We start from the raw sequence: 62463 nt of genomic DNA on the forward strand, positions 1-62463 counted from the left end.
GACATGCGAAATTATTATCACTATCAACAAATCAAAATCCTAGATCTAATTCAGTGCCCTCTTTAATTCCAAAGCTCTCTAAATATAAGTAACAGTGTTTAATGAACCGAAATAAACTATGGCTTATTACTAGTGGTAAATATTGTTGTGCAAAATTAATTCAATGCGTGAGTGGAATTATAGTCATTTTTTAATTTTTTTCACTATATCATTAAATATAGGTAATTTATCGGGAAATTATGATTTTTTGATAAATTTTGACCCCTCTCGGCCGGAACTTTCAAAATTAATCATAAAAATTATATATTTTAACATTTTCTCAATTTTCCCTTGACAAAATACTCAGATTTCTATTTGCAAGTATGTTGTTAAATTAGTGCACATGTTTTAAAATGATGATGTGATTGAATTATTTACTAAATGTGTTCAGAAAATTGGTAAAATCACAAAAGGTCTCCTCCAAGATTTTTTCGACGCCGAATTAAATACAATTTCAATTAAATTAGACCCCATGAGAAATTTAAGAAAAATATTAAAATTTATCATTTTGAAACTGTTCTTAAATTGCGAAATGAACTAGAATTTGATCAAAATTCATAATTTTCCCCCAATTTGTCTCCTTTTTAGTAATTTAATTGGTCAGTTCCTGCCTTCGTGGAGTATTTCGAGACTATACAAATAACACTAATCTTGTTGTTTAGCTAAAACCTCAATTATGTATTTTAAATTCCTTATTAGTGGTCGACAGTTCAGATTGCACGGCTTGTTTCATGTCCACATATTTTGACCTACCCACTCTTTATTTTATTTCATCAAAGCTTAATATAATCTCCACTCATCCAATAAATTACAGCTTATGAGTTAGGTTGGAAATAATTATAAACTATACTATCTACATAATGAAATGATCGAATATCAGAGAGTTCCAAGCCTACAAGTTTCCTTCTCTTTAAGTATATACTATTAATTTAATCGCTTTCCACTTATTTATCAGGGCAGAAGTGTCTTACCTTCTGAGTTGCATTTTGACATTTCTTCATACCCATTTTCTTAGGCTTACTTTGAGGTTTTGATGTGGATTAGCTAATTCTTGACTTCAACTAAAGTCTTCAATGCTTCCAGAGTATATTGCACCCAACCTGTACCACAATATTATTAAATTCAACAAACTATTTCGAAAAATGCATTCAAGAAACCTATCACAATGAATAGCAAAACAAACAAATACTACAACTAATGCTGCAAGTCCCTTTCAACTAATTCTGATATAGTAAATAGTTTCACCTAATCTTAAACCACATTAATGCTAACATTTTGGCTCCAAGTGCAGCAACAGATACCCTTGATGTCAATGACTTCAAATCCCATACTCAAGAAGTCTTTGTACAACCATGATTCATATATCAAATAATGTAGCATGAAGGATTGAAGAACATGGTTGCAAACTTACTAACATAAGCAAATTAGATTAGTTGATTCATACAATATGAGGCAGAAGCCGGCTGCCATCACCTTGCCTAAGTTCTACGCGTAAAGCTGGAAGCAGAAGCTTGACATTCATACACAGGAAAAGGGACCAAAAATATACTACGGGACCCTGATATTAAAGTGGGAAAACAAGGAAATCGATGCGATTAACAGTACCCTGCTACCTATATATTCACTCTGCAGCAACATCTTTGCTGTTGCTCCCCTCTGTTTGTATCTCGGGGAGTGTGTCGAGATCCACTCGAATATCTTTCTCCTCCATGGAATCGGAAGTATCAGATATATCAATAGCATCCTCTTGAACTTCTTCTTCAGCATTATCAGTCGGTGTAGAATCCGAGCTTTCATCTGTACCATCACTTGTATCTGATATCTCACCATTAAATTCAGTTTTCACTTCTGTAGTGTTGTCCTCTTCTACATGTGAAGCCTCTAATTTTGAATCGTATGATACAGAAGAGTCTGTACTATTATTCAAGAACTCCTCAGGAAGTGATTCTGCCTCGTTTGTATCAGTAGAACCTGTTGAATTAGAGTCCGAACGAGTATTGTCTACATTTAAGGTAGACTTATTGGCCTCCTCTGGATCAACAGTTTTAGAGTCAGATTCTTCTGCAGATGTACGCTCGGTGCCTAACTCAGACTTGCTCTCTGTTGCATTATCTAAGGGCAACGTCGAGTTCTCTATTGTAACATCAGCAGTTGTGCTATTACTAGTCAAATGATCAGTGGATCCTTCGGTTATTGCATTATTAGGAGTAGAGTCATTCTCAGGGTCGTGTAACGTATCATCCTTGACTGAAGTGGCTGTGACATTTGGTTGATGGACATCTCCAGCTGCCTCGTTGCCATCCACCTCCGAGTCTTTCATGTTCTCACTTTTATAAGTTTCTTCACTCTTATTCTCTTTCGAGTTCTCCACTTTTTCATTCTCAATTTCAGTTACAGCACTAGAAGCGTCATCTGCCTTGTAATGTTCCTCACGTGCTTCGTGGGCACTCCTATCTTTCGTATCACGGTCAGTATCGTCAACAGTTGTTTCCTTCTCCGTTTGGGCATGACCTTCAAAATCTGTTTCTTGAGTTTCATTCTCCTCACCATCTTCCCTCTTCCCACCATCCACCAAACCATGTTCTCTATCAACTTCGGTATCAGATTTCTCTTGTTCGTGCTCTTCCCTTTCATCATCTCTATCTCCTTCCTCGTCGTCATCCCTCTCATCGACCTTCTTGTCTTCTGGATCATCTTCATCATGCCTCTCTTCCTCTAATTCTTCAGCAGTTTCCTCTTCTTCAGATATTTCATCATGAATCTCACTCTTAGAGTCCATGTTGTCTACTCGAGGACGGATATCTTTCCTTCCAAGTCTTATAAGATCGTCACGACTTGTTTTTTGAAGCGACCTTTTGGCATTAGTTTCATCAAATTCTGCCTTCTTGTCATGGGAATGTTTAAGTTGGTATAGCAACCAACAGCAAACAGCAAGCAGCAAACAAACTTGCAGCACATTCTTAACCTTGACCCCTTTGGATCTTTGGTTTCTGCTGGATGATTGTCTATACATAATGATTTCTACAAGTATTCTCCTTTCTCACCGCTACTCGAAAGAATCTGCCATTTAAGAGGAAAAAGAAACATAAAAAAATGGAATTTTCATTATGACAATCACATTATTAAAAACTTAAGATGATCAGGAAATCCTTTTCACTGATAAATTCACAGCATTGCAAGTTAGAAAAGGATCATTCGTGGAAAATATCTTCCCATGGGACATGGTTCCGATTCAAGAAATGGTTTCACATATATTTGGGTTCGTACGAAAACAAATTCATGTGCATACCCAAATCATGATTTCCAGCCTCAGGGCCATTTAATTGTATACAAGCTTATATTTGACAGAAGTTAGAGATAATTAATTTATGAGGACATCAATGATACACAGACGGCATACTATCAATATGCTCAGGGTGGGACGTAAAAAGAGAGTGATATATCTTTAAGTAACTAGTGGGAGCAACAAAAAGTCCTAATACAGTTTACATCACCACAACAGATCAAACCTCACGAAATGTATTCAATATCTCTTGCAATCTTCCACAACATATGATTTGAAGGATTCTTTATTTCGAATTAATCATTTTGTTTATAATCAATTATTTGAACCAGAGTACTTGAGAAAAGGGACAAACTGCATATGTTTTTTTCCTGGACCCCAGTCATGTAACGAACCATGCTTAAGAAAGCGATCACAAGAAACACCTCAAATCACACTAAATCACATGTAGAATGTAAACCTCAGAAGCATCAGTTTGACTAACATAACATATAGAAAGACGATACTCTTGTAAGCATCGTAGATGCGGAACAGAATTACGAAGAGGAACAAAAGATCCACACATTAAATTTTGCTATATTGCAAACTGAAGCTTCATTCACGACCACGTTAATTACCCCGACCTGACCCTTCAGGGAGGCAAGCAAGCTTGCATTTGACTGAACAAAGTTACTTACCTTCTTTAGCACACACAAAAACATTAAAGATCAAATCACTCTTTATGGAAGTTAAATACTGAAAGCATCTATTAAGTAGCATGATTAAATCATGATACCAAATAGTTTAGACAAAGCCAGGGAGACTCCACATACTTTATTCCAAAAACAATTCTCAATCTATCTTAGGTTTTCTCTACTGTAGTCTGCAGCCAAAAAAATCTAACAAAAACAGAAAATCTACAAGAACAAGAATTTAGGCATAAATTAGAGCAGTCAATTGTAAAAGGCCTTTATCTCCGATACAACAAGAACATAGAGAAAAATGAGAGACTATAAAAATTCACCGCTGAATTAATCGTTGAAGCAAAATCCCAAGCAAATGAAGTCAGAAACAAATCTATACAGCAATTACCCAAAGCCGAAGCAGGAAACAATTGATCACCACGACATTGAAAAATTCAATTCCACCACAGCCATCATTTAACGAAGTAAACGAAAACACTCAACAAATTGCGAATTTAATTAATCAATTACGAATTTACAGAACACAGAGCCAATGGCATACCTTCAAGCGGTCCCAAAGAAAAACAGGAAATCGATTAAAAAGAGACAAAAGGATGGAAACTTCGAAGCTCGAAATAGCTGGAAAATGTCTGTTTGCTGTAAATAGGAGGGCTTGCCAGCTCCCTCTCTCTCTCCTCTGATCTACTGATAATGATAGAAGGGACTAGGGAGTGTTCCTTGTTCACTCAGAGCAGAGGGATACGACATACAGTTGAACCCATATAATGACCAGGTTATATTCAGTTTCTTCCATACAGTACTTTACAATTTCGCCATGAGTCGCTTCATGCTGGCTTTAAATTTCTGATGCTAAGAGCACTCCCAATGGGTTCCCTTAAAACTCTCTTATTTCTCCCTTATTTCTGCCACATCATTTTAGGTCCGTGAACTTTGAAAATATCATTTTAGGGTCCGTCAACTATGAGTTAATATCATTCGAAGTACTTTTTTACTACTTCCAGGTTTTTATGGACGAAAATACCCCCAATACCTCGAAGGGTATATATTTTTAATAAACTTATCACATATTCATATATTTTTTAAATATCTTTACTATATATTTTTTGATGAATTTTTTAAATATAATTTAACCTTCGATATTATCATTTAAAATTTTGTGACATGCAAGAAAAGTTCCTTTTTCAACTTTTTATAATTAAAGAATTTCAAAATATTTTTAAGATATGGATAGTCGTAAAAATTAATGTCACAGTCAATAGACGATACTTGAATAGACAATACTTGAATATTGATACACTGATATATTTTTAAATAATATATCAATATTCAAGTATCGTCTAATGACCGTGATCTTGATATTTTACGAGTATCCATACCTCAAAAATATTTTAAAATTCTTTAATTATAAAAAGTTGAAGAAACGTTTTTTTGCATGTCACAAAATTAAGTGGTAATATTGAAGGCCAAATTATATTTAGAAAATTCTTCAAAAAATATGAGTATGTGATAAGTTAATTAAAAATATGTACCCTTCAAGGTATTGAGTGTATTTTCGTTCATAAAAACTTAGAAATAGTAAAAAAGTACTTCGAATGATATTAACTCATAGTTGACGGACCTCAAATGATATTTTCAAAGTTCACAGACCTAAAATGATACTTTGACAAAGTTCATGGAAAAAAAAGATGTTTCTTCTATTTTATATTGCTAAATACTTTTGAAGTGTCCATAAATTTCTATACAACTTATAATCTAGTTTATATTCTATCTCTCTTATTTTTTCAATTATACATTAAAACGCGTGTCGAATTAAATATTCATACTCTTCGGGGGACGAAGAGAAGGAGTATTAGCATCCAAAACACACTAACAAAGTTTGAAATCAAGCAATAAATTTTTTTTCGATATTATTGGGACAATGCACTCTGTTCTGATCTAGCCCATTGCCCATTTGGGCTTGGGCTAATTATTGTTTAAATCAATGGAGCTGAATTTTTCGAATTATCAATTGTTGGCCATAACCTTTATCGGCCATTAGTTTTGGGCTACAATGCATTCTTGCTAACACATTTAACACCAAAAAATTCAATAAAAAAGTAAAAACATTTTTAAAAGTTACTCCTTCCTCTCACTCCAGAAAATCCATTTTGAAAATTTTAATTTATAATGGATCAAACAAAAATATGCCTAAATTATTTAACAAGTACAAAACCTTTAACTTTTAGCTAAGTATAGGAGTGAAAGTCGGTGCATAGACAGAGACAAAGAGCAACTCTTATTAAAGCGGAGGCGGACATTAATGTGTCGAAACATACAGAAGGGAAGTGATTCCAAAAGTATGCATATATGAGACAGCATATTCGAGAAAATTGATGTTATTTACATCAACAAAGATGCATCTATTTTGGCATTCCTCTAAAAAAAACTCTAAGTTAATTATGTGTATCTTTGAGTGATTGGTTCGTGGGAATAGACGTCAAAAATACAAATATTCTTAAAAAAGTACACATTTCTCTCACTTTCATTTGAAAATTTTCAATTTATAATATCTCTAACCAGAAAAAATCCTAAATCATAGGAAATTTTTAATTTTTAGCCAAAAAACTACATTTAAGAGGCATAAATAAATAAAAACCAGTAAATAAAAAAGTAAAATTCAAACCGACCACGTGGAAATTAAAGGATAGATGCTTGTTTGTCTCATTGTAATTTAGTTTAATGTTTTAATTAATCATTCTTACATATAAATGTGGCCAAAAAATTAACTACTTATAGATGAATATAATAGGAAGATCATATCCAAGGAAAAGAATATTTGCACTCACAACAAAGCTGGTTACAAAAGTGATCAAATTATTTTCCAGCTCAGGTTTTCCTCTTTTCTTACACTTTCTGCAATAGGAATACCATGAAAATTGAAAAGCCTATCGATAATGTTTATGTATGCCAAAAGCTTGGAATATTGCAAAAGAAAAAAAAGAAATAATAAATAAACAGCCACATTTTGCATTTAATTAATTTCTGTTTTAACATGATTGTAGTTTGTTACTAACTAATCTAAGGTTGTCTATTGATGTAACTCCAAGCAAACTTAATTAGTTAAATTGAATCTATAGATGTGCTTAATTATGGTTGGTGGTATATAGTAGTAGTATATTTCATTGCTTGCTACTAAAGATATTCTTGCTTAAGCAAAAAAATCTAAGTGGTTCTCTTCTCATTTTGACACCCCTACCATGCAACACCTATATCTAGTCTTTTACACTCATTCTTCATCACACAAAAACAAAATCATGAATAATTTATCTAGTTTTTTCCTTTTGGTCTCAATTTTATTGATCCAAGATTGTTGGGCATCAATTGTTTCAACAGGAGATTTCAACAAGGATTTCTTTGTGACATGGTCACCTAGTCATGTTAATACATCTATTGATGGACATAGCAGAAGTTTAGTTCTTGACAAGGATTCAGGTTAATTAATTGATTATCATATTTTAGTAGTTATGTTAATAAATTTATGTATTAATTGTTTTTTTTTTTTTTTTTTTTTTTTTTTTGTCTAGGTTCTGGTTTTGCTTCAAATGACATGTTCTTGTTTGGACAGTTTGACATGAAAATTAAGTTGGTGCCAGGGAACTCAGCTGGCACAGTTGTGGCTTTTTATGTAAGTCCATATTTTATAATGTGTTTGTTATGGACTCTTGTAAGATGAAACGTGTCTCATATCGATCGTGTAAAGCAATTGATATGATGTTTCTAGACCAAATGGGTCATTTTTTGAGACAGGACTAGTCTTTTGGGATAAATTTCATCCTTGGTTTATAAAATTAAGGCTTTGAGTGAGACGTCCGACTATATAGTGTGGTGGTCTGGGGAAGGAGGCAGTCGACCTACATAGAGTTGCTAAGTTTTAACCGAACCACCTTGCTTAGTCGTAACCGGCCCACCGGTTCCAATTTTGGAATCATGAGTTGTGCTACCCAGATAAACCGGAATGGCATATCGGTTCTACCGGTCCAATTCCGGTTAACTTACGATTTCAGTCCAAAATTGGGAAAATTGACGGTTTTGAAAAACCAACCGAACCACCGATTTTTCAGTTCAAAACTGGAACCGTGAATAAGGTTTCCGGTTTGTTACGGTTCCATTCCAATAGAATCGGAACCAACGGCAACATTAGACCAACAAGAACGTTTGGTAGCCAACTCTGGGAAAGAGTCTGTCGTGACCAAATAGGACGTTGACCCTTAAGGAGTTGATTGTTACGGACTCTAGTGTAATGAAACTTGTGTCATGTTACTAGTTAAACTACGTATATATAGATAGATATGTATTAATTTCATGATCATGAGTTGTTGAGATTAATTTGTTGTGGTGTGAACGCAGTTGACATCTAATCAACCCAATAGGGATGAGCTGGATTTCGAGTTCTTGGGCAACGTAGAAGGACAACCTTATACACTACAAACTAATGTGTATGCAAATGGCTTTGATGAGAGAGAGCAGAGAATCAAGCTATGGTTTGATCCAACCAAAGATTTCCATACATATTCTATACTTTGGAACCTCTACCAAATTGTGTAAGAATTTCATTAGTTTCCTTCAATATGCCTTTTGGAATGCCTTTATCTTCAACCAAAATCAAAGAATCAAAATTTCACAAGAATCTTAAAAATCCAAATGGTCCTAGTATAATATGATTTGATAGTCGATAAAGATTTGTTTGGTCTATATTTAATAGCTAATCAATGTGATATGGAAAATATAACCAAATTAAAACATTAGTCTCACTTGTCGCTTGGGACATTTGAATTTAATATTTTCCAAATTATTTTTCTGCGTCCGCCCCAGCAAAGGCAGATTTAGAAGGTGTTTGCCACCCCAAAAACACATATGATTGTTTTTATAAAACTACCTTGTGAAATTATAGTTTTACCTCAGGAAAATAAACCTGGTCATATATATGTGTTCAGGTTCATGGTAGATTGGGTCCCGATCCGAACCTACAGAAACCATGCGGACAAAGGCGTGGCATACCCTAGGTGGCAGCCGATGAGCGTGCAAGCGAGTTTTTGGGACGGCGAGAGCTGGGCCACAAATGGCGGGAAAGACAAGATAGACTGGAGCAAGGCGCCGTTTGTGGCCCCATTTAAGGACCACAAGATCGATGCGTGTGTTTGGAAGGGGAATGAAGGAAGCTGCAGCGACCCGAAGCCCACAAATTGGTGGAACAATAAGAGGTTCAACTCATTGACATGGGCACAAAGGAGGCTGTTCAAATGGGTTGAGAAATATTATGTCACCTATGATTATTGCCAAGATTATCATAGGTTTAATAATACTCTTCCAAAGGAGTGTTTGCTTCCTAAGTATTAATCAATTATCAAATTATATGTTACATGTAATCATGCATGATTGGGTTGGATTATTATGTACTCCCTCCCTATATGGCACAATTTCCTTTTTAGTTTGTCCTACAAAAGATGTCATATTTCCTCTTTTGGAAAAAGTTCATTCTCACATCAATTAGTATAAAATTATATTTTCTGTCGCCACTTAATATACAAAATAACATCTCCTAAAATCCCGTGTCATTCTCACATTTTCTCTCGCCACTATGGGACGGAGGGAGTACTATTCAAATTACTAACGATATATCACACATAAAGTTATGTCAATTTATGCAGGCATGCACTTTGTTGATTTAAATTCGAAAGTAAAACTAAGATAGTTTAGTAATCAAGTTTAAACTTTGATTGAACGTGGTGTTATGTTTGGTATACTGAAAAGCATGTTTCGAGCAAGTTTCGCGCGAATAGAATCTTGCTTGTATACGTAAAACTCTACAATCCACTTTTAACCCGATTCAGTATTATTCGAGCAGTCTCGCACGAATAGAATCACTATTATTATTACATTGTGTTTGCTTGTGCATTTATAAGATGTTTTACAAACATTTAAATGCATAAGAAGTAAACAAAGTCTTTTGCTTAATAGACCGGTTGTGGGCGTCGTCCACTTTAAGGTAACATGATCAGATCTATACAATGCTTTGCAAAAGAAAAAGAAGAATTTCACAACCTAGATAGGCTTTGGCTACCTATCGTGAAAGGTTGCAATGTTAGTCCGCATATTTCTAAGCCTTACTGAAATAAGATGACATTGGTGTGGTATAGCACTGAACGGATCTAACAGCAAGACGTATCTTTATGTTATCTACTGAAAGACTAGGTATTGATAAAATACTATTTCTTAATCTACATATGTTAGCATTGAGCATACGGTATTGATCATGCACTACTTTGACTTATCAAATGGTGCGGGTTTTTCGCAACCCAATGATCCCGATATATTGGGTAGTGGTGATTAATATCTAGCGGTGCTAGGATTGCTATTATGTTGAAATGTGCGCGAGGTGAGTCTCGTTTGATAATGTCCTCAAGAGGAGCTCGAACAAGGTTTTATTATTCAGAAAACTGGCCAGTTGGAGTTTTATCGCTCTATGAATAATAAATAAATGTTTCTTGCTAAGTCCACTCTTGGAATTAATAAGATGTTAATTAATTAATTCCATAGTAGACATTAATTAATTAATAGACATTTATATCTTAAGCGCGAGAAATAAATAATAAACAAAGTGGAAACCCGGATTACTTGTAATTTCGGATTTGGATGGGGAGAGTTCAATATTACTTTTGTAGTGGTTGCTCGTAATATTCCAATATAAGCTTGTATTAAATTGTGGGTTCAATTTAATTAGTAAAAAGCTAATTGGGGGAGCTCATATCCAAAACCTTCCATAGATCTCTGTGTGGGCCCAAAAGGAACTTAATATAAATAGGAGAATAAAGGAGACAGAAAAGACACATTATTATTTTTCTTAAAAATTTTCGTCCACTCCATCACACAGAAAGAGAAGATTTTTTCTTGTTATTTTCTCCTCCGTGAAAATTTCAGCTCCTCCTCCGTGAGGAATTTTTCTGTCTTCTTTATTCGAGTCCTAGTATTTTGATAAGATCAGCTCACCACTGATATCGAGATACAGTTCGGGAACCAGAGAGAAGATCCGTGGTCTAGTATTGAAGATAATCACGTGGAGAAGGCGCGAGCAATCGTCGATTCTTTGGATAATCAAATCGGTAACCCTAAACCGTAGAAATCATGTTTAGAATTTATATTTCTTTAAACATGAATTATTTGCGTTCTAGCATGCAATTATCTGTTTAACATGTGAATTGATTAATCGCATAATCGGTCAAATAGATCCTTATCTGATTTATTTGTTTTGTACAAGTCTTCCGCTGTGCAAGGGGCTCCAAACCCCAACACATAGGATAGTTGTTATCGATTCCGTAGGATTCTACCTTCTCAATTCTTGATCTATATCATTTATCTTTTAGAGTGAACTACAAAAATGGTCCCTGGACTATGGGTTTATCTCGCTCATAGTCCTTGGACTTTAAAAATATCTCCAGACATCCTTGGCTAAGGGTTTATCTTGAAAATGCCCTTTAGGGAGGTTTTGGGGGGTTGGGCAATTTGGTCTTTTTACACTTTTAACATTTTAATTCTGATATTATTACAATTATGTACTAAATCTGATATTATTTCAAAATGATCATTCTTCTTCCCTTTTGTCATCCTTCACTTTGTTTCTTTAAATTTTGATTTTTAAATATCAATAAGTCTTTTTTTTAATTAAAATTATTAATTCATGAACATATAAATATTGATTAAAACTATCAATTTTTGTTATTTAATATAATATTCAACTGAATTGAAGAAGTATAGAAAAATAATATTAGTCGTGATGGAAAAATAAGAGCTAAACTATTTAGCTTTTGTTCAGTTGTTATAATTGCATGTGATTGAATATTATGAAGTTGACTAAAAATTTGATCCTACTAAAAATTTTATATAGGAGTATATTTGTTGAAATTTTCTAATAAATTTTGATTGTTTTTAAATTAATAAACGAAAATTATTAGTTTTACATTAGATGTATATTTATTTCAGAATAAATCGTGTTATATGATATAGTTACTTTGACGACAAGGGATGTTATCTATATGGGAGAATTTTGTTATCTTTTACTTCTTCTCAATTCCACAAAGCATTATTATATATAGTTTCCAATTCTCAAGAATTAATTAAGTGCCCCACTAGTTCCCTATTTCGGAGAAAAAATATGCTCAAAATCTTGTATCAACACATATATACATAGAGAGAGATAGAAGATCATATATAGTCATAGATACGAATAGTTATGATCAAAGAGTCACATCCTTAGCACACACATATATATATAGAGATAGATCCTCTTAATTATTCAAACAAACAACAACTTTCACAAAATAACATGATTGAAATAAAGGGCCACTTATTTAATTAGTACTACTATTGTAATTTAACATTGACCCTATTGATTAATTAAGATGTGTACGTTCAATACGGACGTTGTCTGACGTAGTTGCCCGGTGGGGCGTAGTTGCACGAAACGAGCCACCACCCATTGTTGCACCGAGCCCTAGCGCAGCCTAGTCTGTTGGAGTTGCGCCACACCACCTGAGTGTAGTGGCGGCACTCCCCACCAACACATGAGTTCGAACCGTAGTTATAGTTAGCCTTCTCACTCACCCACATGTCCACAGCTGCACGGCCGGTGAAATCACCCGAGCCCTGGGCAAGGTTCTCACCGTATTGCCTGTTGCCAGAGTGGACCATGTTGCAGTCTCTCAGCTTAGAGTTCACGTAGTCTCGTGCGAAATTTGCCACGCTTTGGTCCCACGTCATGGGCCCCACACCGACTTGAGCCCGGGCACTATTGTGAGCACTGAGGAAGTCTTGTTGTGAGTTTTGGCCTTGACATAAACCTTGTAGGGTTGTTAGGGCAAGGAAGAAGAGAATGGGTAGGCAAGGTTTGTTTTGGAATGTTTTCATTTTGGTTAATTATGGGGAGTGTATTTATTAAGAAATAATAGTAATAGTGTGTGAGATTTTTGGTAAATCTTGGAATTGTGATCAATCAACTAGGATGATTAGTGCAATGGAATAAGTCGATGTGACTGGAAATAGGAATTTTGGTTATGTTGTTAGTACTACTACTATTTATTTTCCTACTATTTGTATTGTCACAGTTTTTCAGTCACCATTTGAATATTTTATTGGAGCACTACTACTATTTATTTTCCTACTATTTGTATTGTCACAGTTTTTCAGTCACCATTTGAATATTTTATTGGAGCGGAATCATGTTTTAGCCATTTTTTAACGGGAGATTTTTTTTATTTAAATTACATAATTTTTGGTTGACTTCTAGTCAATTCTATATTTTTTTTAAGTAACTAACTAAATCATAATTTTTGTACATTTCTCAATTGTCCTATACTATTAAATTTTTTAGAAATTTTTTAATTAAATCAGGATTTTTAGTAAACTTCTTAATAAATTTAGTACTAGTATTATTTTATATCATGGTTGTTGAATTTAAGATGATTATTATGTAAGTGGTGAAAATATAATGGAAAAAGGTATAAAAATGACAACAAATTTCATCAAAATTTTAATTGTATGAGCAACTAAAAAATATATACAAAAGTTATTTTTTACTTTTGAAATATAGGATTGCACAAAAGTCAAGTAAAAATTACTCTACATGTCCACCATTTAAACAGTTATTTTGTCATTTTTGAATGTTCATGATTTAAAGAATCATTTTTTTCACTTTTTGTATGTGGATGTTTCACTTAACTTTTTGCAATCTATTAGAGTATTAAAAATGAGTTCCACATTCTATTTACTTTTCTTTACAAAGTCAAATAGTAGTAATTTCTTAAAACTTATGGCAAGTTAAAATAGTGTTTTAAATGATGGACGGAAATAGTATGATTTAAATGAAATTTTTTTCCTTATCAATAAAAATAAATAGGTGTAATTGAGTTGGCCGGGTAATTTAAATTTGTGACTTCTTGCTACTAGGCCAGCTCAAAAAAATGCAGACTTTAAAACCACTCTTCACAAGTCCGAATAATGTAATATAGAAAATTAAATTAGTTTGGTTTTTCACTCTCCTCTAATGTATGAAACAATTTTTCAAACAAAACATACGAAATTCTCTTGTCAAAATTAAAGCTAAATAAGGTATAGACGTATAGTCGACTTAGACTTCATGACTTTATAATGCTCATTAGAGAGAAACAAAAAATACTAATAAACCCGTCTAAAAAATAGTACTCCCTCCGTCTTACTTAAGATGACACGTTTTCCTTTTTAGTTTGTCCCAACTAAGACGACACATTTCCTTTTTTAGAAACTTTCTCTCTCCAATTAATACACTCAACCACTTTTTTTCTCACCCCTATTAAAATATTCATCTTTCTTTCTCTCTCTATTTTGATACTTTCACCCACTTTTTCTCTCTCCAATTAAACACATTAACCTATAACTCCTAAAATCCTGTGCTGGCTAAGGAATGTGTCATCTTAGCCGGGATTCAGTATTGTTTTTACTTTTTAATTTGTCTACCAAAGTTAGTCTTTATTTAATTAAGAAACCTTTTTTTTCAATAAAGTGAGTCTCATTTTTTAGCAATAATATTTAAACTAATTATTTATTACTATTATTTTATTAATTTTATGTTAAAAGTTAAAAAAAAAAGTCAGAAGGCACGTGGCCGTCTTGGGCCGCCGCCGTCTAGGATGGGTGAGAAAAATAGGGTTTTTGTCTAAGTTCTTTGTTTTACGATAATTTTTTTTTAAGAAAATTATGGACATAAATTAATGGTATTTTATATCCACTTACAAAACCGAAAAGGTAACAGAATATATACTACAAAAAAAATCATAATAATTAATCTAACTATATTAATATGGTTTTCGGTTTATAGTTTGGTTTATATACATTTTTCAAAAACAAACCTAAACCATAAATCATACTCAAATCAGTATTTCTTAACCGTCAACGATAACAAATCGTACAAACACGATTTAATTAACCAGTACAATTAACGATTTAAATCAATTCAATCTATATTGAATTGCCGATAAAACAAAACCCGATTTAAATCAATTTATGAACATTAATTATAAATATACATTTCCACTAGAATAACACGAATTGTAGCGTAGATATTTTCGCCGCCATTAAGATAAGAATGGAAAATGTAAAGTTTTTTTTTTAAGTGGAATACTTTTCTCTGTAGAATTTAGTAAAATGGACCAATTTAACAGTAACTACTATACAAAATGTGGAAATTTTCGTAGATAGTAAACCCTAAGTTTATTATAGCATTTAGTGGAGTACTATTCAAAAGACAAAAAAAAAAAAAAAAAAAAAAAAAAAAAAAAGTTTACTGTTCTATATATTATGTAGTCTCAAATTAAATATATCAAATAATACTACATCTTAATCCAAATAAAAATTGTATTGCTCCTGCAGTAAGTCTGTATGTAATTCTTCCCACATTACCATAATACCATTTTGTTAGAGAATATTGTCGAAAGATTTAATTAAACATTTTATTAATCTTTGATGATATGTGACTTCTTCATGCAAATTCTTTTTCAGTATGTGGACAGTGGGACAAGCTTTTATTTTTCTTCTAACTTAGGCACATAATAACTTCTTCGTGAAATTTCTTTTTCCATGAAAAAAAGGTTAATTAATTAATTGTATGAGCAAAATTCTAATTTTTGAAGAGATTAGCTTCCCAATTAGTAGAGATTTTTTTTTTAATTCTAGCTTCGTGAGAGACGCATGAGTCTCATGGAGTCCAGACACAGAGTTTTGGCCCTTGGATGAAGGTAGGAGGATGATAGTGCAATTAAGAAAAGAATGGCTAATGGAAAGTTCTTATGGAATTTCATTCTTGGTGATTGCCGATTGGTGCAAAATGATGGACAATTATATGGGAATTTATAGTGGAGAGCATAGAATTTGTTTCAAATGTTCAAATTTTGAATAATAGTGCAAGAATTGTGATACTATAATTATAAATGTTATTGAACGAAATTGTGATATTTTGTGACGGGTACGTAGTTATATACTTATGTGTAGTCGTGTAGAACAAACATAAAAATATACTACTATTACAAAATTGGTGAAATTTAAGAGTGTAGTTAATTATTATGTTTCTAAATAAAAATAAATTTTCATCGTTTGTTATAATATGTAAAAGATTATGTAAATGCATGGATGGATGCATTTGACTAAATTATGCTATACATTTAAAGATCTAATTAGTATTATTTCATTTCTTCAGAAATACTTAAATTAAATAATACTAGTACTTTCATCCCTATACTATATCCCTAACTATAAGTGGCATGTTTAAAAGTCTCGTTTCTAAATGCAATATCAATCGAATTGGAATATAGTTATGGACTTATAGCACCTTCGATATGGGGTGACACTGTGTTCAGATTTTCCCTTCTCTTCGATCAATAATTTTGGCATTAGTAGGCTTGAGCATTGATCTTTTAATAATAATAAAAAAAAAAGTGGCATGTATAATAAAATTAAACTCTTGTTACCATTTTGAGTACTCCATCAAAATTAGATCAATTTTAAAAATAGAAATGTTTTAGCACTACTAACACTATTAATAATATGGATCCACTAAACATTAATACTTCTACCACATTTTATATATGTTACTTTATCATGGTGTATTAAAACTTGTATCATTTACAAGTTTATCTATTTTTTTTAGTACTGTACTGCATAAAAAGTTAATCAATGTAATATTGCATCAATTTGAAGCATTTATGTTTTATTCAAGTCCAGTTGCTGTGTGCATGTTTAGTGTTTTGAGATCATGTGGTTAGTTAAAATAAGATTTAATTATTTATGGGTCCCTAATCCTTGGAGAGTAGCCCTTAAATGGTGGAAGACTCAACGTTTCCTGAGAATTCCATGTGTTTCTCAACCAATTTTTCCACAAATTTGTACTATGAATTCTTTATTGTCGATTGTTGATGAGTTATTTAAATAGTAAGATTTAAGGTACTCAATAATCAATAGAAAAATTCCCTTCATAGACCTATTAATGCATATAGACTTTTTTTTATATACAAAAATGCTTCTATTTACGTACGAATAATATCCACGCTTCTATTTGATACTCCCGCTGTTCCACGAGAGTATATACTCTTACCCTTTTTAGTATGTGCCACTAGAGTATACACTTTCTAATTTTGAAAACTTTTTTTTCTCAATGAGATCCATTCTCTCCACTAATAATGCTACTTTAATTATCTCTTTCTATTTCTTTCTTACTTTATTAATTGTGCATTAAAACTCCCCAACTAAAATTTACATACTCATGTAGGACAGAGGGAGTAAAAATTTGATTTTACTTTTTTATCGTTTAAACTTCATATTTCAAATTTAAAAAAAAAATTCAAACCCGTCGTTATTTAGAAAACTAGTATTTTTATAATTTTAAAATTTAATTATAGAATATTACTACTATTTTTAATACGCACAAATTAAGTCGTTAATTCTTCGTTATACGTAGCATCGTCAAAATAATTAGGCATAGAAGGACATAGATAATTAAGGTAGAAATAATTGAGAGGCGGCTAGGCAATGTTTGATCTTGAACATTTTTTTATTCTATATTTAATTAAGAGTATTAGTGTAGATAAATTTAAATCAAATTACGGTTATTACATATTGCATCGTTGATGAAAATAGTAAACAGTACCAATCATATAATTAATTATTCATCTCTATTTTTCATTGTTGATTTGATAAATTAAGTGCAATTTTATTTATTAAGAAAAATGTTCGAACCGCATACTGTGAACAAGGTCACAAAAAAACAGTAGCATAATTATAATCAAATATCAAAACACAAAACAATGCCAACCACCTAATTAGTCTAAATAAAACACAAGCATCAATAACCACCGACAAAATACACCACCAAAAACATACTACTCCCTTCGTCCCAGAACAAGAGTCCTATTTTTTTATAGCATGAGTTTTAAGAAATGTAAAATAAAATGAATTGAATAAATTAGTAGAATATGAGTCTCATTTATATGTATTAGTTTTATAACAAAATATGAGTGAAATAAAGTGGTAGAATATGAGACCTACTTACCATTTATGGTAAAAATAGAACTTTTATTGTGGGACGAAAAGAGTACTATGGAGCAACCAGCACAATAGAAATATATATAAGCAAACTGTGTCAATGTTTTGTATTAGTAAAACTTTTGCAACTAATCTTGCCCTATATTATTCGAACGGTATTTTACGGTCAAATTATATTTAGAAATTGTATATTGGACTTTCTACTCTCCCTTTTACTTCTTCTCAATTCCACATAATTAATTACTGACTATTATAAGTGACAAATCAACTTTTCCAATAATTAAGTGACCACATGGAATAATTTCATATTTGGAGTCAAAATATGCTCATAATCTTGTATATGATCTTACTCATATTTAATTATTTTATTATATGATCATAAAGTCACACGTTAATTAGTCATGCATGTCCCCTAGCTGGCTCACATATCACCAAAATTTTACTAGCACAACATCATTTTTATTCATACAAACATTAATAGCTTTCACAACATAACATGATTGATGTAAAGGGCCACTTATTTAATTAGTACTATTGTAATTTAACATTGACCCTATTGATTATTTAAGATGTGTCCGTTCAATACGGACGTTGTCCGACGTAGTTGCCCGGTGGGGCGTAGTTGCACGAAATGTACCACCAGCCGTTGTTGCACTGAGCCCTATAGCAGCCTAGTCGATTGGAGTTGCGCCACACGATCTGAGTGTAGTGGCCACACACCTGGCCTCCAGCACATGAGTTCGAACCGTAGTTGTAGTTAGCCTTCTCACTCACCCACAAGTTCACAGCTGCACGGCCGGTGAAATCACCTGAGCCCTTAGCAAGGTTCTCACCGTATTGCCTATTGCCAGAGTGGACCAAGTTGCAGTCTCTGAGCCTAGAGTTCACGTAGTCTCGTGCAAAATTCGCCACGTTTTGGTCCCACGCCATGGGCCCCACACCGACTTGAGCTCGAGCACTATTGTGAGCATTGAGGTAGTCTTGTGGTGAGTTTTGCCCTAGGCACAAACCTTGTAGGGTTGTTAGGCCAAGGAATAAGAAGAATATTTTCATTTTGATTAATTGGTGTACAAAAAATGTGTTAGATGGAGAGTATTTATAGAGAAATAATGTATGAGATTTTTGGTAAATCTTGGAAAATGTCATCGATTTGTGTATACGTGTAGCCATTCAAATATGAAGATTATTGTATAGTGGAATATTTCTATGTGCCTAATTAATGAACAAATATCAGAGCTAGTACATGAAATTATGCAACCTACGTTACTACGTTGTCATTAATTAGGTTTGAATGGCTATATTCCGGTCTTCTCTTTTGCTATTTTGGATGAGTTAACTTTGATCATTCAAATATCTTACTATAAATTATTTAAGCTTATAATTTTAAAAATAAGATTGATACATCTCCGTGGGTCTAAAATTGTTGTGTAATGTTTTCATGTATGGTGTTTGTTAGTTCGGTTCTTATCATTCATTAGCTTCTCTATTGTTTTTAATATATTTTTTATTACTACTACTTTGTATATTTATTGCCACCACTTTTGGTGGACCCTACTTGCCAATTCTCGACATTTAGCATTTTTCATTTGTACTATATAACATCTCACCATTTCAAAATGTTATTGGAGCGAAAATTGTGAAATTGATCATAATTTCATCAAAATTTATGATTTTTTTTAAAAAAATGTCCTTAAATATATAGACATTTCTCTTTTACTAAAACTTCAAAGTAGAGATTAATATAACAATAGAGGTCATTAAGCCGGGTGATTCAAATTTGTGACTTCTTGCTACTAGCGAAAAATGTAGAGTTGAAAATTACTCTTCACGTACGAGTCCTAATAATGTGAAATAATTAAGTTTTAGATAAACTTAGTTTGATTTTTCATCTCCTAATCGTCCTCTAATCCATGACACCATTTTTCAAAATAAACATGCAAATTTTCTTGTCAATAGCTAAATAAGTGTGATATATAGTTGGAAGAGCAGAAGGTTTAGTCGACTTAGAGGTCTTGATACATAAGTATTTAATCAACTTATTAACTTTATGATGAAATATTTGCAAGAACATCTACAACAATACACTCTATGTGTGTATTACAAATTTACATATACTAGTAGACTTTCCGGTATCTAGAGAAATTAAAATACATAGTAATCATACTACTAGCTATTAGTTATTCTTCAACAATCAACCCTACATATCACGTTACAATAATTATTGTACACCACATGTGCTTACATATAATTTACATCATGCTACATTTTAAATAGGGGATGGGTGGCCAATTTCTAACACGCCCCTTTTGTGTGCGCCGGAATGAACATCAAACTAGCAATCGTGAGGTAGACAAGACAATAGATAAGAGATATAGAGATCCATCATCGACCTGAATCTGCTCTTATACCATATTAGACCAGACATGATCATTATCAGGTCATTATGGGATAAGATTTAAGAGAATTTTAATGCTTTGTATATTTATTTCAGAAGTTCCATATTGATTGCTGTTGGACTTTGGATTCTGTGCGATTCTTATTTTGATTAATTGATTCGTTAAATAGAGTTTTAAAGATGTCGGAACAAAATTGAAAGTTACAAATAAAATAATTTTATTTGTACAAAAAGAATTCTCATATAGAAGTTATATCACTGCTTTATTTTTGGAAACTATACTAATGCCGTTTTACACACATTGTGGTTGGAAGTTCTTGTGGAATTCATTTTATCCACAAAAAGTTAGTCGATTTTCGATTATAATAGCTGGAAAAATGGACTTGTCACTATAACTTTTTTACAATAACTTTGTTACAACTGTAATTTAAGGTAGTACACTAATTACACATTGTTCAACATATGTTTCTCAATCACAGGAGACTAGTTTTCATGTGTTTCTCAATCTTCCACAGCCTATAAGCATAAAAAAAAAGCACCAAAGCTAATGAATATACCGTAACAAGAGCATAAATAATAGCCAAACATTTATGGAAGCAATGAACTTTGTCCAAATAATAACCACAAATTGTAATAAAAAAACTTAATATAAATTAATATTGAATCTACCGTTGATAAATTGTCCGTTAAAAAAATTGTAGGTATATTTTTGAGTAACATTAACCTCAATTTGGAGTCTGGAAAAATCATAGTAAATTTTTAATGAAACGTATAATAATCAATAGATATAGTCTCTCTAAACCGCGGCAACCGGAGCCTATTTTTTGACTAGTGTCGGCTAGAAACTACACAAGTGACACTCCGATCTGAAGGATTTCTCGAAGAAGACGACGTCAAGCAACTTCGTTTCTTAATATTTTTAACTTAATTTGTGAAATTGAAGTTTTAATTAAAGTAAAAAAAATTTTATTCCTTTCTTCCTCTGCGTTTGGTTCTATTGATATCAACCACTCCAAAATTGTGTCATGGTATTTGTCACCGTTGTTACATGTGACATATCCAATATAACCATAATTCCAATTTAAATTAATGCTAATTCTGCATAGTTTGACGACAAGGGATGTTATCTAGCTATATGGGAGAATTTTGTTATCTTTAATTTCTTCTTCTCAATTCCCCAGCATTATTATAATTGCCAATTCTCAAGAATTAAGTTCCTATATATTTTGAAGGAAAAATATCATAAAAACGAATAATTATGATCATAAAGTCACATCCTTAGATCACATTTCAAAATAATTGAACTAGCAAGAGATGAAGATCATCTTATTCATACAAACATTAATAAGTTTCACAACATAACATGATTGAAATATAGGGTCACTTATTTAATTAGTACTATTGTAATTTAACATTGACCCTATTGATTTTATTAAGATGTGTCCGTTCAATACGGACGTTGTCCGGGGTAGTTTCCCGGTGGAGCGTAGTTGCACGAAATGAACCACCAGCCGTCGCTGCACTGAGCCCTAGCGCAGCCTAGTCGTTTGGAGTTGCGCCACACCACTTGAGTGTAGTGGCCACACACCTCGCCTTCAGCACATGAGTTCGAATCGTAGTTATAGTTAGCCTTCTCACCCACCCATGAGTCCACGGCTGCACGGCCAGTGAAATCGCCCGAGCCCTTGGCAAGGTTCTCACCGTATTGCTTATTGCCAGAGTGGACCATGTCGCAGTCTCCCAGCTTAGAGTTCACGTAGTCTCGTGCGAAATTCGCCACGCTTTCGTCCCACGTCATGGGGCCCACACCGACTTGAGCCCGGGCGCTATTGTGAGCATCGAGGAAGTCTTGTTGTGAGTTTTGGCCTAGGCACAAACCTTGTAAGGTTGTTAGGGCAAGGAAGAAGAGGAATATTTTCATTTTGATTGATGTTCAAAATGTGTAATTGGTGTACAAAATATGGGTATTTATAGAGAAATAGTGGTAATAGTGTGTGAGAATTTTGGTATATCTTGAAATTGTGACTAACTAATCAACTATGAAAATTAATGTAATGGAATAAGCCCATGTGGCTACACATATCATTTACATGAAAGTATGCAACCTACGTTACTACGTTGTCATTAGGACTATGGTTTAGTGTATGATAGTAGTATTATGTTTGGATAGGCAACACTCATTTTGGGGCTATGGTTTAGTTTTTGTAATAATTTCTCAGGTTCTTTTTCTTGTTACTCGTCTTCATCAGCTCTCGGTTTGAGGATTTTGTATATTTGCTATATGCAGATCGTTTGGCCTGGTTGTGTAGTGTACTGTAGTTATTTGGTCTTCATTAATTCGTTGAGACTCAGATGGGAAATTCCGTTGGTAATTTTACAAAATAAATAGAGGTAATTGAGCCGAGTGATTCAAATTTGTGACTTCTTGCTAGCTCGAAATTATTGTAGTGTTGGAACCCACTATTCACATACCCTAATAATTTGAAATGGAGTAATTAAGTTTGAGATAAATTTAGTTTGATTCTCATCTCTTATCCTCTAATTAATGAAACAATTTTTCAAAAAAAAAAAACAAGCGAATTTTCTCGTCAATAGCTAAATAAATGTGATAATCGAGGGTTTAGTCGACTTAGACTTCTTGACTTTAATATGCAATATCTATAAGATCATCTTCAGCAATTCACTCTAAACCATTAATCTTCAACATTTGACGCTACATTTAATATTATGAATCTGTTTTAATTCATGAGAATATTTAATAAAATTGAACTAATATTTTTTGTTAACCTAATTATTGTACATCAAATGTATGTGTTTGCATATATATATATATAATTTAATCATTATGCTAAGTTATAAATAAGCGTGTTCAGGGTTTGGTTTTGTTCGATATTAAAAACTAAAATCAAAGCAAACTGTAAAATACGGGTCGAAATGTTGCATCATTAGTAAAGAATGAAACTAAAAAAAAGATAATTGAAAGATTTTTCAAGTTGAATAGTACTATTTTTTTCTATGTGGAATTTATGATAGTGTTTTCATCGACATGACGTAATTGAGGAAATTAATGGACCATATAGTGACTACAATACAAAATGTGAAAAATTTCACCGTTAAATATTTATTATATAATGTATATCTTTATCAAAATAAATAAGTATATATTGCTCATGTAACACCTTCAAACCCACACATTAGTTAGTAGTTACCCATTTTGTTGGAGAATATTTATGTAATGTTTGTGGAAATGTTCTTGATCTCAAATGATTGCAGAATTTTGTAACCATTTTCTTAAATCTTTGACGATATATAACTTCTTCATGCAATTTCTTTTCAATATGTAGAGAAACATCTCATTTTCAGCTAACGTAATGCACATGACATCTTCATGAAATTTCTTTTTCATGAGAGAGAATTGTACGTAAAACAAGATGGGAAAGAGAGAGACTGAGAGAGAGGAGCGTGTGTGGAAAGAATAGCAGCCGTGATGTCGTATAATCGTGTTGTGTTAAGTGGAGAGAATAATAAAAGTAATTATATTTCTTGGTTTATTTTGTCTTAGGCAGGGAGGGTTGGACAAAAGGGGAGAGTATAATTTGTGTAGTTAGAAACAAAAAAAATATATATATAGAATTCAATTTTAGAAGTCATTTTTTTATAAAAGAATTGCTAACATATACTAGTTCGACCTATTACACTTGACATAACTCTTACACATATATGAATATTATTTTATGTATTTTTTGTGTATTTATTTGAACTTTTAGGTATTATTTGCAATATATCCATATGTTGGATTATTATTTTATTAGTATTGAATTATTTAAACTTATAAATAAATTCGGATTAAAATTAAATATCGGTTCCGGTTCAGAACTGGAACCAACCGGTTCCGGTCCCGGTTCAGGTTCTAGGATTTATGAAAAATTAAAACCGATTAACCGGTCAACCGATCCAGTTAGAACCGGAACCGTCCGAATATGTAGGCCTAATATCAGTGAAAGAAAAAGGAGGTCAAGAAGATTTTTTTACCAAAATGGTAAGAATGTACATTACTACAGTCAAAATAATCTAATAGAAACAGTTAGTGTACTGATTTTGTACTGCAACAATAACTATAAACTCCATATATGTGTAGGAAAAAAGCTACAAAAGGGGAGATATTAGTGAAAGAAAAGGGTAGTCAAGAAGATCTTTTACCAAAATAGTAAGAATGTAAATTACTGCAATCAAAATAATTCTAATAGAAACAGCTAGTCTACTGATTTTGCATAGCAACCAATAACTAAAAACTCCATATATGTACAGAAATAATGCAACAAAATGGGAGATATCAATGAAAGAAAAGGGAGGCCAAGAAGATATTTTAACCAAATGGTAAAAACGTATATTACAGCAATTAAAACAACTCTAATAGAAACACTTAAGGTGTCCACTATAGTTGGCCGGGCCAAGCCACAAAGTGTGGCCAGACCACAATTTGTGGTTTGGCTAGGCCACAAAATCGTGGCCGGACCACCAATGCTCATGTTTCCCACTATGGTGGACATGGCCAAGCCACCTAAAATTTTATTTTTTCCATTTTGTTTATATTTTAATTCTACTACAATAAAAGTTATTGGACTATAATAATTGAAAAAATACATACGAACTAAAATTAAAACAAAATCTTCGTTGTATTATACAAAGGGGTAAAATTATACAACGAAAATGTTCGACTTCTAATAAACTACTTTCCCAACGCATATCACGCTCTACGCCCTCCTCCCCTACGATTCCAAACCTCTTCTACCATATCAGCCTGCAGTGTCGTATGTGATGTTTCCCTCCGCATATCGGCGAACCGTTGGATCAAGTATGCATTACTACGCGGTACACCCATCTGCAGTGGGGCGGTTGCAACACCGTGACTCGTACTTGCACCCTCTTCCGGTGCCCAGTTCTCTGCATAATATCCTTCGTCCTCTATTATCATATTGTGCAATATGATACATGCATACATGATGGAGGCGACATCATTTTCGTGTCATTGTCGAACCGGGCACCGAAGAATGGCCCATCGCGATTGGAGGACACCAAAAGCACGCTCAACGTCCTTCCTAGCACTCTCTTGTTTGGCCGCGAAATAGGATTGTTTCGGCCCAACCGGCTGCCGGATCGTCTTGACAAACACGGGCCAACGAGGGTATATCCCATCGGCTAAGTAGTATGCCCTGTTGTACTGCGTTAGCATCTAGCAAGAAGTCAAAAATTTGAATCACCCGGCTTAATGACTTCTATTTTTTTTTATTAATCACTAGTTTGAAGTTTTAGTAAAAGAGAAAAGCCTATATTTAAGACAAATTGAAAAATAAAATCATAAACTTTGATCAAATTATGATGAATTTCACAACTTTCACTCCTCCAAAAGTGGTGACAATCACTGATATCTCCTCTTTTGTTGCATTATTTCTGCACATATGTGGAGTTTTTAGCTATTGATTGTTGTACAAAATCAGTAGACTAAGAGTGTCCACTATAGGCGAGCCGCGGCCGGGCCACGGGAGAGCCGCGAACCGCGGCTCCCTATAGTGACGGGGGTGGGCAGCCGCGGCGGGGGGAGGGGGGACGTGGGCGCGAGCCGCGACCCTCCTATTGCATTGGCCACGGGCCGCGGCTCCCCTATTTTCGATTTTTATTTTTTTAAATTACTTCTATAAATATACCCATTTTTTCCCAATTTTTTACACCATTCCAATCTCCACTCTTTTCATTTTATCACAAATTCTACTTTTGAAAAATGAGTTCCGACGATGAGTTGGATCGATGAACCCGCGTGACCATGTCGGGACACACCATCGGTTGATAGAAGACTACTTTGGCGATAACCCCCGTTACCCAGCAGAGATTTTCCGTCGCCGCTTCAGAATGTCGCAACGGCTATTCATCCATATAGCGACTACATTGGCGCAGCGGTACAGGTGCTTGTACATTGCGCAATGCGCTACAGGTGCTTTGCCCAATTAGCATCATTGCGCAATGTGAAGCACCTGTACCGCTGCGCCAATGTAGTCGCTATATGGATGAATAGCCGTTGCGACATTCTGAAGCGGCGACGGAAAATCTCTGCTGGGTAACGGGGGTTATCGCCAAAGTAGTCTTCTATCAACCGCTGGTGTGCCCCGACATGGTCACGGCAGATGGTCCGCCGATGATAGAACGGGCGAACGAACGCCGCCGCCGCCCTCCTCCTCCTCTTCTGCTTCCCGTTGCACCTCTTGAACGAGTTCATCGAACTCCCTATCCACCAATTGTTGGAACTCATCGTCGGAACTCATTTTTCAAAAGTAGAATTTGTGATAAAATGAAAAGAGTGGAGATTGGAATGGTGTAAAAAATTGGGAAAAAATGGGTATATTTATAGAAGTAATTTAAAAAAATAAAAATCGAAAATAGGGGAGCCGCGGCCCGTGGCCAATGCAATAGGAGGGTCGCGGCTCGCGCCCACGTCCCCCCTCCCCCCGCCGCGGCTGCCCACCCCCGTCACTATAGGGAGCCGCGGTTCGCGGCTCTCCCGTGGCCCGGCCGCGGCTCGCCTATAGTGGACACTCTTAGTCTACTGATTTTGTACAACAATCAATAGCTAAAAACTCCACATATGTGCAGAAATAATGCAACAAAAGAGGAGATATCAGTGATTGTCACCACTTTTGGAGGAGTGAAAGTTGTGAAATTCATCATAATTTGATCAAAGTTTATGATTTTATTTTTCAATTTGTCTTAAATATAGGCTTTTCTCTTTTACTAAAACTTCAAACTAGTGATTAATAAAAAAAAATAGAAGTCATTAAGCCGGGTGATTCAAATTTTTGACTTCTTGCTAGATGCTACTATATAGCTAGAAAATGTAGAGTTGAAAACTATATACTCTTCACGTACGAGTCCTAATAGTGTGAAATAATTAAGTTTGAGATAAACTTAGTTTGATTTTTCATCTCCTAATCGTCCTCTAATCCATGAAACCATTTTTCAAAATAAACATGCAAATTTTCTTGTCAACAGCTAAATAAGTGTGATATATAGTTGGATTAACAGAAGGTCTTGACACAAGTATTTAATTAACTAATTAACTTTAAGATGAAATATTTGCAAAAACATCTCCAACATTTCACTACATCGTACTACATATACTAGTAGACTTTCCGGTAACTAGAGAAATTAAAATACATATATAGTAATCTCATAGTACTATTAGACTTTCCGGTAACTATCCACTATAGGCGAGGGGGTGGCGTGCCGCGCGCTTGGGCGCGGGCCGCGGCCCTCCTATTGCATTGACCACGGGCCGCGGCTCAGCCGCGGCTCCCCTATTTCTGATTTTTTTTTTTTAATTACTTCTATAAATATACCCATTTTTCCCCAATTTTTTACACCATTCCAATCTCCACTCTTTTCATTTTATCACCAATTCTACTTTTGAAAAATGAGTTCCGACGATGAGTTCCAACAATTGGTGGATAGGGAGTTCGATGAACTCGTTCAAGAGGTGCAACGGGAAGCAGAAGAGGAGGAGGCGGCGGCGGCGTTCGTTCGCCCGTTCTATCATCGGCGGACCATCTGGCGTGACCATGTCGGGGCACACCAGCGGTTGATGGAAGACTACTTTGGCGATAACCCCCGTTACCCAGCAGAGATTTTCCGTCGCCGCTTCAGAATGTCGCAACGGCTATTCATCCATATAGCGACTACATTGGCGCAGCGGTACAGGTGCTTCACATTGCGCAATGATGCTAGCGGCCGACCCGGGTTGTCGACATATCAGAAGTGTACCGCTGCAATTAGGCAGCTTGCCTATGCCGGACCCGCTGATATGTTCGACGAATACCTACAGTTGGGTGAAACAACTGCCCTAACGACGCTGAGGCAGTTTTGTAATTGTATCCAGGCCATCTTCGGTCCGGAGTATCTACGGAAGCCAAATGCCGATGAGTGCCAGAGATTGATAGATATGCACGGGAGAGTGCATAATTTTCCGGGGATGTTGGGCAGCATCGATTGCATGCACTGGGAGTGGAGGAACTGCCCGGTTGCTTGGAAGGGGCAGTTCACATCTGGATTCAAAGGGAGACACCCAACAATGATACTGGAAGCTGTTGCTGACTACCGATTGCGAATCTGGCATGCATATTTTGGTGTCGCAGGGTCGAACAACGACATCAACGTACTGGATTCGTCTCATCTCTTCAATGATGAGTGTCAGGGTGAGGGTCCGACGGTCAGATTCATGGCCAACGGGACGCAGTACAACAGGGCATACTACTTAGCCGATGGGATATACCCTCGTTGGCCCGTGTTTGTCAAGACGATCCGGCAGCCGGTTGGGCCGAAACAATCCTATTTCGCGGCCAAACAAGAGAGTGCTAGGAAGGATGTTGAGCGTGCTTTTGGTGTCCTCCAAGCGCGATGGGCCATTCTACGGTGCCCGGTTCGACAATGGCACGAAAATGATGTCGCCTCCATCATGTATGCATGTATCATATTGCACAATATGATAATAGAGGACGAAGGATATTCTGCAGAGAACTGGGCACCGGAAGAGGGTGCAAGTACGAGTCACGGTGTTGCAACCGCCCCACTGCAGATGGGTGTACCGCGTAGTAATGCATACTTGATCCAACGGTTCGCCGATATGCGGAGGGAAACATCACATACGACACTGCAGGCTGATATGGTCGAAGAGGTTTGGAATCGTAGGGGAGGAGGGGGTAGAGCGTGATATGCGTTGGGAATGTAGTTTATGAGAAGTCGAAAATTTTCGTTGTATAATTTTACCCCTTTGTATAATACAACGAAGATTTTGTTTTAATTTTAGTTCTTATGCATTTTTTCAATTATTATAGTCCAATAACTTTTATTGTAGTAGAATTAAAATATAAACAAAATGAAAAAAATTAAATTATTTGGTGGCTTGGGCATGTCCACTATAGTGGGAAACATGGGCATTGGTGGCCCGGCCACGATTTTGTGGCCTGGCCACACTTTGTGGCTTGGCCCGACCAACTATAGTGGACACGTCGGAGTGAATATCGGACTTGCAATCAAGAGGTAGACAAGATAGAAGATAAGAGATAAAGATATTTATCATCGACCTGGATCTGCTCTAATAATACCATATTAGAAATGAGATATCCACCCTCTTAAAATACCTCATAAAAGAAGAGTTATTATCCACACTTACATTGATAAAAATTACATTATCGAGTCATTGTGGGACAAAATTTAAGAGAATTTTAACGCTTTGCATATTTATTTCAGAATTTCCATCTTAATTGCTCTTGAACTTTTGAATTCTATTCGACTCTTAATTTGATTGATTAGTTTGAATATCCTTTTTTTCAAAATCCACATCGGTATAATATTTTGTTTTCCAATGCCAGTATGCCACACTATATTGATAAATAGAGTTTTAAAGATGTCGGAATAAAATTGAAAGTTACAAATAAAATAATTTTATTTGATATAGAATAAATTCTCTTATAGAAGTTATATCACGGCTGACTTAAATAAAATAGCTATGATTTTCTATTAAAATGAATCTCTAAATTTGTTCTGGTTTATTTTTGGAAACTATACTATTGCCGTTTTACACACATTGTGGTGGGAAGTTCTTGTGAAATTCATTTTTATCCACAAAAGGTTAGTCAATTTTAAAGGGCCACTTTACACATAAAACACAATTTTTTTCATTCCACATTCTCTAGATCAATAATAGCTTGACAAATTGACTGCTTATATCTGGTTATTTTTAATACTTAAATTCATGGCTCGTCAATTTAAGGTAGTACACTAATCACACATTGTTCAACAGAGACTAGTTTTCATGTGTTTCTCAATCTTCCAAAAACCAGCTTAATTTCCACAAATTTATAATGCTATATTTATTGTCGATTGTAGAAATGTAATGCAGTCTTTTTTTTTTATCTTTGTTCGTTATAACGTGTTTCAGTATTGTTGGAAATTTATGATTTTTATTAGTTAAGACTAACATTAATTTCTATTCTTTGATAAAATTAAATGCTTCGAAAAATAAGAAAGCAAAAGTCCAGGCAACAAATCTAGAAGATAAAAACCTAATAAAGCCAAATATGTAGACATATGGCAGCAATAAACTTTGTCCCAATAATAATAACCACAAATTGTAAAAAAAAAAAATTAATATAAAGAGTGAATTACATATTTAGGACCTATACTTATCACGATGCATGTTTACAGTCCTTATACTTATCATTTGCGGTCCCTATACTTATATTTATGCACGTTTTAAGGTTCTTTTCTTTTTTTGACATTTTTTAGGACAAAAATACCTCCAAATAAATGAAGGGCAAATTTATATACTACTATTTTCTCTCCTTTTTCTTTCTTCTTCATTTTTTCTCTTTCTTCTTTCTGTAAATGACTTGTATAATTACAAGAAAAATTGAGATGAGACATATTTCAAGAAGGAAATTAGACAAATCAAATGTTCAGCTAAGAAATTTATTTTATATTATTTTGTTAAAATTGCGAAGAGAAATTTCTGATATGAACTCACATAAGTCGCGGGCATTGCCAACTTGCTAAATACACACAACCAAAATTACCATAATTTCATCCATTCCATTTATCGTTTAGTATTCCTCACTTTACGATTGATTAGATTCAGATATTCACTTGTTGGAATTCGTCGTTCAAATTTTTAATCTTTTATTTACGGGATCATTAATTATAATACTCCACATTTGAAGCATAATCACAAATACTCTAGTGTGATGAAGGAAAATGACGTGAAATGTAAAATTTATCATCATATGATTAAATTTCTCAAAAAATTTAACAGAACACAAGGAAATAAGATTAACAAACCCATAATTTTAGTTCTAATTCTATTATAGACAAAGGAAAAAGAAAGAAGGAGGATGAAAGAGAGAAAATAGTGTACAATTTTTTCCTTTGGGGGTATTTTTGTCCAAAAAAAAGATCAAAAAGTGAAAAGGACCTTAAAACATGCATAAGTACAAGTATAAGGACTGCAAATGATATTTTGCAAGTATAGGGACCGCAAACGTTCGTCGTGATAAGTATAGGTCCTGAATATGTAATTCACTCTAATATAAATATTAAATCTAATTTTTTTTAGTAACATTAATCTCAATTTGGAGTCTGCGAAATTCATATATTTTTAATGAAACGTATAATAATCAATGGATATAGTCTCCCTAAACCGCAACCAGCGCCTGTTTTTTACCTAGTATCGGCTGGAACCAGTGGCGGATCCAGGATCCGGAAACGGAGGGGGAAGAATATATAGTATTAGCTTGATTTAGTGCGGACGTGGCTATTTTTTTCGTTGTTCGGGGCGACGCCGGAGGCAAACGGAGGGGGCGGACATGATATTTTTACATCCCGATAAGAGGAAAATAGTCGCACGGAGGGGGCGACCGCCCCCCCCCCCCCCGATCCGCCACTGGCTGGAACTATACGACTGCCACCCCGATCTGAAGAATTTCCGAAGAGGAAGATGTCAAGCAATGTCGTATCTTAATACTTTTAACATAACTTGTGAAATTTCAGTTTTAAAGTAAAAAAAAATTATGCCTTCCTCCTGCCTCATCCACTCCAAAATTGTGTCATGGATTTCTCACCGTTGTTACGTGTGACATTTCCAGTATACATATAAACATAATCGTAAGAATATTCCAATTTATATTTATGCTAATTCTGCATATATAGTTTAATTGACGACAAGGGATGTTAAGCTATATGGGAGAATTTTGTTATGTTTAATTTCTTCTTCTCAATTCCACATAGCATTATTATAATTGCTAATTCTCAAGAATTAAGTGCCCCACATAATAATTTCCTACTATTTTGAAGGAAAAATATGCTAAAAAAACACACGTACATATAGAGATAGATCATAGAAACGAACAATTATGATCATTAAGTCACATCCTTAGATCACATTTCACAACTAATTGAACTAGCACGAGATGAAGAACATCTTATTCATACAAACATTAATAAGTTTCACAAAATAACATGATTGAAATATAGGGCCACTTATTTAATTAGTACTATTGTAATTTAACATTGACCCTATTGATTTTATTAAGATGTGCCCGTTCAATACGGACGTTGTCCGGCGTAGTTGCCCGGTGGGGCATAGTTGCACGAAATGAACCACCACCCATTGTTGCACCGTGCCCTAGCGCAACCTAGTCGGTTGGAGTTGCGCCACACCACCTGAGTGTAGTGGAGGCACTCCCCACCAACACATGAGTTCGAACCGTAGTTGTAGTTAGCCTTCTCACCCACCCACAAGTTCACAGCCGCACGGCCGGTGAAATCACCCGAGCCCTTGGCAAGGTTCTCACCGTATTGCCCATTGCCAGAGTGGACCATGTTGCAGTCTCCCAGCTTAGAGTTCACGTAGTTTCGTGCGAAACTCGCCACACTTTCGTCCCATGTCATGGGCCCCACACCGACTTGAGCCCGTGCACTATTGTGAGCATCGAGGAAGTCTTGTGGTGAGTTTTGGCCTAGGCACAAACCTTGTAGGGTTGTTAGGGCAAGGAAAAAGAGGAATATTTTCATTTTTATTGATTGATGTACAAAATGTGTAATTGGTGTACAAGATATGTGTTGGAGGGAGTCTATTTATAGAGAAAAAATAGTGTGTGAGATTTTTGGTAATTCTTGAAATTGTGACTAATCAACTATGAAGAGTGTTGTAATGAAATAAGTCGATATGTGCCTACCAACATCATGCACATGAAAGTATGCAACCTATGTAACCACGTTGTTATTAGGTTTGATTATTGACTATATTCCGGTCTTCTCTTTTTGTAAATTCATTACATTTAAATTTGAAGTTGGAAACTAGTACTATTCACATGTCCTAAGTATAATGAGAAATAGTTAGGTTTGATTCATATCTCGAACTTATACTCTAAATCATGCATGCATGAAACAATTTTTAAAAATAAAACAAGCTAATTTTCTTTGTCAATAGCTAAATAAGTGTGATAATCGAGGGTTTAGTCGACTTAAAATTCTTGACTTTAAAATGCAATATGTATAAGAGCATCTTCAACATGAACCCTACATTTCACGTTACATTAAATATTGTAAATCTTTTTTATAGAAGTATTTAATGATATTGAACTAGGGTTTTGATCTTATGTGAAACTAGATCTTAATAAAAGAACGTAGAACAAAATCATACGGAGGGGATGTTTTAGGTTATTGTTAGTGTATATGTAGGTCATTTTTAATAATGGATGACCTAAAATGAACTAAAAATAATATCAAACCCAGCTTTTCTAAAATGACCTAAAACTGATTAATAATGATCTTCCGTGTTTTTGATCAATTATTGACCATTAGATCACATAATCCTAGGGCCAAGGTTTGGGTTGCATTCCTGAATTTAGATGCATTCTTGTTTGGACATTCCAAAAAATTGACTAAATTTTTGTTTGTGGTTTACATATATTTTTCATTTTTCGGCATATTAACGATAAAAAAAAAATTGAATATGTGATACTGAGGCCATTTAAAAGAAAAGTTGCATCATTAATAATGAATAATTAAAACTAAAAAAAAAAAGACAAGAATGGAAAATTGAAAGATTTTTTTCTAAGTGGAATATTTTTTTTCCATGTGGAATTTATGATAGTGTAGTCATCGACATGACCACACAGTAACTATGATCCAAAATGAGGGAAATTTCATGGATAGATGTTTATTAAATACTAGTAAATAATAATAATAGCAATTTAATTATTATTCTATCTCTGCAGAAGTCCCAAATCCAATGTATATCCTATATAATGCATCTTTATCAAACTAAATACTAGTAGTAGTTTATTAGTTACCCATTTTGTTGGAGAATATGTATGTAACGTTTGTGGAAATGTTCTTATCTCGAATTATTGCAGAATTTTGTAACCATTTTTATTAAATCTTTGACAATATATAACTTCTTAATTCATGCAATTTCTTTTTCAATATGTTGAGAAACTTCTCATTTTCAGCTAACATTATTTATGCACATGACTTCTTCATGAAATTTCGTTTTTATGAGAGAGAATTGTACGTAACAGAAGATGGGAAAGAGAGAGAGAAGCGTGTGTGGATAGAATAGAAGTTAAGTATAATATTAATAGTGTTAAGCAGAGTGAATAATAAAAATAATTATATTTCTTCGTTCATTCATTGTTGGATATAAGGGGTGAGTATAATATGTTTATTTGGATAGAGCTAGTAATATTATTATTAAGAAATAGGTGTTAAATTATAAGATTAACCATTTTTTTATTGTTGTTTGAATAAAAGATTATAATTACTAAAATGAGGGGTCTAATAGAATAGAATCAACCATTTTAATATTGAGTATAGTCTAGTGAAGTTGAAAATTACGTTACATATATAATTCTTCCCAACGGCCTAACTTTATTGAATAAGGTAGTATATCTGAATTTTCTTATCAAAACTAAATTACTATGAGTAGGAAATTAGAATAAATGAATGTAGAAAAGTCAGACTTAGATTTTTCTGTGGAAATTTTGATTTTTTTCTGTGAAAATTTTTATGATAATTTTAATAAAATTACAACCACACGAAATACAAACGTGGCCAATAGAACTTTTTAGGATGGTATAGATCAAAGTCTAGCTCAATTATGCATTTATTAGTTTACAATAAAACTTCATGGCTATAATGATCGTATAATTACATGCTCCTAAATCCAAAAAAGCCAAATCTCAAACCTAAGTGAAAATAGTAAACACAAACAAAATCTTGAGAAGTTTGAATCAAATCTCATCAAAATCAACTAGAAAAAAAAATGTTAAATAAATAGGAATCGGATTGATCAATTCCTAACTTTGATGTTGTTCAAGTGTGCTATGAACAAGTCATTCCAAGTATCGGTGAGTCCCGGTAAGCACCAGTGCATGCAATCGTCGTGTCTTTTCCCACCAGCAGTGGATGGATGGGCATCAGCTCTGAACTCACTCATTCGGGTTATCTCCAATATTTGGAATTTTGAACCTTCAAGGGCCCTGTATAGATGCCCGTTTACAAGCCGTGTCTCTACATTTGTTCCGTTGTTCTCAATAGAGAAAAGTTGTTCGACCTGGAGATAATGAAACGTAAGTTCTTGCTTGGATTTGCTGAGGCAATGTGATATGTAAATCAAAGTCTTAGCGTCAGGCACATCCCGTTGCTCTATATTACAGGCATATATTAGAAACTCGATATGAAATGACCAAACAGCACCAGACGTACAAAAAACAAGAAGGAAAAGCTTACTTCTCGCGGTGCTAGAGGCTGTACTCGAGGACATGAACCACCTTGGTCCCAATTACCTCCTTCAAAATGCCTTGGTGATTGTGTTCGAAAGAAAAGAATAGCATTTTTGCGTGCATTCATTTCCACAAAAGATACCTATAGGAATACATCGCAGGCATGAATCTTGCAATAAGGATGAATGAAGCAAGATAACCTAAAGATGGGAAATAATAATGAATTACTGAAAAAAAAAACATAATTACTATTACTATTCATAAAAAAGAAAACTTTGAGTAGAGCTTGAATGAAAATGGATTCATTTCTTCAAATAACAGAATTAGTATATTTTAATTAGGTAACAGGATCAAAATTGAGCATCTGAGAAAGAGAAGCAGAGAGTTATACCATGTGTCGTAACACCATATCAAGCCCAGCATTAGGTGTAAGTGGAGGAGTCACAGGTACTCCCTTCTCAAAGAAGAGCATCGGTGTTTTCAAAGGATCAAACTTTGAAGGAGCCCACCACCTAAAGAATTAAGCAGAAAAAAAAATGAAAACCTATGAATTATAATCTCATATATGATGAAAAGAAAAGTATGATGCTGAATTTCATACAAGAAAACTACAAACATGCAAAGGATGATGTTATAGCATTCAAAAAGTACTTTATCCTGTCAAGGTTTAGAGCCATCACTTGTGTTCAAATATACTCCATTTATCAGTAACTCAGCAAAGATGTAATTAATGTGTGTTTGACATCTAGCAGTAAAAGTGTAAAAACAATCTATAATAAAGCAGCATTTAGTGAAATGGAGAATATGAATAACATGATTCTTTTTACTCCCACATATATCCGAGAAAGCCACACTGTCTGTTTGTCGCACAAAGACTGGGAAATGCAACTGCGTAAGGAATATGAGGACTCAATTGAGCTTTCAAATAGCAATACATATATTGATTTGATTCCAATAACTACTTCACTAGGCAGGCGAGGGCTTCAGCGCAAGTGAGAAAGAGTCTCATCACTAATACTGGATCAGTCTACTCAATAAAAGCACACAAAAACATGAATTACCAGTGCCCTGTATTGAAAATGAGTATGTCGTGGAAATGTGGAGCCGCAGCCCAACTCCCATCTGGCATATCAACATCAATTCTATAGCCATCCTTATAACCAAGTGACTCCAGTACACCACTGGTACCGCCTGACCACCTAGAAATAACATATACAAAGTACTACTTTGTCAAAAGGCACAGACATACAATATAGTGAAATAGCAATTGCAGTATCATGACTATTGTAAGCATACAGAAAAACACATTAAAACATATGTAAGGGGATGAAAGAGCAGGAGTTCTTCATAGATGATCACATGAATCATAAGCTCCTCGATGCAAGAAAAGGAAAACCTCTGAAAAAGTTTTCAATAGTTATTCTGAAGGGAAAGTGGCAACTCATAAATGAATGGCTATACGCAAGACTGCAAGAGACAATCTGCATTTAGAAATACAGGGTATAACTCTATATCTATCTCCACAGTGTGCTGAGGCTCCTATATGTTTCGGTTTGTGTATGCAAACTCATTAAACTTCACTCCGAATCATTCTCAACGAGTCCATAAGAAGTGATCCCATTTTTTTCATCGGGTCCGGGTAGAGACCAAAGATCTTGAGCGACCTAATGTTCAGTTTTCTTATTCAAGTTTATGACTACATTGCAAGCTTCAATGAAAAAATTATACTCCATTAACCAAGGAAAAAGTAAGGTGGTTGACTTTCATCTAATTTTATTCATTTTTCCTTCTAAATTAAAAGTAAGATATAAGTTAGAAGATTTTACAATTCTATAGGAAGAAACGATCTGAGTTATATGTTTCCAGTTCCCAAAGCAACCGTATCCGAGTGACATATAGGTGACCTCCTAACATAATATCAAGATTCAAACTTTAGGCACCTATAATCTTATCAACATAATTAGCTCCATACACAGCATCGACATCGTGTGACCGTGTCAGTGTGTGAGTGGTGCTCTCCTGGGGATATAAGGCAACACAATGTAGCTACATCATCAGGGGGGATCACGACTCAAGTTATTTTACTTGGCTTACCTACCATATCGAGCCAGAAGATTCGTCCGGTGATATGCAATAGTTAGGTTGTACTTAAGGAACGTAAAACCGCGATCAGCTCCAGCAGGCCGCCACTTTTTCACCTCGGCAGAAACTTTTCTCAATGCACAAAAAAGAGAAACAAACATGTTCCTATTCAAGGAGTCTCCAACAAATCCTGCACTGTCAAAAATCCATAAGAGCTACAAACAGCACTAATTTTTACACGGAACACAATTAGTAAGAAAGAAAAAGAAACATATAAGCTGATATGACTTTTTTCATTATGGAGCTGGAAAATTTTTAAGTGGAAAAACAATTAACTTAGCTACTACTGCTCAAATTAAAATTCAAATATCAAACCTTTTCTCTAATCAAAGATCTCCAATTTAGTGTAACCAAATGCATACCAACACAAGGATATTCCAAATCCCTAACTGAAAATGCATAACATTGCCAATTCACTTAATTCAGAGATGCACTCACCAATGCTTGTGTCTCTGAATTGCTCGAGGAATCTCCACGGATCAAACGGAGGCAGATCGCAGCCGCGAGGTTTCCACCGCCACCTGAGGATGTCGACGGCGTTCGATTTGTTACCTGCGATGCAATTCCATCCTTTGAATATCTCCTTGCACGTGTGATCGTAGCGCGGAGGAGATCTGATTGATTGATCATAGATCCAGCGCCCTCCCGAGTAGTTGCAGCTACCACTGCTCTTCGCAGGCACCGCTGGATGGAATAACGGCGGTGGTGGCGGCGCATCCCTCCGGAAGAGAGAGAAGCAGAAGTAGAGAGAGATGGCGCAGAGGAGAGAGATAAGAGCGCGGGGTGCGAGTGAGGAATTGGAAGGAACGAGCTTCTTCGAGCTGTGATGCGGTGCTCTAGCGGCCATGGCTTGTGAGCGCGAGCGCTACGCCGGCGCACATTAGCACGCGCTGTGATGTGTGTGACGTGGATTAACCGACACCATTTTTCCTAATTAATTTATTTTGCTGAAAACATAATTACTTATTAAATACCGATTAATAATTAATAATTGGAAGTTTATATCACCGGTTATGATTCATTAATTAATTTTTTAATCCTAAATCTAGAAGTTAATAATTTCCAATTATTAGTAATTAATTGATTATCATTGTGACTCAACTCCTTGGCACAGTGGATTCATTTAGTGACGTATTTTGGGGTTGATTTCAATGTGCATGTGTTTTTTTTGGGTAAAATATTATAGCTAGTGATAGAACCAGACATTTAACGAGATCTAATAAAGCATTTCTTTAAAAATTAAAACATTTTAACAGAACTCTAAAAAAATTACTAATTAAATAATAATAAATATATTTAAAATTTTGTAATTTAAACTTAAAATTATTAAAATAACCCCAAAAGAATTTAAAATAGTTAGTTGGTTTATAATGCACGAGCCTCGCCACAATTTTGGTTTGCAAATTGCAATCAAAACTTCTAAATTTTGCAGATAAATAGACTTAATTTGTAAATTTCTAGTAATTTCACTTTCCAGAGGTAAATATGATGTTTCTATAAGGCTATACTGTCTATAATAAACACATTGAAATGAGAAACAGCCAAAACATTAGCAAAACATTAATTAATTAATTTCTTAAGTGAACATGAGAAAGTACATTTGAGTTCCCAAGTCCACCTAAAGAACATTTGAGTACAATTTTGTATGATACTAAATAAACATGAACAAAATTTTGAATTCAACAGTATATCAATGTCTGGTGTGTGTATAGTACAACAGATTCAACACACAATAACTTAGCAGTGTAAGAACTAAGAAGCAGGCATGCTAGATTGGTTCCATCACTGCAAGGGTTTAAGGTGGAAAACTTGGCAGCCAGGCTTGTAAGATTGCTTCATCACCGCCTGTTCGAATTTCTTGTGTGCAGCTTCATTCTCTTCTAAGCTGGTTTGGATGAAAAACCTAATCCACCATGATGAGCTCCGGAACTTGGCCTGCATAACAAACACCCACTTGCTCATTCAACAACTCATTTATTTTTCGCTTTACTATGTTTTCATGACATCTTGTGAAGCCATCGTCACAGTAACTGGAAACCAAACTTCCAGTCTAAACATGTTTGCTTAGCGAAAGAATAAGTTGTGATCAGCCCCTGCCCTCCCACTAAGTTAAGTTGTGATCCACCACCATCATTCTATAAGCATCATATGGCGTATGTGCGTGTGTGAGGGTGGGTGGGTGGGTCAGGGGAGCGAGAGTAAAAGTCGAACTCAAAATTTCCAAGTGAAGAATTACATGTAAAAGAGACAATTTATACTTACAGGACGTCCGAATTTGGACAGCTCTGCCAATTTAGCTCTTTGATGGCCTGGATAACCTGCATTCACATGAAACTGGTAAAGCTCGACTGCGAAGTAACATGGGGCAGAGCAGGCACTCATGCCATGTTACTCTACTAAAAGCCTAAACTTGTGGAAAAATAAAACATTGGCACGGTAAATGGAAGAATGACCACGTAACAGCTGGAAAATACAAGAATGGTTAGGACTCACTACCGTAGTGCCGTGTATCATTAGGTTAAAGACTCATCAAATGAATTCGGAACCAAGATTTCTGAGGAATTACCAGATAATATAACTAAGCCATCAGATGCCACCCGTGCTAAATCTGGGACAGTCTTATTAAGATATTTCGGTGACAGGTAATCCAATGCATCTGAGACAACCACGAGAGAAAATGACTTGGGCTTGTACGGGAGGGGAAACTTAATATCAGCTACACGTACAACGCCCTTGCTCACAAGACTCTTGCAGTTGGCATCAGCATCGTCTAATTCATATGGCTCTACACCCCAGGCTTCAGTGTCCTCTTCTTTTAATATTTGAGAGACGACTGAGCAGGTTTCCGGGCCTACATGTAGTACCTTCCGCATGCTGTCACCATATGATTTCTTAAGGATAGGTATCAATCTTTGAAGTTCTGCAGTACAGGAAACCCCACCTGCAGGAACAAATAAACACAAGAACAGTCAACATACCAGAGGTGATTTGTCTGAATATAAACCCAAGCAAAAGAACTGACAAACACCAAGTAGTGTGCCAAGAATAATCCGAGCAGATACAAAGTAATGGTACGTCTATGGAAGCAGGATTCACATCCTCATCAAGAACAATACTTAGTAGATTAATTAAATGCATAACAGCAAGCAGAACTCTCATGGGTTAGAAAAGAGCCCTTCAGATAAAAGAGTCCTATATTTGCATGTATTTTACCAAGGTTAACTGTTTAAATTCTCTAATATGTGTGATTACCAATACCGGGCATGGAAAATAAATAAGTGCAGCTAAAATTATTGCAATACAAATATGGATAGTATTATGTGAATTTAATTAAACTTAAGTACCCAATTACCCATTGATGTACTAACAACGAATGACTACTTTTTGTTAGAGAGAGAAGTCGATATAGTGTTTATATAAAGATGTCTTCATTTGGTTACGCGGATATGATATTAATCCTTAGGCGCACTGACAGCAAAATCACAAAAAAGTTGCCTTTATAACAAATAAAGGAAAAGGGGAGGAATAAAAAAATAATTTCCTATAATAAAAGAGGGGTGAGCTTCAGTTATCGGAAGTTACCCTCAAGTCGATTCAAAGCAGCAATATCACTACTCCTGCCACCTGTCAGGAAGCAATTTCAAAGTCAAATAACACCAAAAAAGAACTTTGTACCAATTATTTACCACCATTATTATCAAATGCAACGGTAACAATTATCGAATGTCAAAATTCTATCAATAGGATGTGTATTTGAAGTCCAAATAGATCAGTAACTAACCTGAACCATGATACATATACCCAACAATGAGCAGTGCTCCCTGAAAATATGTAGAAAATCAAGTCATAAATTTTCTCAGAGTGAAATCAAAAGTTACAGTTACAGACACGACAATCAATGCCAGACAGCTCTTATGAGAAGTAGAATGGGAAGATACGGACGTTGACATCCTTGTTAAGCAGTATGCAGAAGTTTAAAAAAAAACACAGTATGAGAGTAATACAAAAGGTAAAAAGGCACAATATTTACCACCACAACGAGTCCTATAGATAATAGAGGAGATGGACGAGACTTGTGATGCAATGCGCCCATGAAGGGAACACCACTGTCTGCAAAGCGGCGGGAAGCATTGGGTCTCCTTGACGCCATTTGCAGATATAATGACCTGTTAGGAATTGGATCAAAAGCACTAGAAAATAAGTCCAACTCTTTGACCAGAAATACTGAAGCACTTAACTAGCAGAATCCTACCAAATATGATCTCAACCACATATAGACACAAACTATCCACCAAAATCAGCACGCAAACAGATAGTAAATAAGAAAACCAACGACAAATTATCAGCTTCTTTTCAATTCAAGATCAATCATGAAGACATAAGTTGCAAGTTGCAAACTTGCAGTTCTACATCAATGATATCTATCAGAAAAGCTCAAAAAAAGGCAAATTGGGCATTTTCATCTACTGATGAACTAACACAAATTGCATCAACTGATATGATTGATTAAGCATCCGCTTTATAAGCACATCATTTTTTTCGCAAGAATCTCAAATCCAACACACCAAGTCAAGTAAATTCAAACCACTAAAAAGGATCAGCTAGTTCGAGCCCATCAAATGGCGGGTAAATCCGCATTGACACATGAAACACCTAATCTCTCAGTTAAACGCATTTCTCTACAGCTCAATTTCACACAATCAACCGCCAACAAGACAACAATCACCAATCAACAAAAACGAAGCCATAAACCAGCAGAAATGCACAATTTAACTCAAAAACATACGCTGAAATGATCAATTGAAACGGGAAAAGATACATAATTAAGCGAGGAAGCTACCTAGTGCGAAAAATGTAAAGATGGGAGCGCACGAACTGAATTTGGGATCTAGATCTGCTCCGATTCGAGTGGAAAAGCGCTCTTAGTAGAACAGCTGCATTTATCTTATTTTCATTATCATATTTCCTTTTTTGCACTTAATAAATGACAAGATGGAGACGTATATAATTATAAATTTTATACTATGATTTTGGAATAAATTAGGATGGAAATTACAACTATTTTAAGTTAGGGATTAACATTTTTTTATTTTAAAATTATGTATTTATTTTTGTGATAATGGAAACATCAATCAAATTTCAATAAATTGGACTTATTTTATTTAGACTATTGAACTGTCGGTTGAAGCCTAAAAGTCCGATTTTTCATTCACATAGCATGTTACTTTATTATTTGCCTATGAAATATTGTACACTTAATTTGCTATTTTATCATTTAAATAAAACAGATTATATTATGAGCTGTAAATGTATTACTTTAAATATGGACCATATTTGCTATATGGAGTATTATTATTTATTTGGATTGAATATATATCTATCTCCGTCTTTGTATTGTATTTTTGCTTTGTTCTTTTTTGCATGAAATATCGAAATTGATGAACAAGGCATAAAATGTCTAAATTATCTTTTATTATACTCCTACATTTGATCAAATTGTGTTTTTTTTTTTTTAACTTTGAATAGGATGAGGGAGGTACAAATGATTTTTAATAAAATTATCATGCGACTCATTGTGCTAAATGGGCCAAAGCTTGGCATAAATGGGCTCTTTTCTAATACATTAGCTATGTCTCATTACACTTTAATATTTGGGTCCTAATTTGGTCTGTTTTCTTTGTAGTTTGCTTATGTCAGTAAGTATGGATGCCAATTGAGTTTTTGTGTTGCAGACTAATCTGCCCAAATGTTTGGATTTCGAGCTATAATAGTCCAATTTCGGTTTGTTCCATATTTTTTAAAACTGAAATGATATATCACTACGATTCAAAATTTCACAATTATCTCATATGTGATTTACCAGATGCTTGATGCTACCCGGTAACAATTAGAGGTACAAGAGTTTAAGCTCTTACCATATTTTTGTACTAAATGTCCCTTTAAAATAGAAACAATGTCTATTTTGGTTCGTCCTTTAAAATTATAAACTTTCAATTTTTGGAAGAGGACCTCATAATCCATGTGCAACACTACTTTCAATATTTTTTATTTTCATCTCTCCTACTTAATCCATTTTTTCTTCTCTCTTAGAGCATCCACAATTGGACGGACGATGCGCATCGTCCGCCACTGTGGCATCGCGGACGATGCGACGCGTTTTTTATTTTTAATTTAACTTTCAAAACCTATATATATCTCTCACTGTTCACTTTATTTTTCACTCCTTTCACTCTCAAATTCACACTACATATTCTACACTTCAAACAAAATGAATTCCGGAGATTACCCAAGTCCGAATAGTCCGATGTTCTGTGGTGCACGATGGTCGGGTACAGAACCCGACGAATACCTGTCATTCGACACCAACGCCCAGTACGATCCTGAGTTCAGCACAGACTCGTACGGGCTGTCAGACATGAAACATTCTCCGAACCGCATACCCGCCGCCGCCGCACCTCGCGGCCGATCCACCACCGCCGCGTCGGGCTCCGCCACCAAGAAGAAGCAGCCCAAGGCACGAGCCTAGAGATTGCCGCAAACGGCGGTGTGTGAAGAGTTCGCCCCGGGAAGGACGAACTACGCTGCGGACGAGTCCTTCGTTTTGACGAGATGTTGGATTGATGTTTCAGAGGATCCGGTGTTCGCCAACAACCAAAAGGTTACTGCGTATTGGGAGCGCATCGCCGAAAAATACAACGAGGCCAAGCCGTCGACCGCCTACGGCGCGTCTCCAATAGACCTCAACAATCCGATGTTCGAGGATGAGAGTTCCGGCACTCTGATATCTCGGTGTCCCCCTGGCATCAAGGCTGCCAAAGCCAAGGGCAAAGCGACCACATTCGCCGCGGCGCCGCCATACCATGCCGCAAGCCCGGCCGCGAGCGCGACCCCGAGCGAGACTTCGGCTGCGTCACATGCCTACACGGATTTGGTGGCCTCCTCCGACTACGGGACGTTGTTGGACGCGCACAACGCCCTGATGCAGGCAACCAACCCGGCTCAAATCGAATGCATCCAGCGGATGATCGTTGGCCTCGGCCGCAGGTTGGGACTACTCTAGACGAGCCGGGGTTTAGTTTATATGTAGTGCACCTTTTTTTAAAATTTCTTAGTTTGTAAAAAAAAATTAATTTCTTATTTTGTAACTTTTATTAATTAAGTAAATGTAGGATTTGCTTTAATTGTGTTGTTTTTATTTATTTATTTTTCTTGGCATATTTGCATAAATTATATAAATACAAAATAGAAGTAAAATGCTTAGGGCGGAGCTTAGGGCGGGCTATAGTCCGCCCCATTGCAGGTGGAAGTGGCGGAGGATAAAATGCTGACGTGGCGGTGCATAGGACGTCGCTTAGTCCGTCCCACTGTTGATGCCCTTACTCTATCAACTATGCATTAAAATCAGTGTCGTTTCAAAAGTTCTTATTTTTCAAAAACGGATATAGTAATCGTTAATTTTATCAAAATTCTTCAAAACACCATTAGCCCTTACAAATCATAAGGGTCGCTCTGATACATTAAATTGAAATTGAATTGAAATAAATTTGTAGTTGTGCAATTTCGAACCATGACCCAAACAAACCCATCACAAAATCCTTATTTAAAAGTAGTCAAACAAAAATGTTTAATTCATTGCATACATTTAGATTTAGAAAAAAATCATGGCTAAAACTCTTGAGTTGTAGATAAGCATGTCTGAATTGCAATAAGCATTCATGAATTGACATATCTACACATTGTGGTTAACGTAGTCTTGTCGTCTCATAAAAGATGTCTCATTTTTCTTTTTAGTTTGTCTTACTAAAGATGTCACATTTCCATTTAAAAAAAAAAATTCTCTCTCAAAATAATATAAACATTATATTTTCTCTTTCCACCTAACACATAAAACAAAACTTCCTAAAATCTCGTGTCATCCCACAAGTATGACATCTTTTGTGGAACGAAGGGAGTTCTAAAGATCAAGTACAAACTTGAGCTTCCAAAGGCAGTTAAGACATTGAATCATATCCAACGATAGTCATTAAAAACACCTCCTTGATTCTTCACATCACATTCATCTGCAGGTTTCTATATGTATATCACTAACTTTATCACTTCAGCACATGGAACGAGTCGGGTCGGGTACCCAATATTGGGTCGGGTCAAGACCCGCCAATGAATTGGTCGGTTTGAGTTTCTTTCTATAAAAATGCTATATTCAGTAATATTGTAGTACATCTTTAGATTTAGACACAAATCATGCTAAAACTCTTGAACATATAGATAAGCATGTATGAATTGCAATAAATTATATTCATAAATTAAAGAAATGAACAATCGGTTTCTTACTATGAATATTGGGAGAACTCGAGAGCAATCGTAAGAATGTATGAATTGCAATAAACATTCATGAATTAAAGAAAATGAACTAACCATAAGAGGCGAACTGATATTGGGCATTGAATCTTATCGAAATTGTCCAAAATCACGATTAATTAGCCCTTGCCAATGTATTTGAGTTTCCAAATACTATTCCATAACTTGCACTGGTATTGGGCCTTAGAAAATCAAATCCATTTATTTTACAATTCCATGCATGAAAATGATTTTAGTTCTCAAATTAATGACTGATCTAAGGGATCAAATAAGTGTACCTATAAGAGCATCTCCAATGGTTGGCTAGCGACCGGCTAGTCGATTCGCGGCGCTGGCCGATCGGCTAGCCGAACCATTGGAGGCAGCCAGCGGGCGACCGGCGAAAATTTCGGCGTGGGCTAGCTGAACGCGCGTCGCTAGCCGATGCGCTGGCCGCCATTGTGGCGGCCCGATCGGCAGCCAACGATTTTTATTTTTTTTATTTTTTTAAAAACCTATATAAAACGCGATTTTAGTTTCATTTTCATTTGCACCACTTGTTTTAACGAGTTTTCTCTCTCTCTCTAACTTTTTGTACAAGAGCATCATCGAGCGATGGATCACAACAACGAGTCGGTCCAGCGGCGAGTGGATCTCTGAGGACTCCCACGGTACCCGTGGGATGTGGATGGGAGCCGAATAGGCGGGCGAGATGGAGCCCGGGGTTTAACATCCCCTGGAATCAGCGATGGGGATGATGGCCGAAGCGCCGGGGGGGTGGGAACGAGGGTGGGATGCGGGGTGGGGTATGCCGGGCATGGCGGCGGAACGGCGCAGTCGGGCCGGGGTGCAGGGAGGTATGCCCCGGATAGCGGCGAGATGATGTGGTATGCATCCGGGATGCAGGGGTCACCGGGGGGGGACACGGTCTATCGTCCCTCCTGGATTTTTTGACGGCTTCGTCTCACACGTCGACCCCAGTGGAGACGCAGTTCACTGGCGATGACCTTTTGTCATTGCATGACATGAGGATCGATCTCGGCGATCCGGACACTCCCGTTCCAGCGGGGCGGGCCGCGCGAAAGAAGAAGAAGAAGACGAGGGGGAAGGCCAAGGTGGTCGGCGAGTCATCGCAGCCCGTTGTTGACGACACCCCGGCCGGAGGAAGTGGACGGAGGATGAGTACGCCGGGGTGGAGGGGGTGGTTGGAGGTGTGCGACGATCCGCCCTGGTTGCGAACAACCAGCGGGTCGTCAACATGTGGGCGAAGATTAGAGCTGCCTACAGGAGGCATTGCCCGCACGGGAAGGACCGGCGGGGAGGAGGTCCGGAAGGGGTGGGAGCGCATCAGGGCCGCGGTCGGCCGTTTTTGGCGTTGTACGCCAACGCCCTCCGTCGGCTCACTAGTGGGGCGGGAATGAGGAGGACGCCCGGAGGATAGCCAGAGTCGGGTTCCCCTTGGCGGGAAGTACAAGGAGTTCCACTTTTGGGAGTGCTATGAGTTGTTGAAGGACTCCGAGAAGTTTCGGGCGGGGGTGCGACGTTGGGTGGCCGAAGAAGCGGGCCGAACTATACCGGCGACTACTGACGACGGCGCAGCAGCGGCGGATCCCACGACCTCCCCCGGATGCTTTGAGGAGTTTCCATCCCCTCCTTCATTTGCCGGTCGCCCTCGCCCGGTTGGACAGACGGGCGCAACGGGGCTGCGAGGGGAGGATCCCACTATCGCCCCCGCGAGGTCCAAGTCCTCCGCCCTCCCACCCGCCCCCACTCGAGTACACTCTCCATTCGCGTAACCAAACGCGGGATCAGATGTACAAGGTCTTCCAAGATTGGAGGACCGCCACTCGACCCCACGGAGAAGATGTTTCTTCACTCGATGCTCGAGAGCATGCGGGTTGATTTGGATGTCGCGATGGCACGGCTAGGGGGTTCCGACGTGGGCTCGACAGGCTACCACGGGTGGCGGCGGCGGCGTGGCGGCGAGGGAGTAGAGAGTGGCGGGGCTCGTGTGTGGAAAGCCTCCTTTTTTAAAAAAAAAAAAAATCATGTACTTTTTTTTAAATCTTTTGTACTTTTTTGAATGGAATGGATTAATTTTCCCGTATATGTGTCGTAAATTTAATTCCGTAATTTAATCGTAATTTTAATTCGTAAATATAATATATTTTGAATTATTTTTATTGCGGTTGGCCTATGGCTGGCTTAAATCTGATGTGATAGGTGGATTTTTAGTGCTGCTGACATGGCAGGGAGAGAGAGTGGCTGGCGTATGGCTGGCCTATTTGCATTGGAGATGCTGTGAGCCTAACTTAAGCTATTAATTTAAAATAAGCGGTTGCGTGGATGAAAGTTGTGCCATAATGTAAAGTGTCATTATTAATGGTCAATAATAATATGTCATCACGCATGTATTATTCGAATCACATGCGCCCAAATATTTGTGATTCGATGGTAGCATCTTAATCTTATTATGTCATGCAATACTTCGAATCGATTGTAGCGAAATTATTTGAAATCCAATAATTAAAAACAGCAACTATTTATGATGATCTTAGGTGAAATGTTAGTTATTTTTAGTATCTAGTGAATATTTTTTAGAAAAATTTGGCACTTAAGTAAATAATTCAAAAATCCATTAATACCAAAAGTAGACAAATAATCATATTATAATAAGTTATAAGAGAGAATAGCTATAACATTGACTATAAGACCCTCTTGGTGAAATTAAAAGGTTACTATTATTAAAAAATAAAAAAATAGCCCCAATTTTGACCTAATGATTATTAGTTAACTCGAGTTAGACTTTTACCTAAGTGCCGCATATAAAACGTTTTCCCTTCATCGCATCCATTTCAACATAAATTATCATGAATGTGTGATGTCATTATTATTTTATTTTATAAATTAAATCAATTTTGGCGGTGTATGCAAATGCAATGATGAGAAGTTTGTTATAGGAGTATTTGTGGCCATATATTATTTAGTAGGCTAAAAGTCGCCAAATAATCAAAATTTACGTTAGTTTTGAATAAGTAACTCAAAAATAAATTATTACCTTATGGAATTTGAAATTAGAAATCACAATAAATAAGGTTACCTTTGTGACGTCATATAAATTCAAGATATTTTAATTTTAGCATGATATCTTCGAGAATACGTTTTTTCACTATGATAGTAGTATTAAATGTAATTTTACTTGACTCAGACAAATTATTGCTGGTATTAAATATGAATGTAAGTTTGTCCGTGGAGATTTAGCTGGCCTTTGCGAAATATTGCCCCACAAATTAAATAAAGTTCCTTTTAAATTAATTTCCTAGTTGCAATAGTGATTGTGATCTGTGGGGCCCCATTCCCGTATAACTGTAACTTTATGGCTGATAATAATCGTGTTTCTAATTACGTACGTAACTCTTTAATCAATTTTCTGTTATAGTCTAAATTTGGATTGAAATTATTTTCTTTTCATTCAACAAAAATGTGGTATAAATAAAATAAATTGTGGAAATAAAATTTTGGCAGGAAACAAATCACTAAAATTAATTGAAATAGTTGTACTACAAAATTATTGATAGTAAAAGACAAATCAGAAATAATGAGAAAATGACACGTGGACCACATTCTTCCAGTATATAGAAGAGTAGAGAATCAGCACCAATTGAAGAAGCACAATCCAATCCAATCCATTCTCCAATTCTAAAAAATAAAAATAAATAAATAAAATTTCAGTCCAGTCCATTCTCTTCTTCACCAATCTCCTCCATTTTACACAGGCAGAATCCAGAAATTCGGTGAATGGGGGTGGAGTACACCTGCTGCGAGGCGGAATTCTTCATTCACATTGCCGTGATCGTGCTTCTGGTGCTGTTCGCAGGGCTCATGTCGGGGCTCACTCTCGGCCTCATGTCCCTCAGCCTCGTCGATCTCGAAGTCCTCGCCAAGTCTGGAACTCCAAGGGACCAGATATACGCCGGTGCGTCTTTTTTATTATCACTCTAATTAGGCAGAAATTGAAGCACAAATTCGGAAAAAATTTCAGTCGGGAGATGGAATTTCATCGATTTTGTGTTGTTATTTGCAGCGAAGATACTTCCGGTTGTGAAAAACCAGCACTTATTGCTCTGCACTTTACTGATTTGCAATGCCGCAGCTATGGAGGTAGAGTAGTAATTTCTCTTCTCTGTTTATTATGATGCGGAATTCAATAATCTGAGATTAACGGTGTTAGGTGTTTTTTGTGAAATCAGACGCTTCCTATTTTCCTCGACGGCATCGTTTCGGCTTGGGTTGCGATTCTTGTATCCGTCACTCTGATTCTTCTGTTTGGTGAGGTAGGGCTTTTTCGATTAAACTATTGAAGAAGCTCGTGTGATTGCTAATTACTTTACCTTTTGCGATTAAATTATGTAAGAGTCTGATAATCTAATGATTGATACCTAATTTATCTCAGATTATACCACAATCCGTTTGCACTAGGCATGGGCTTGCTATTGGAGCAACTGTTGCCCCAGCCGTTCATGTTCTTGTTTGGATTTGCTTTCCTCTTGCATATCCCATAAGCAAGGTAGCATTTCCCTCTTCTTCACTCTCCTATGTGGAGTATATTTGATTTTCATAAGTTTTTACACTTTTTTATAATCTGTATTTTTCTTTTTGAAGTTGTTGGACTTCTTGCTTGGTGATGGCCATAGAACTTTGTTTCGACGCGCTGAGCTGAAAACACTTGTTAATTTTCATGGCAATGAGGTAAGGACATGTATGTTAATGCTTTGGCTGTGTAATTTCCATCAGATGTTGCTCTAATTGGTGGTGTGTGTAGGCTGGTAAAGGTGGAGAGCTGACACATGATGAGACAACAATTATTGCTGGGGCGCTTGAACTCAGTGACAAAACTGCTAGTGATGCCATGACCCCGATATCGGACATCTTTTCAATCGACATTAATGCCAAGCTTGATAGGTATATGGATGATTTGGGACTCAACAACTTAGTTCCTTTGATCATTATATGTGTTGTGAAATCGTGTTATTCTTCCTCTGTTGTAGGACTATGATGAATCTCATCTTGGAGAAAGGGCATAGCAGAGTGCCTGTCTATTACGAGCAACCTACAAATATCATCGGGCTTGTTCTGGTACATGTTTTGTATTTTGGTTTCAGATTATAAGTTCTTATGAATTTGGATGCATTATTATGTTAATATTCCACAAACTAAGCAATCAGGGCATTGACTAGGATCTGTAATTTTAAATTCTTTAGATAAGCTTTTTCTTACGTAGTGGGATCCCAATATTTAGTGATCCTCAGTCAATATTCCAGATATGAGAGGAGAATCAGTAAATGAGCAAGTCATAAAACATAAAGTAGTAACAAATGTAAACTAGTAATGGGACTTTTATAGTATTTCACATACTCACCTACTTTTATGAGAATTCTCATCAGATTACCTCACTATCACATTTTTTTTCACACGGCATCTGCATATATAGTTTTATCTACATTGTTTTTTAATTTTTACTAGGGGCTTAATATGCAGTACCTCCAACTTTTCTTGTTTACCTATGTCCTTGGTAAAAAACTTGTTAACCATTCATCCAGAAGATACAGTACCAGAAAAAAGTGCCCTTGAAATTTCCCAAAGGTCGTTTGAAACACTGAAACCCCAAAAATTTTATCCACAAATGAGGCCTTGAATGTTTACCAGAAATTAGTTATTTCTATGCTTCATTAAGACGATTATCATCAGAATACTGCTCTTTTTAGTCATATGAGCTAGCAACTGGATACATGTGCAGCTATTCTTTCTTATGCACTTACTTTACCTGGCTATTTCTGTTTAACGCCCAGCTCGAGCCTTAGGGATTCTTCATTGTTGTTTAATTGTTTGGGGAAAATATATGTGGCCTAATATGTAGAGGAACAAAAAATCCCAAACTTTATACTTGATGTTTCACATTTATCATTTGATGAGGTGTAGCTCGAATCGATAGAATCTACCCCATACCAGCTGGATTTGAACTTAAATTTGCACCAAAGTAACGTCCCATTAGTTTTGACATATGGAAAATGTGCTAATACCTCTACTTCCTCTTAAGGGTTCGAAACCGCCCCTATATGACATCTTGAATGAAATTTCCCGAAGGGTCACAGTCACATGGCAGTCGTAAAACAGTATACCAATACAACCGACAAGCCTGCTAGCCAGGCGCCACAGAAAAAGGGCACATGCAATCCGTGTTGGTTTCTAGTTGTAAGATAAATGTCAATGCAGTTACAAAAAACTTAACCACTTATTATTACACCCTGTAAAATCCCAAACCCAAAGGGGTTTAGGAAAACGTGGACGGGAAAAAAATGTGAAGACAAAGGCCCCACAGAAATGGAAGAGTTTCCCCAAAAAATGGAAACGATTCTTTCAAAAACCCCCCTAGGGCCAAGAAATGGACCAAAAAAATGTATCGGACATTCTCAAATGGAAAGTCCCGCCAAGCTCCCCCCCAAGAAGAAGAGGCAGTAGGGATTATTACCATGGAAGATGTGATAGAAGAGCTTCTGCAGGTGAAGTTAATACATTATAATGTGTTATCCATAACCCTTAATTTTCACTTTCTCTTACATTATTTGGTGGATTGCTTCTTGCAGGAAGAGATATTCGATGAAACGGATCACCATGTCGATGAGTCGTGACCATATATACATAGCGTAATTATATGCGAGAGCTAGATATGCAACATTGATACTACGTTGAAAATGTTGTTGTGACTTTTTTCGTATGGAGTATTAGTTTTGGTTGAATATATGTAAGAAATTGAAAGAATTATTCATTGATTAATGAAATTCGATTGAAAAAATCAAGGTGAATCGTGCCACATATAATAATGGCACGTCGTGATTATATGTAATTTTATCTAATATATATATGGACTACACGTTTAATAGGAAAAATGTTTATAAGAGCATCTCCAATGGCCATACCAAGAATAACAGCCAAAAACTCTCCTCCCACATTATCTAGGACTAAAGCCTGTCATATATCGCACAAAAACTGACAAGCAATAGTCTAGCCATAGACCAACAAAATTATGAAAAACAAATAAATTACAATCACGCAAATTACAATTAAATTTACGACACGTATACGGGAAAATGCAATAATTTTATTTAAATAGAAAAAGTACATCCTAAAAAATGACATAATTAAAAAAATCTATCGTTGTGCAATCTTCCGCGCCCACAACTCTTCAATTAAATCCTTTTTGGAGTTGAATATGAGCATCCACTGGGCGCATGTCGGTATTGCCTTGAGGCGTCGGCTTCATCGTGAGGTACCCCCATTCGTACGTTGGGGGGGGCCATGTCGTGGCTTGGACCGCGCATCGAATCGCTATTGGCCCAACTAGTCGCTTGTACACCTTCATCTTCGACTTTCATGTTGTGCATGATAATACAAGATACATTATATCAAGAATGCGTCGACATGCCCAAACGCGTTGGACCCTTAATCGCGCCCATCGAGACCGAGCACACCAAATGCCCGCTCCACGTCCTTGCGCGCCGACTCCGCCGTTCCGCAAAGTAGGCCTTCCTTTCATCAGCTACGCATCCGATCGTCTTCACAAAGACGGGCCACCAGGGTATATCTCATCCGCCTAGTAGTAGCCCATATCATGCTCGGTTGTCGTTGGCGACAACCGATGGTCGGACCGACGACCGACACTACTCGTTGAAAAGGGTCGACGAAGCCGAGGACGCTGCGTTGTTCGACCCAGCCTCCCCAAAATACGCATGCCAAATCCACAGCCGTAATCGCCTACGGCCTCGAGGATCATCGTGGGATTCTTTCCTTGTAGCCGGTCGTGTAGAACCATTTCCAGCGGTGGACTCTTCCACTCCCAATGCATACCCTATGCTGCCCAACATCCCCGGGAACCCATGCTTCTCCCCGTGCATCGCATCCGATCCCGAGCGCCTTCGGGGTAGGGCTTCAAGATACCGTCAAGGAATATTTCAATGACTGGAAATACTTCGACAATCTAGGACGCTGCCTCACCGATGTGGAAGTACCGTCCCACATGTCTCGCGAGCCTCGCATGCCAACCGCCGATTGCCGCGCAGCACTTTTGTATAGGTGTGTGGACCGCCACGCATCATACCTGAACCGGAAACACATATATCGGCTCTAAAGCGTCACGATACGCATAAACAAAGTGGCCTCTTCATCCTAAAACGCCGCATGAAATGATTGCCCTAAACGCGCTCGAGCAAGTAGTCGTCATATAGCCGTGATGTAGCGACGTGATCCCGATCAACCACATTTCGGTGGTGGACAATGGGTCAAGGTACCGCCGTGCTGCGGCGCAAGGCCTCTTTGTATCGCCAATTTATCTCGCTGGACGTATAGGCGACAACTTCTTCGTTAAATCGTCGGTTGAACTCCTCAAGATCATCACCACTACCATCCACGCCGCCACCGCATCACTCATTTCGCGATATTGCTCTTGTACATAAATTAAAGAGAGAGAAAACTCGAAAACAAGTGGTGCAAATGAAAATAACGTTAAAATCGCGCATATATAGAGTTTCGAAAATTTTAAAAAAATGAGTGGCCGATCGCTAGCCTAGCGATCGGGACCATACTTAATGGCGGTCAACGGAGCGGCGTGGGCTAGCCGATTCGCTCGCTGGTCCCAATGATCGGCTAGGCCATGATGCGTAGCCGTCCGCTAGCCGCCATTGGAGATGATCTAAGGTATCGGTGTCACTAATTGATCAATGTTTATTGTGTTTAAATGTTTAATGATATTTCATGTGATCTGTATTATTCAAAATAGTTTTTTTTGTCGTCTATCGTATATGTACAAAGTACTAGTTAATTGTATACGTGATATGTAGGTATTTATTTAATAAACTAGTCATTACATATATATGTAAAGTAGGAGCAATTTTTTTACTTAATAATAAAAAGTTAGTTTTAAGTGAAAGTAAGTGGGAGTAAAATTAGTCATAGGCAATGCAATGCTATATTATAGTGGTTCAAATTTGATTAAGAGCTAATCGATCGAATCCATCCCTAATTTTATATCCCAACTTTAAAATTCGTCTACAATACAATTTTTAGCAATTGATTATTCCATTTCATTTTTTTCAGTAAAAATTCTATCCAAATCATTTAAATTTTATCACTTCAAGAAACTTTTTTAGGAATTATTAAAAAAAAAAAACAAAACATTAGTTTGCGTATACATTTTTTTTTTTGAAAATATAATAGATCATCGCTCGATTTGAGAAAATATTTTTAGTCTAGGTTACCATGATGGCAATATGAGGTGGTATGCCTCACCAAATGTTGAAGGGGCTCAAATTGATTCACATTTTTCATATGGATACTTTCCAAATTAGATTTAAACTATATTAGCGATTGATTGGGGAGAACATATATAATTTTTGACAACTTTAACGTGTTCAATTGCTAATTAGAAATTATGTCGCCCAATACAAATAAAGGCCTGGTTTTCCCATCTACAGATATAATTTTTTGATTAATGCCATTCCAACAGCTTCAACCCCCAATTTTTTTATTCCCCATCTTCTTTTTTCTCCAATTCTCTTCCAATATTTATTTAGTCTTATAGAAAACCCATTTCAACCGATCCAACTACTAATTTTAGTTTTAAAAATACAACCTTTAACATGTTACATCTTGTCATGCTTGAGTCTTTGTCTAATAAATTACAAAAATATTATCTAATCCTATAACAATTTTATAATTATGCCAATAAATCAAATTAGATGATTTTTAATATTTTATGAATTTAATATGCAATATTTTATTAAAATCATAATTATATCTGTCAATTGATATTAATATCACATTTTTTCCTTTATTTTTTCCCTCTCAAATTTTCTTATCATATTCATTATTATTTATATAATTTGAATTAATAATTCATTAAAATTTAATTGAATCATATCTCAATTTTACCGGATATTAATTATATGGAGAGGAGTCAAACACATTTATAGGTTTTTTATTTGAAAGATGGAATTAGGATATGATTCAATTAAATTTTAATAAATTATTATTTTTCATTACAAATAGTAATAAATATTAAATATTAAGACAAGATAAAGTGAGGAGAAAAAAGTTAAAAGGACAAATATGATTATACTATCAAGACATAATTAAGGTTTTAATGAAATGTAGAATATTAAATTTGTAAAACATTAAAAATCATCTAATTTGATTTGAGGACTTAATTATAAAATTATTGTAAGTTTGAATATCATTTTATAAGTTATTAAATATTAATATTAGTATTAGAAAAAGACTCAAACGTGACACGATGCAACATGTTAATAGTAGTTGTAGTTTAATCTAACTTGGAAGGTTTTCATATATAAAATGTGAGTCATTTTTGAGTTCCACATGTCAAAGAAGTATCGATGGGGCATACCACCTCATATTGCCACCATAGTATGCTTAGACTCGGGAAAATTTCTTGATCTGATTTATTTTCTCCGTCGAATTCCAAAGTAAAGTTTCAATAAAAAAATTCACAAAATTGATAAGTTAAAAATTAGAATGTGATTGATATAATTAAATATTGAAAATTTCACATATTAAGATAAAATAAATAAAACTATTTTACTTAAGTGAAATTATATTTTGAGTTGGTTGATATTATAATAGAGATAATACTCTACTAATGCATCCAGGTTGCCCACATCATAAACCCCGATCCGCCCCACTCTCAATCTCAACCGTTGATAAGCTCCCATCCGACAACCCAAATTTTCATCCTTCCATCTCAATACAAATCTCAGCCGTCCACCAAAAATTTCAAAATCCAACCGCCCCAATTCCCCCTCCTCCCGCCATTTCAAATTTCACAAAAACCACTATAAATCACCACTAAAATTTCCCTTTTCCTCTTCATCCCCAAATCCCCAATTCAAATCTCCATTTCCCTCTCACAAACCCTAGAAATGGCTCGCACCAAAGACCGCCCGCAAATCCCCCGGCGGAAAGGCCCCGCGCAACGCTGGCCACCAAGGCCGCCGGGGAAATCCCCCCCGGGCCACCGGCGGAGTGAAGAAGCCCCCCCGTTTCCGGGCACCGTCGCCTCCGTGAGACCCCGAAAGACCAAAGTCCACGGAGCTGCTCATCCGCAACTCCCGTTCCAGACCTTGGGAGTCGCGCAGGATTTCAAGACGGATCTGAGGTTCCGACCCCCCGTCGCGGGCTCAGGAGGCGGCCGAGGCGTACCTTTTCGGACTCTTTTAGGATACCAATCGTGCCTATTCACGCTAAAGGGTGACGATTATGCCCAAGGATATCCAGTTTAGAGGATTGGGGGGGAGAGGGCCTAATCATTTTAATCGTGCTGTTGGTGTTAATCAGGGGTTTGGTAGTTTGTTTTTATGTTTTTTTTGATTTCATCTTTGTTCTGCCGTTTGATCTCGTATAAATATATCAATGTTATTTGAAATCATTGCTATTTCATTTCATTCATAGCTATCCTTTTTTTTCAATCAAAAAATTCAACACAAGTATGAATCAATCTGAAGATGGATATGATCCTTTGTTCAGTTTGATTTGTTTGATTTGTTATTTTGATTCATTTTAACTTAAAAATCTCATTTATTTTTACGGATACCAAATTCCATTCATATTTAATCCTTGTTAGTTGCAATCCAACATAAGACAAATCTAGAGATTTCATCAATGGCGGAAGTCAGATTAACAAAGATTTAAATTAATGTACATACAACAAATGGCAACCATATAAAGATAGATAAATAGATGAATAATCTGATTTCCATTTGAAAACTGTTACATGATCACTTGTGATGTTTACTTTCTTTTCCTTTCTCTTCTTTTTTCTTCTTGTCTTTCGACGCCTCCTTCGATTTGTGTTTCCTCGAATGGCGTTTGCTCGAGGCTTTCTTGTTCTTGTGTGGATGTGGCTCATCATCCGAAGACAATTCACTGGATTTCAGGGAATAAGGCTTCTCTGGGCCAAGTGCGACTTTGCTTTGTATGGAATCGTCTCATTATCGCTATCGAACTTGTTTTTAGAATCTGGGCTAAGGGGGAGGTAAGGGCCGGTTTCATCCATCCTCGACCCAACTGAACCCCTGCCTCGCTTGATTCTATAGGTCGAAACATGATGCAATCAGTACGGCTGATGATTACCATCTACTCATGAAAGCTGCTAAAACGACGAAATTGTATTCAGAATATAACGTGAATGAGCAAACGAACCTGAGTGTAAAAATTGGTCAATTTCAGCATCCTTAAGACCTTCATCCTCCAATGGATCCAAACGTCTCTTTTCTTTGAAGAGCGAGAAGAATTTGCACTGTTATCCACTTCATCGCTGGCTCTACTTGTACAAGTGCGAGACTCACGAATGTCCTTGTGACCCTTCCACTATTGCTCTCACTTCTGATTCCTCTAAGCTTGTTGTCCAGTTCGAGCTGCTTATCTCTTAGTCGCCACATCTCATTAACTTCAACTACACGATTAGCTGCAGCACCAAATATCGAACGGGAGTTAGGATATTATTGAGATACATGAGATAAAAGAACTGGCTAAAAATGACAACTATGTTTCGGTGAAGATTCCCATACTTTCAAAAAAGCTACTTGCAGTCTCAATACATCAACAGTAGCACAACTCAGGTTTTTCCCCACAACAACCAAAAAAAGAAGAAAGAGAAAAGGAGAAAGTTCAATTAACTGTCCTGCAACTAACATCAGGAGATGAAACAAACTTCTTAAGCATGAAAAAGTGATTTTGAATTCTTTAGTTGAATGGCCAATAAACGGGATTTATCGTCTCCATTAGTATGTTATATTTGCTGAATCAGTACTCAGATCTTGATTCAGAGTAAAATATAAAGCAGAAAATAATTTCTGAATGCATCTAAATAAATATTGTCTGTCTAGCTTCAATTCAGTAAATAATCTTAAAAAGATTTAGGACTTGTGCTTCATAGTTATCTCACACAAAACAAGAAAAAGATTTATTTTTAAAAGACAACAACACCCAACTTTCCAGCTTAGCTAAAAAAAGCTATTGTTCAGTAGCATCGTGAATTGTGGTTATCCAGTTCAGTACCTATATAAGCACAAACCTAAAGAACAACAACCACTATAGACAGTAAGAAAGAGAAGCCCCCACACATATAATTTATAGCCCATCCCAACACCAAACAAGAAAATAGGCAGCAAAACTCACCTTGTTGTACTCCACAACAGTTGCAGTCAAGAAACGAGAATTTGGCCTGCACCTAACTGTGGGCTCACGAAGATAAGCAAGTGCACTTCCTTCTGAGCCTCACGGCGCATTCCCGCAGCCTGCTTTAAGAGAATGGCAGCTATTCTGTTTTCCGTTCTCCAATCCATATTGAACCTCAACAAGGATGTTCACTAAGGCAGCTAAAGAGGATATTCCTCATATAGCACAAGCAGATTTTGAGCATTCTCACTTATCAAAGATGGCAGGTGAATACAAAATCTACATGCCCAAGACGTGCACTTCACAGATGGGTGCACTTTGACTAGGAAAAAGAAAATAAAGAGATGCCCATAATTCAAACTGATGCATCTACAAAATTCCTCTCCATATCTGGAGACAATCTCATCTTGCAAACCTTAGATGTTGCAACTACAAATCAACCATGACCAGGCAGCAGGCAGAATCAAGAAAATGACTTAAAAAAACTTTTTACAGTTGAAACTTCAAAGGAGATTTGATGGTGTAAGGTATAAAAACTGTATTCACAATATCTTGCCAACTACTTTCAGCTGAAAGAACAGATTTTTAAGTCTAATTCATATCAGAGATTGAGAAATACATTATCTCTTCCTCTCTATAGACAATTTATCTCTGTATCTCAGATGATAGAAGCTGCAAACTGAAATCGGTGGTGATAATGCACTATATTTAATGGAGTATATTAAAACAAAGTATTCTTCCCAATTTTTCTGCCCATAACATCTAATCCACAACTCCCTTTATTCTAACTTCAGCAAAAAGCTCTCAATGAATTTAAATTTTCATCCTAAAATAAGTAACTTTTCATCCACCCAAATAACTTAATTTTCATTAAACCCAGAGTTTCCTCTGCCCCAGAAACGAATTCAACAATTTTAAATAGATGTTGTTTTCAATTTTTACAAGCAAAGTTTGAAACAATTTGAGTTCTGTAAATTCAATCTCTCCCCCTGTATCCAATTAAAATATCGATCGCGAGATTCGGAGTGTATTAGGTTACCCAATTACAAATCTCTGTAGTCAAGGGTACCATCATTCATTCATGTCCCGAATTTGCAGATGAGGAAAAAAAAAAGAAGAAGAGAAACACCGGCATCTTTATGGATCAAAATAACAGAGAGTGGAGGAGAATTACCTTGATGGAGAAGTAGAAGCTGGACGAAAAACCTCGCGACGAAGAAAAGGGCGAGTTTTGAGAAATCTAGAGAGGAAAGAGTACTAGCACGATTCTAGGTTTTTTTTCTTTTCGATAATTAGCGTTTGTATAATGTACTTTATTTGTTGAATTTGATTAAATTAATCTAATATGGAAAGCTTTTTTGAAATAATTTTTATCTGTGTTATTTTTATAGTTAAAAGGTTTGGAGCTTTCGTTATTTATTTATTAAAATAAATAAATTCTCAAACACATGGAAATATAGCAACCCCTCCATTTCAAAAGAAAAGATACCCCCTCGATGCAGGGCCAAATAATTTTAAAAAAAATAAAAAATATATTTAAAACAAATTAAATCAAAAAAAAAAATTATATAAAAAAAAAAATTATTGCAAATCAAGAATAAATATTTAAATTTTATATTCATAAGATTATGAAGAAAAATCATACATTTATTTATATATCTTTTTCCCCAAACCACCGAAAAAGAACATGGAAAAAAATAGAAATAAAACAGATATACTTTAAAAAAGATCGAAAAATACTAAATGCCAAAGTAAACAAACACAACATAGAACAAACATCTTCATAAAATCATTACAAACATCTTTTAACGCCAATAATTCATACATTTTGAAAGACTTCTTGTAAACAACATTAAGAAGAATCATTTCTACTATCTTTCCCATCCCCAAACTAAAATCTTAAAACCCTTTCACGACTGTGACTTGAATAGCAACATAAAGTTGTCCATGACTAAAGACCGGTTTTTTTAAAATAATCCAACAGAGACGAGATTGGCCTTTTACTTTTTTTTAATGGTCATTGATATGATACCCCAAAAGGGAAAAGGCCGGGGGTCAAAGGTAGCCTTGGGTCAACGGGATCAAAGACATTTCCGGAATCAAAACTCTATACCCAAAATTATTTCCCCCCAAAACACGGGCCTAAAACAAATCACCTAACCTGTGATTATCAACGTATTTCACAAACCATTAAAAGATCATGTTTCTTTAAAAACATTACAGAGTTCCAACTTTCAACATCAATTCATGATTGGGGGCCAACACTTCAAATTATTCAAAAATTCAACAATTATCTCACTAAACCATTTAGTGGGAACTAATTTGAAATGCTATCGAGCTCAAATATACCCGACTGAGACCGATCCATCGAAATCATGAACCGGTTTAAACCCCATCCCAAAATCAAGCGTGGGAGCAAGTATAGAATCACAAACAAGTCAACCCTTTGATCCATATAAGAAGGGTATATGTTCTCAACAATGGTTTTTAAAAGGGTCTCCAAATGACAAGAAATGTCGAGGGGGAAAATCAAAACTTCACCATCATTCCACCCCCAACAACCCATCACCTATAGAAGCAACCAAGATGAAAACTCCTCCAACTTAAAACTTCAAAAGAAGATTCAACATCAACAAACCCATGTTTCGGGCAACCTCAACACCGTAAAATTTCTCCAAAGATATAAGAGTTAATGGTGGCATTACAACATTCGTCATTTTTTGGGAAAAAAATATTTGTCTAAAATCACCACCAAAAAATATAGTTTTTCCACCGAACTTTGTCCATACGGGGCTACTAAACACACAAGAATATCTCTAAAAGTCCTATCAACGGGGTTCTATGCAATGTTTATGAATCATCAGTTCATCCCATATGATAAGTTTCACCTTATGGGTAAGAGTCGTTTTTTAA

General features: G+C 35.9%; 9 protein-coding genes and 1 pseudogene across 12 annotated transcripts; 3 read left to right on the forward strand and 7 right to left on the reverse strand.

The window, feature by feature from the left end:
• Window positions 1-847: 847 nt before the first annotated feature.
• LOC125223329 (dentin sialophosphoprotein-like) lies at window positions 848-4745 on the reverse strand. Of its 4 annotated transcripts, XM_048126428.1 has the most exons (3): window positions 4547-4745; window positions 1653-3099; window positions 848-1139 (listed from the first exon to the last, which is right to left on the reverse strand). In XM_048126428.1, the coding sequence occupies exon 2, from the start codon at window positions 3050-3052 to the stop codon at window positions 1661-1663; it is 1392 nt and encodes a 463-aa protein (XP_047982385.1). In that variant the 5' UTR covers window positions 3053-3099; window positions 4547-4745; the 3' UTR covers window positions 848-1139; window positions 1653-1660. The 4 variants fall into 4 exon arrangements, with proteins under 4 accessions (XP_047982385.1, XP_047982381.1, XP_047982382.1 ...); XM_048126424.1 differs by lacking the exon at window positions 848-1139 and having other exon boundaries at window positions 1426-3099; window positions 4547-4744; XM_048126425.1 differs by lacking the exons at window positions 848-1139; window positions 4547-4745 and adding an exon at window positions 4394-4520 and having other exon boundaries at window positions 1426-3099.
• Window positions 4746-7298: 2553 nt separating this feature from the next.
• LOC125223854 (probable xyloglucan endotransglucosylase/hydrolase protein 10) lies at window positions 7299-9505 on the forward strand. The gene is made up of 4 exons (XM_048127156.1): window positions 7299-7476; window positions 7569-7669; window positions 8392-8585; window positions 8979-9505. Exons 1-4 carry the CDS (start codon window positions 7299-7301, stop codon window positions 9379-9381), a joined length of 876 nt encoding a protein of 291 aa, XP_047983113.1. The 3' UTR covers window positions 9382-9505.
• A 2945-nt stretch (window positions 9506-12450) lies between these two features.
• Window positions 12451-12798, reverse strand: LOC125220618 (pathogenesis-related leaf protein 6-like). The gene has a single exon (XM_048122773.1). The coding sequence runs from the start codon at window positions 12796-12798 to the stop codon at window positions 12451-12453; it is 348 nt and encodes a 115-aa protein (XP_047978730.1).
• A 5735-nt stretch (window positions 12799-18533) lies between these two features.
• Window positions 18534-19157, reverse strand: LOC125224238 (pathogenesis-related leaf protein 4-like). The gene has a single exon (XM_048127601.1). It carries the CDS (start codon window positions 19033-19035, stop codon window positions 18685-18687), a length of 351 nt encoding a protein of 116 aa, XP_047983558.1. The 5' UTR covers window positions 19036-19157; the 3' UTR covers window positions 18534-18684.
• A 2602-nt stretch (window positions 19158-21759) lies between these two features.
• On the reverse strand, window positions 21760-22433 carry LOC125185217 (pathogenesis-related protein PR-1 type-like). The gene has a single exon (XM_048081716.1). It carries the CDS (start codon window positions 22419-22421, stop codon window positions 21948-21950), a length of 474 nt encoding a protein of 157 aa, XP_047937673.1. The 5' UTR covers window positions 22422-22433; the 3' UTR covers window positions 21760-21947.
• Window positions 22434-27962: 5529 nt separating this feature from the next.
• Window positions 27963-29255, forward strand: LOC125220619. The gene has a single exon (XM_048122774.1). It carries the CDS (start codon window positions 27963-27965, stop codon window positions 29253-29255), a length of 1293 nt encoding a protein of 430 aa, XP_047978731.1.
• A 3145-nt stretch (window positions 29256-32400) lies between these two features.
• LOC125223589 (pathogenesis-related leaf protein 6-like) lies at window positions 32401-33139 on the reverse strand. The gene has a single exon (XM_048126795.1). The coding sequence runs from the start codon at window positions 33110-33112 to the stop codon at window positions 32642-32644; it is 471 nt and encodes a 156-aa protein (XP_047982752.1). The 5' UTR covers window positions 33113-33139; the 3' UTR covers window positions 32401-32641.
• Window positions 33140-35191: 2052 nt separating this feature from the next.
• LOC125218915 (protein trichome birefringence-like 13) lies at window positions 35192-38882 on the reverse strand. The gene is made up of 6 exons (XM_048120719.1): window positions 38407-38882; window positions 37921-38098; window positions 36888-37025; window positions 36218-36338; window positions 35834-35968; window positions 35192-35657 (listed from the first exon to the last, which is right to left on the reverse strand). Exons 1-6 carry the CDS (start codon window positions 38813-38815, stop codon window positions 35394-35396), a joined length of 1245 nt encoding a protein of 414 aa, XP_047976676.1. The 5' UTR covers window positions 38816-38882; the 3' UTR covers window positions 35192-35393.
• A 635-nt stretch (window positions 38883-39517) lies between these two features.
• LOC125217651 (probable pectin methylesterase CGR3) lies at window positions 39518-42949 on the reverse strand. Its single transcript, XM_048119173.1, has 7 exons — window positions 42809-42949; window positions 41999-42134; window positions 41750-41789; window positions 41551-41592; window positions 40535-40909; window positions 40231-40286; window positions 39518-39903 (listed from the first exon to the last, which is right to left on the reverse strand). The coding sequence occupies exons 2-7, from the start codon at window positions 42116-42118 to the stop codon at window positions 39751-39753; spliced, it is 786 nt and encodes a 261-aa protein (XP_047975130.1). The 5' UTR covers window positions 42119-42134; window positions 42809-42949; the 3' UTR covers window positions 39518-39750.
• A 7030-nt stretch (window positions 42950-49979) lies between these two features.
• Window positions 49980-53162, forward strand: LOC125223036 (annotated as a pseudogene).
• The last annotated feature ends 9301 nt before the right edge of the window (window positions 53163-62463 follow it).

Source organism: Salvia hispanica, chromosome 4, assembly GCF_023119035.1.
Source record: "Salvia hispanica cultivar TCC Black 2014 chromosome 4, UniMelb_Shisp_WGS_1.0, whole genome shotgun sequence".
In the NCBI taxonomy this organism is placed as follows: Eukaryota; Viridiplantae; Streptophyta; class Magnoliopsida; order Lamiales; family Lamiaceae; genus Salvia; species Salvia hispanica.

What these genes read in the sequence shown, in the direction of transcription:
- LOC125223854 (XM_048127156.1), top strand. Translation starts at nt 7,299, where the DNA reads ATGAATAATTTATCTAGTTTTTTCCTTTTGGTCTCAATTTTATTGATC. An exon ending in AGTTCTTGACAAGGATTCAG is followed by an intron (nt 7,477 to 7,568) that starts GTTAATTAATTG and finishes TTTTTTGTCTAG; the next exon opens with GTTCTGGTTTTGCTTCAAAT. An exon ending in TGGAACCTCTACCAAATTGT is followed by an intron (nt 8,586 to 8,978) that starts GTAAGAATTTCA and finishes ATATGTGTTCAG; the next exon opens with GTTCATGGTAGATTGGGTCC.
- LOC125185217 (XM_048081716.1), bottom strand. Translation starts at nt 22,421, where the DNA reads ATGAAAATATTCCTCTTCTTCCTTGCCCTAACAACCTTACAAGGTTTG.
- LOC125220618 (XM_048122773.1), bottom strand. Translation starts at nt 12,798, where the DNA reads ATGACGTGGGACCAAAGCGTGGCAAATTTCGCACGAGACTACGTGAAC.
- LOC125223589 (XM_048126795.1), bottom strand. Translation starts at nt 33,112, where the DNA reads ATGAAAATATTCCTCTTTTTCCTTGCCCTAACAACCCTACAAGGTTTG.
- LOC125218915 (XM_048120719.1), bottom strand. Translation starts at nt 38,815, where the DNA reads ATGGCCGCTAGAGCACCGCATCACAGCTCGAAGAAGCTCGTTCCTTCC. An exon ending in ATTCAGAGACACAAGCATTG is followed by an intron (nt 38,099 to 38,406) that starts GTGAGTGCATCT and finishes TTGACAGTGCAG; the next exon opens with GATTTGTTGGAGACTCCTTG. An exon ending in CTTCTGGCTCGATATGGTAG is followed by an intron (nt 37,026 to 37,920) that starts GTAAGCCAAGTA and finishes TGTTATTTCTAG; the next exon opens with GTGGTCAGGCGGTACCAGTG.
- LOC125224238 (XM_048127601.1), bottom strand. Translation starts at nt 19,035, where the DNA reads ATGGCGTGGGACCAAAACGTGGCGAATTTTGCACGAGACTACGTGAAC.
- LOC125217651 (XM_048119173.1), bottom strand. Translation starts at nt 42,118, where the DNA reads ATGGCGTCAAGGAGACCCAATGCTTCCCGCCGCTTTGCAGACAGTGGT. An exon ending in TGCTTTGAATCGACTTGAGG is followed by an intron (nt 40,910 to 41,550) that starts GTAACTTCCGAT and finishes TTGTTCCTGCAG; the next exon opens with GTGGGGTTTCCTGTACTGCA. An exon ending in TGTCCAAATTCGGACGTCCT is followed by an intron (nt 39,904 to 40,230) that starts GTAAGTATAAAT and finishes TTTGTTATGCAG; the next exon opens with GCCAAGTTCCGGAGCTCATC.
- LOC125220619 (XM_048122774.1), top strand. Translation starts at nt 27,963, where the DNA reads ATGAGTTCCGACGATGAGTTCCAACAATTGGTGGATAGGGAGTTCGAT.
- LOC125223329 (XM_048126428.1), bottom strand. Translation starts at nt 3,052, where the DNA reads ATGTATAGACAATCATCCAGCAGAAACCAAAGATCCAAAGGGGTCAAG.